This window comes from Scyliorhinus torazame, chromosome 4 (assembly GCF_047496885.1).
Source record: "Scyliorhinus torazame isolate Kashiwa2021f chromosome 4, sScyTor2.1, whole genome shotgun sequence".
Taxonomy (NCBI): Eukaryota; Metazoa; Chordata; class Chondrichthyes; order Carcharhiniformes; family Scyliorhinidae; genus Scyliorhinus; species Scyliorhinus torazame.
Window position 1 is genome coordinate 365,341,251 of NC_092710.1, and position 72,089 is coordinate 365,413,339.

The 72,089-nt window shown below is 50.2% G+C and overlaps 1 protein-coding gene across 1 annotated transcript; it reads left to right on the forward strand.

Moving 5' to 3' along the window:
• The first annotated feature begins 33,848 nt into the window (after positions 1 to 33,848).
• On the forward strand, positions 33,849 to 55,238 carry LOC140411772 (uncharacterized). Its single transcript, XM_072500756.1, has 4 exons — positions 33,849 to 34,087; positions 45,079 to 45,208; positions 52,034 to 52,208; positions 53,110 to 55,238. The coding sequence occupies exons 1-4, from the start codon at positions 33,956 to 33,958 to the stop codon at positions 53,273 to 53,275; spliced, it is 603 nt and encodes a 200-aa protein (XP_072356857.1). The 5' UTR covers positions 33,849 to 33,955; the 3' UTR covers positions 53,276 to 55,238.
• The last annotated feature ends 16,851 nt before the right edge of the window (positions 55,239 to 72,089 follow it).

The following is a 72,089-nucleotide window of genomic DNA, read 5'->3' on the forward strand; positions in this document are numbered from 1 at the left end:
AGATATTTCACTATTGATTCCAGTTCACACACTCAGCATTGTCCCCCCCTGCCTGAGTTAGACAGGTAATGTGAACCGCCCGGGACAGATATTTCACTATTGATTCCAGTTCACACACTCAGCATTAACCCCCCTGCCTGAGTTAGACAGGAAATGTGAACCGCCCGGGGCAGATATTTCACTGTTGATTCCAGTTCACACACTCAGCATTGATCCCCCTGCCTGAGTTAGACAGGATATGTGAACCGCCCGGGGCAGATATTTCACTATTGATTCCAGATCACACACTCAGCATCGATCCCCCTGCCTGAGTTAGACAGGAAATGTGAACCGCCCGGGGCAGATATTTCACTATTGATTCCAGTTCATACACTCAGCATTGACCCCCCTGCGTGAGTTAGACAGGAAATGTGAACCGCCCGGGGCAGATATTTCACTATTGATTCCAGTTCACACACTCAGCATTGACCCCCCTGCCTGAGTTAGACAGGAAATGTGAACTGCCCGGGGCATATATTTCACTATTGATTCCAGTTCACACACTCAGCATTGACCCCCCTGCCTGAGTTAGACAGGAAATGTGAACCGCCCGGGGCAGATATTTCACTATTGATTCCAGTTCACACACTCAGCATTGATCCCCCTGCCTGAGTTCGACAGGAAATGTGAACCGCCCGGGGCAGATATTTCACTATTGATTCCAGTTCACACACTCAGCATTGATCCCCCTGCCTGAGTTAGACAGGAAATGCGAACTGCCCGGGGCAGATATTTCACTATTGATTCCAGTTCACACACTCAGCATTGACCCCCCTGCCTGAGTGAGACAGGAAATGTGAGCCGCCCGGGGCAGATATTTCACTATTGATTCCAGTTCATACACTCAGCATTGACCCCCCTGCCTGAGTTAGACAGGAAATGTGAGCCGCCCGGGGCAGATATTTCACTATTGATTCCAGTTCACACACTCAGCATTGACCCCCCTGCCTGAGTTAGACAGGAAATGTGAACCACCCGGGGCAGATATTTCACTATTGGTTCCAGTTCACACACTCAGCATTGACCCCCCTGCCTGAGATAGACAGGAAATGTGAACCGCCCGGGGCAGATATTTCACTATTGATTCCAGTTCACACACTCAGCATTGACCCCCCTGCCTGAGTTAGACAGGAAATGTGAACCGCCCGGGGCAGATATTTCACTAATGATTGCAGTTCACACACTCTGCATTGTCCCCCCTGCCTGAGTTAGTCAGGAAATGTGAACCGCCCGGGGCAGATATTTCACTATTGATTCCAGTTCACACACTCAGCATTGACCCCCCTGCCTGAGTTAGACAGGAAATGTGAACCGTCCGGGGCAGATATTTCACTGTTGATTCCAGTTCACACACTCAGCATTGACCCCCCTGCCTGAGTTAGACAGGAAATGTGAACCGCCCGGGGCAGATATTTCACTATTGATTCCAGTTCACACACTCAGCATTGACCCCCCTGCCTGAGTTAGTCAGGAAATGTGAACCGCCCGGGACAGATATTTCACTATTGATTCGAGTTCACACACTCAGCATTGACCCCCCTGCCTGAGTTAGACAGGTTTCTGGTGGGAAAGGAAGTCGAGGGTTATGGGGACAGGCAGCAAAGTGGAGTTAAGGCCACAGTTTGATCAGACATGATCTAATGGAACGATGGAGCAGGTTGGAGGGGCTGGTTGATCTACTCCAGCTCCTCCCTGGAACTGAGTGGTTTGCTAAGACAAGCCAGTGGACAGTGTGGAAGGATGTTACAAGTTACAGAGGGACAAAGATAAGCTTCAGCACTGGGCTGAGATGGGGTTTAATGCAGAAAAGTGTGAGGTGATTCATTTTGGAAGGAATAACAGGAAGACAGAGTACTGGGCTAATGGTTAGATTCTTGGCAGTGTGGATGAGCAGAGAGATCTCGGTGTCCATGTATATAGATCCCTGAAAGTTGCCACCCAGGTTGAGAGGTTTGTTAAGAAGGCGTACGGTGTGTTAGCTTTTATTGGTAGAGGGATTGAGTTTCGCAGCCATGAGGTCATGTTGCAGCTGTACAAAACTCTGGTGCGGCCTCATTTGGTATATTGCATGTAATTCTGGTCGCCGCATTATAGGAAGGATGTGGAAGCATTGGAAAGGGTGCAGAGGAGATTTACCAGAATGTTGCCTGGTATGGAGGGAAGATCTTATGAGGAAAGGCTGAGGGACTTGAGGCTGTTTTCATTCGAGAGAAGAAGGTTAAGAGGTGACTTTAATTGAGGCATACAAGATGATCAGAGGATTGGATAGGGTGGACAGTGAGAGACTTTTTCCTCGGATGGTGATGTCTAGCACGAGGGGATTGAGGGGAGAGAGATATAAGACAGATAGATGTCAGAGGTAGGTTCTTTACCCGGAGAGTAGTAAGTTCATTTTTCTACAGGATTGAGGAGCAATGGAACAATTTCAAATCTAAAAATCAGCTCCACCTATTGCTCTGAAATGTGGGCCCTGTAAATGTCCCGATGGACAATTGAAATGAGGTTTCAGATCTGCCTTTGGGGCAGTTTTACTTCAGTGGTCAGTGGGTGCTCCAGATCTCCCGGACATTTCCAATGACCTTGTTATTGAGTGAGGCACTCAGCTGATGTGATGACTTTGCATTGACAGAGCCACACACCATCTCCTGGCCTCTCTTCACAGTAACATTTACATAGTGCTTTGCAACTTCTGATGTTGAACTCATGGGAGACGAAGAAAAACATTGTCACAAGCTCAAAGTGACTTCACCTGCACCTGGACAAACTAAATTGCTGAATTTTCTACCCTGATATTCAAAATGGAGCTGTAATACTCCCTGACTCCTGCCCTCTCTGTCCAATAGGTGCCCTTCACCACATTAAAAAGATGTAACACCTGTCCTTCTCGCAGCCACCATGTCACTTTGAGGGGGTTTTGTGCCTCTTGATCTCACAAATGGTGTCAATGCCTCATTGTGACTGTCGGCAGTTAAACCAGCAGCAGAGATGTCTCTGCACCCCAGCATTGAAATGTTCAAGAGGACCCTGCCTGCCTCCAGCGGAACGTTGGTGAAGCGAACGAGGAGTTTGGCCTGGAATAGATCGACAACAAGTCAATAAGTTTCTCTTTCAGCCTTATTCCTGCACACACACACCCCTGGTAACTACGCTGTGGGTTGGGAGGTGTAGGGTTCTGGAGGAGGTGATAAAAGTCGGGGTGTTGTCTGAGATACCGACACAGCTGATCCCAATCCTGTCCTCAATAAATCCCCGTGTGGAGTTTGTAGAGCAGAGGTCAGTGGATTCCAGCAGGAACAGGAACACTGCTGGTTTAATTTTTCCCTTTCCCAGACAAGGAATAAACCGTTGACCCAACTGGCAGCAGGTTGAGATCAGAGACGTCCTCACAGACAGCAGGTTAAAGGTGGGACATTCCCGGTCAGATATGTTTCAGTTCCACATCCCAGGACAACTTCCCCTCACAGAGATCACAGGAGAGGCTGGAATCTCCCCTTGGGCAGTAATACAATCTGAGATATAGTGAATCGCGGCTCCTTTTACACCCACCCGATAGTGTAAATCAGCGGGAAAAGGATTGGTCTTCACGCTGACACCTGGGACATCCCATTCACTCTATAACAATACAGGGTCAGTGAGAGGGCCGGCCCTGCTATTGGATACTCAGAGACTGGAATCAGAAATCACCTTCTTAAACATTCACATTTCAGGGAATGGACACAGCCCCGATCAGCACAGGGTGAACATTATTCAGAGATTCCCCCATCAGTTTTAAAGACAGCTCTGTGATCACAGGGATATTTTATTCCCCACCTTACAGAGATAGCAGAACAATTGTCGCAGTTAAGTTAGTGAGAGACAGATAAAGGCAGAGCATTTGCTGCGATGTTTGTGCCAGCTCATTTTACTCTGGACACTGAGACAGAAAGACATTTAGTCGATGTTTGTTTGATGTTTAGGTTTGATTTTGGGCCTTGTGGAAACATTTGACTCGAGTTGTTTTTGTGAATCGAGTTTGGACAATAAGATTCTGGAATAACATTGGGTTGAACAACATAAGAACATAGAAAATACAGCACAGAACAGGCCCTTCGGCCCACGATGTTGTGCCGAACCTTTGTCCTAGATTAATCATAGATTATCATTGAATCTACAGTGCAGAAGGAGGCCATTCGGCCCCCTGAGTCTGCACCAGCTCTTGGAAAGAGCACCCTACCCAAACTCAACACCTCCACCCAACACCAAGGGCAATTTGGACATTAAGGGCAATTTATCATTGGCCAATTCACCTAACCCGCACATCTTTGGACTGTGGGAGGAAACCGGAGCACCCGGAGGAAACCCACGCAGACACGGGGAGGACGTGCAGACTCCGCACAGACAATGACCCAAGCCGAAATCGAACCTGGGACCATGGATCTGTGAAGCAATTGTGCTATCCACAATGCTACCGTGCTGCCCTTAAGAACAAATAAATCTACACTATATCATTTTCCCGTAATCCATGTACCTATCCAACAGCTGCTTGAAGGTCACTAATGTTTCCGACTCAACTACTTCCACAGGCAGTGCATTCCATGCCCCCACTACTCTCTGGGTAAAGAACCTACCTCTGATATCCCTCCTATATCTTCCACCTTTCACCTTAAATTTATGTCCCCTTGTAATGGTGTGTTCCACCTGGGGAAAAAGTCTCTGACAAATCCACTCTTGTCCTTTGTTCATCTCATGAGTAACGTCACCGGGGAAACGGGTCTGAATATAAACTGGTCAAAGAGTCGAACATTTTAATCAACAGGAGGGATAAATGAGTCTGTTTTGGACTGGGAAATGGAATCACTGTCAGAGACACAACTATTTACAATCTCGATCAATGATTTGGATGAAGGGGCCAAATGTCAGGCAGCTCAATTTGCTGATGGCACCAAGATAGGTGGGAGAGTAAGGTGCGAAGAGGAGGTACAAAAGGTGAAGTCTCACGGGGTCAGAGGTGAGCTGGCAAGATGGATACAGAACTGGCTCGGACAAAATTATGAGGGGCATAGACAGAGTGGATAGTCAGAGGCTTTTCCCCAGGGTAGAGGGGTCAATTACTCGGGGGCATAGGTTTAAGGTGCGAGGGGCAAGGTTTAGAGGAGATGTACGAGGCAAGTTGTTCACACAGAGGGTAGTGGGTGCCTGGAACTCGCTGCCGGAGGAGGCGGTGGAAGCAGGGACGATAGTGACATTTAAGGGGCATCTTGACAAATACATGAATAGGATGGGATTATCGGGATACGGACCCGGAAGTGTGGAAGATTTTAGTTTAGACGGGCAGCATGGTCGGTGCAGGCTTGGAGGGCCGAAGGGCCTGTTCCTGTGCTGTACTTTTCTTTGTTCTTTGTTCTTTCCTACTTTTGTTTTCAAATCTTCAAGGGCTTCGTCTGTTCCAGCCTTCCAGACCTTATAAATCCTTCCTTTTTCTTTTTGACGAGGCTCACAATATCCCTCATCATCCAAAGTTCCCGAAACTGGCCATATTTATCCTTCATCCTTTCAGGAAGCTGCCGTCCTGAATTCGAAGTGACTGACATTTGAAGGACTCCCACTTCTCAGACGTTGATTTATCCTCAATCCGCCGCCCCCAATCTAAATTCTTCACTTGCTGCTGAACATTGTTGGAACCGGCCTTACTCCAATTTAACACCTTCCATCGGGAGAGCAAGTGGAATGTTGGCCTCCATTTCAAAGGGAATGGAGTTTAAAAATACAGACGTCCTGCTAAAACTAGACAAGGCCCGAGTTGGGTCACAGCTGGACACTGAGCAGTTTTGGTACTTTATCTGAGGAAGGATACACTGCCATTGGAGGCTGGCCAGAGAAGGTTCATTCGGTTAATCCCGGGTATGGAGCGACTTTCTCATGAGGAGAGGGTGAGGAGGTGGGGCCTGTGCTCACTGGAGTTTAGAAGGATGAGAGGCCACCTTATTGAGACATGTCGGATTCTCAGGGGGCTTGACAGGGTCGATGCTGAGAGGATGTTTCCCCTTGTGGGAGAGTCTAGGACCAGAGGGCAGAATGTCAGAGTGAGGGCTCACCCATTTCAGACAGAGATGAGGAGGAATTTCTTCTGTCAGAGGGGAGTGAATCTGTGGAATTCCCAGTGACCGTCAAGGTCACCGCGGCCCTGACCTCAGGATCATTCCGGGGCTCGAGCGGGGACTTGTGTGGTATCTCACAAGCTGCAGTCCACAAATGCGAGGTCAGGTATGGCCCGTTTGCCCAGGCAGCGAACTACATCCACTTGGTCATGGACCGGGCCCTGCAAGGTGCCTGGGAAGCAGCATTCTCCGCCCTCGCTGGGACACCCCAGGCTCAGGGGGTGGTGGATTGCACGCAGGCCGCCTTGCCCTCATCGAGCCCCCTGGAGCGCCCTCCATCAACATAAGACCATGAGACATAGGAGCAGAATTAGGCCACTCGGCCCATCGAGTCTGCTCCACCATTCTATCATGGCTGATATTTTCTCATCCCCATTCTCCTGCCTTCTCCCCATAACCCCTGACCCCCTTATTGATCAAGAACCTATCTATCTCTGTCTTAAAGACACTCAGTGATTTGGCCTCCCACAGCCTTCTGCGGCAAAGAGTTCCACAGATTCACCGCCCTCTGGCTGAAGAAATTCCTCCTCATCTCTGTTTTAAAGGATTGTCCCTTTAGTCTGAGATAGTGTCCTCTGGTTCTAGTTTTTCCTACAAGTGGAAACATCCTCTCCACGTCCACTCTATCCAGGCCTCGCAGTATCCTGTAAGTTTCAATAAGATCCCCCCTCGTCCTTCTAAACTCCAACGAGTACAGACCCAGAGTCCTCAACCGTTCCTCATACGACAAGCTCTTCTTTCCAGGGATCATTCTTGTGAACCCCCTCTGGACCCTTTCCAAGGCCAGCACATCCTTCCTTAGATCCAGGGCCCAAAACTGCTCACAATACTCCAAATGGGATCTTACCAGAGCCTTATACAGCCTCAGAAGTACATCCCTGGTCTTGTATTCTAGCCCTCTCGACATGAATGCGAACATTGCATTTGCCTTCCTAACTGCCGACTGAACCTGCACATTAACCTTAAGAGAATCGTGAACAAGGACTCCCAAGTCCCTTTGTGCTTCTGATTTCCTGAGCATCTCCCCATTTAGAAAATATTCTGTGCCTAAATTCCTCCTTCCAAAATGCGTAACCTCACACTTTTCCACATTGTATTCCATCTGCCACTTCATTGCCCGCTCTCCAAGCTCGTCCAAGTCCTTCTGCAGCCCGCCTGCTTCCTCAATACTACCTGTCCCTCGACAGATCTTTGTATCATCTGCAAACGTAGCAACAGATTCTTCCAGATCATTAATGCATATTGTGAAAAGTTGTGGTCCCAGCACAGACCCCTGAGGCACACCACTAGTCACCGGCTGCCATCCTGAGAAAGACCCCTTTAGCCCCACTCTCTGCCTTCTGCCAGTCAGCCAATCCTCTATCCATGCCAGGATCTCACCCTGAACACCACGGGCTCTTAACTTATTTAACAGTCTCCTATGCGGCACCTTGTCAAAAGCCTTCTGGAAATCTAAATAAATCACGTCCACTGGTTCTCCTTTGTCTAACTTCCTTGTTACCTCCTCAAAGAACTCCAACAGATTTGTCAGACAAGACCTCCCTTTGACGAAGCCGTGCTGACTCGGTCCTATTTTACCATGCACTTCCAAGTACTCCGCGATCTCATCTTTAATAATGGACTCTAAAAGCTTACTAATGACCGAAGTCAGGCTAACCAGCCTATAATTTCCCGTCTTCTGCCTCCCTCCCTTCTTAAACACGGTGTTACATTAACCACTTTCCAGTCCTCTGGGTCCCTTCCTGCCTCCACAATTTCCTCAGCTATCTCTTTTAGAATCCTGGGGTGTAGTCCATCTGGTCCAGGTGACTTATCCACCTTCAGACCTTTCAGTTTCCCCAGAACCTTCTCCTTAGTAATGGTCACTGCACTCACTTCTGCCCCCTGGTTCTGGAGCTCTGGCATCCCACAGGTGTCTTCCACCGTGAAGACTGATGCAAAGTAACTATTCAGTTCCTCTGCCATTTCTTTGTTTCCTATTATTACTTCTCCAGCCACGTTTTCAATGGTCCAATGTCTATTTTTGCCTCTCTTACCTTTTATATATTGAAAACAACTCTTCCTATCTTCTTTTATATTACTAGCTAGCTTGCACTCATATTTCATCTTCACTCCTCTTATTGCTTTTTTAGTTGTCCTCTGCTCACTTTTAAATGATTCCCAATCCTCTGGTTTCCCACTAAGACTCGCCACTTTGTCTGCTTTTTCTTTAGCTTTTATGCTGTCCTTGACTTCCCTCGTCAGCCATGGATGCCTTGTCCTCCCCTGAGCATGTTTCCTCCTCCTTGGGATGAATTTCTGTTGTGCCTCCCTCATAACCCCCAAAAACTCCTGCCATTGCTGTTCCACTGTCTTCCCTGCTAGGCTCCTTCTCCAATCAACTCTGGCCACTCCTCCCTCATGTCTTTGTAGTTACCCTTATTTCATTGTAATCCCGTTACATCTGATTGCAGCTTCTCCCTCTCAAACTGCAGGGTAAATTCTATCATATTGTGGTCACTGCTCCCTAAGGGTTCCTTCACCTTAAGTTCCCTGATCAAGTCTGCCTCACTACACATCACCAAATCCAGAATTGCCTGTTCCCTAGTGGGCTCTGTCACAAGCTGCTCAAAAAAACCATCTCTTAAACATTCCACAAATTCCTTTTCTTGGGATCCACCACCAACCTGATTTTCCCAGTCCGCCTGCATATTGAAGTCCCCATGATTATTGTAATATTGCCTTTTTTACATGCTTTCTCTATCTCTTGATTTATTTTCTGCCCCCCATCCTGACTACTGCTCGGGGGCCTGTACATAACTCCCATCAGGGTCTTTTTACCTTTGCAATTCCCCAACTCTACCCACAGAGATTCTGGCCGGGATTCTCGCCGGGCCGGAGAATTGCCGTTGACGCCAAATATTCCCGCCATGCCGTTCCGACCCCGGGAATCAATTCTCCGGCGACGGGAGAATCGCTGCCAGTGGCGGGCGCACGGGCGACGCGGCGCGGTCGGGGGCCATTAAAGAGGCCCCCGCCGAGTCCCGCCGAGACCCACCGGCACGGCTCCAACCTGGTTCCACCCGGCCTGAGCTCGGCATCCCGGCTGCGGGGGCCGTCCTGACGGGGGGAGGGGATCAAACTCCGGGCGGGGCCTCCACGATGGCCAGGCCCGCCGTCGGGTGCAACCGAACAGCGTGCATTCTGGGGTGGGTCTATCTTCTACCTTGTCCCCCTCCCTCCCCACTCCGCCGCACCCCACAAATGTTTGCCCACTCATTTAACCTGTCTGCATCTCTTTGTGGACTCTTAACCTCCTCTTCGCACCTTACTCTCCCACCGATCTTGGTGCCATCAGCAAATTGAGCTGCCGGACATTTGGCCCCTTCACCCAAATCATTGATCGAGATTGTAAATAGTTGTGGCTCTGACAGTGATTCCATTTCCCAGTCCAAAACAGACTCATTTATCCCTCCTGTTGTTTGAAATGTTCGACTCTTTGAACAGTTTATATTCAGACCCGTTTCCCCGGTGACGTTACTCATGAGATGAACAAAGGACAAGAGTGGATTTGTTGTTCAACCCAATGTTATTCCAGAATCTTATTGTCCGAACTCGATTCACAAAAACAACTCGAGTCAAATGTTTCCACAAGGCCCAAAATCAAACCTGATCATCAAACAAACATCGACTAAATGTCTTTCTGTCTCTCAGTGTCCAGAGTAAAATGAGCTGGCACAAACATCGCAGCAAATGCTCTGCCTTTATCTGTCTCTCACTAACTTAACTGCTACAATTGTTCTGCTATCTCTGTAAGGTGGGGAATAAAATATCCCTGTGATCACAGAGCTGTCTTTAAAACTGATGGGGGAAATCTCTGAATAATGTTCACCCTGTGCTGATCGGGGCTGTGTCCATTCCCTGAAATGTGAATGTTTAAGAAGGTGATTTCTGATTCCAGTATCTGAGTATCCAATAGCAGGGCCGGCCCTCTCACTGACCCTGTATTGTTATAGAGTGAATGGGATGTCCCAGGTGTCAGCGTGAAGACCAATCCTTTTCCCGCTGATTTACACAATCGGGTGTAAAAGGAGCCGCGATTCCCTATATCTCAGATTGTATTACTGCCCAAGGGGAGATTCCAGCCTCTCCTGTGATCTCTGTGAGGGGAAGTTGTCCTGGGATGTGGAACTGAAACATATCTGACCGGGAGTGTCCCACCTTTAACTTGCTGTCTGTGAGGACGTCTCTGATCTCAACCTGCTGACAGTTGGGTCAACGATTTATTCCTTGTCTGGGAAAGGGAAAAATTAAACCAGCAGTGTTCCTGTTCCTGCTGGAATCCACTGACCTCTGCTCTACAAACTCCACACGGGGATTTATTGAGGACAGGATTGGGATCAGCTGTGTCGGTATCTCAGACAACACCCCGACTTTTATCACCTCCTCCAGAACCCTACACCTCCCAACCCACAACGTAGTTACCAGGGGTGTGTGTGTGCAGGAATAAGGCTGAAAGAAAAATTTGCTAATGCTCTTCGATAGGGTTTAATCTAGTTCAGCAGGGGATTGGGAACCTGAATTGTAGCTCCAGTATACAGGAGGTTGAGAGTAGTGAGGTCATGAGTAAGGTTTCAAAGTTGCAGGAGTGTACCGGCAGGCAGGAAGGTCGTTTAAAGTGTGTCTTCTTCAATGCCAGGAGCATCCGGAATAAGGTGGGTGAACTTGCGGCATGGGTTGGTACCTGGGACTTCGGTGTTGTGGCCATTTCGGAGACGTGGATAGAGCAGGGACAGGAATGGTTGTTGCAGGTGCCGGGGTTTAGATATTTCAGTAAGCTCAGGGAAGGTGGTAAAAGAGGGGGAGGGGTGGCATTGTTAGTCAAGGACAGTATTACGGTGGCAGAATGGACATTTGATGAGGACTCATCTACTGAGGTAGTATGGGCTGAGGTTAGAAACAGGAAAGGAGAGGTCATCCTGTTAGGAGTTGCTATAGGCCTCCAAAAAGTTCCAGAGATGTAGAGGAAAGGATTGCAAAGATGATTCTGGATAGGAACAAAAGTAACAGGGTAGTTGTTCTGGGAGACTTTAACTTTCCAAATATTGCCTGGAAACACTATAGTTTGAATACTTTACATGGGTCCATTTTTGTCCAATGTGTGCAGGAGGGTTTCCTGACACAGTATGTAGATAGGCCAATGAGAGGCGAGGCCATATTGGATTTGGTACTGGGTAATGAACCAAGACAGGTGTTAGATTTGGAGGTAGGTGAGCACTTTGGTGATAGTGACCACAATTCGATTACGTTTGCTTTAGCGATGGAAAGGGATCGGTATATACCACAGGGCAAGAGTTATAACTGGGGGAAAGGCAATTATGATGCGATGAGGCAAGACTTAGGATGCATCGGATGGGGAGGGAAACTGCAGGGGATGGGCACAATTGAAATCATAGATCATAGAATTTACAGTACAGAAGGAGGCCATTCGGCCCATCGAGTCTGCACCGGCTCTTGGAAGGAGCACCCTACCCAAGGTCAACACCTCCACCCTATCCCCATAACCCAGTATCCCCACCCAACACTAAGGGCAATTTTGGACACTAAGGGCAATTTATCATGGCCAATCCACCTAACCTGCACATCTTTGGACTGTGGGTGGAAACCGGAGCACCCGGAGGAAACCCACGCACACACGGGGAGGATGTGCAGACTCTGCACAGACAGTGACCCAAGCCGGAATCGAACCTAGGACCCTGGAGCTGTGAAGCAATTATGCTATCCGCAATGCTACCCACAAATGTGGAGCTTGTTCAAGGAACAGCCACTGCGTGTCCTTGATAAGTATGTATGTACCTGTCAGGCAGGGAGGAAGTGGTCGAGCGAGGTAACCGTAGTTTACTAAAGCAGACGAAACACTTGTCAAGAGGAAGAAGGAGAATTATGTAAAGATGAGACGTGAAGGTTCAGTTAGGGTGCTCAAGAGTCACAAGTTAGCTAGGAAGGACCTAAAGAGAGAGCTAAGAAGAGCCAGGAGGGTCATGAGAAGTCTTTGGCAGGTAGGATCAAGGATAATCCTAAAGCTTTCTATAGATATGTCAGGAATAAAATAATTACTAGGGTAAGAGTAGGGCCAGTCAAGGACAGTAGTGGGAAGTTGTGCATGGAGTCCGAGGAGATAGGAGAGGTGCTAAATGAATATTTATCATCAGTATTCACACAGGGAAAAGACAATGTTGTCGAGGAGAATACTGAGATACAGGCTATTTGACTAGAAGGGCTTGAGGTTCATAAGGAGGAGGTGTTAGCAATTCTGGAAAGTGTGAAAATAGATAAGTCCCCTGGGCCGGATGGGATTTATCCTAGGATTCTCTGGGAAGCTAGGGAGGAGGTTGCTGAGCCTTTGGCTTTGATCTTTATGTCATCATTGTCTACAGGAATAGTGCCAGAAGCCTGGAGGATAGCAAATGTTGTCCCCTTGTTCAAGAAGGGGAGTAGAGACAACCCCGGTAACTATAGACCAGTGAGCCTTACTTCTGTTGTGGGCAAAATCTTGGAAAGGTTTATAAGAGATAGGATGTGTAATCATCTGGAAAGGAATAATTTGATTAGAGATAGTCAACACGGTTTTGTGAAGGGTAGGTCGTGCCTCACTAATCTTACTGAGTTTTTTGAGAAGGTGACCAAACAGGTGGATGAGGGTAAAGCAGTTGATGTGGTGTATATGGATTTCAGTAAAGCATTTGATAAGGTTCCCCACGGTAGGCTATTGCAGAAAATACGGAGGCATGGAATTCAGGGAGATTTAGCAGTTTGGATCAGAAATTGGCTAGCTGTAAGAAGACAGAGGGTGGTGGTTGATGGGAAATATTCAACCTGGAGTCTAGTTATTAGTGGTATACCACAAAGATCCGGGGCGCCATTCTCCGACCCCCCGCCGGGTCGGAGAATGGCCGTTGGCCGCCGTGAATCCCGCCCCCGCCGAAGTCTCCGGTACCGGAGATTGGGCGGGGGCGGGAATCGGGTCGCGCCGGTTGGCGGGACCCCCCGCTGGATACTCCGGCCCGGATGGGCCAAAGTCCCGCCCAGAAATTGCCTGTCCCGCTGGCGTAAATCAAAGCTGGTATTTACCGGCGGGACCAGGCGGCGTGGGCGGGCTCCGGGGTCCTGGGGGTGGAGCGCGGGGCGATCTGACCCCGGGGGGTGCCCCCACGGTGGCCTGGCCCGCGATCGGGGCCCACCGATCCGCGGGCGGGCCTGTGCCGTGGGGGCACTCTTTCCCTTCCGCCTCCGACACGGCCTCCACCATGGCGGAGGCGGAAGAGACTCTCCCCACTGCGCATGCGCGGGAAACTGACAGCGGCCACTGACGCTCCCGCGCATGCGCCGGGAAACTGACAGCGGCTGCTGACGCTCCCGCGCATGCGCCGCATTTCCGCGCCAGCTGGCGGGGCAACAAACGCCATTTCCGCCAGCTGGCGGGGCGGAAATCCCTCCGGCGTCGGCCTAGCCCCTCAATGTTAGGGCTAGGCCGCCAAAGATGCGGAGCATTCTGCACCTTTGGGCCGGCGCGATGCCCGTCTGATTAGCGCCGTCTTTGGCGCCAGTCGGCGGACATCGCGCCGTTGGGGGAGAATTTCGACCCTGTTTTGGGGCCACTGCTGTTTGTCATTTTTATAAATGACCTGGAGGAGGGCATAGAAGGATGGGTGAGTAAATTTGCAGATGACACTAAAGTCGGTGGAGTTGTGGTCAGTGCGGAAGGATGTTACAAGTTACAGAGGGACATAGATAAGCTGCAGAGCTGGGTTGAGAGGTGGCAAATGGTTTAATGCAGAAAAGTGTGAGGTGATTCATTTTGGAAGGAATAACAGGAAGACAGAGTACTGGGCTAATGGTAAGATTCTTGGTACTGTGGATGAGCAGAGAGATCTCGGTGTCCATGTACATAGATCCCTGAAAGTTGCCACCCAGGTTGAGAGGGTTGTTAAGAAGGCGTACGGTGTGTTAGCTTTTATTGGTAGAGGGATTGAGTTTCGGAGCCATGAGGTCATGTTGCAGCTGTACAAAACTCTAGTGCGGCCGCATTTGGAGTATTGCATGTAATTCTGGTCGCCGCATTATAGGAAGGATGTGGAAGCATTGGAAAGGGTGCAGAGGAGATTTACCAGAATGTTGCCTGGTATGGAGGGAAGATCTTATGAGGGAAGGCTGAGGGACTTGAGGCTGTTTTCATTAGAGAGAAGAAGGTTAAGAGGTGACTTAATTGAGGCATACAAGATGATCAGAGGATTAGATAGGGTGGACAGTGAGAGCCTTTTTCCTCGGATGGTGATGTCTAGCACGAGGGGACATAGCTTTAAATTGAGGGGAGATAGATATAGGACAGATGTCAGAGGTAGGTTCTTTACTCAGAGAGTAGTAAGGACGTGGAATGCCCTGCCTGCAACAGTAGTGGACTCGCCAACACTAAGGGCATTCAAATGGTCATTGGACAGACATATGGATGATAAGGGAATAGTGTAGATGAGCTTTAGAGTGGTTTCACAGGTCAGCGCAACATCGAGGGCCGAAGGGCCTGTACTGCGCTGTAATGTTCTGTGTTCTATGAAAGAGAAACTTAGAGACTTGCTGTCGATCTATTCCAGGCCAAACTCCACGTTCGCTTCACCAGCGATCCACTGGAGACAGGCAGGGTCCTCTTGAACATTTCAATGCTGGGGTGCAGAGACATCACTGCTGCTGGTTAAACTGCCGACAGTCACAATGAGGCATTGACACCATTTGTGGGATCAAGAGGCACAAACCCCCTCGAAGTGACATGGTGGCTGCGAGAAGGACAGGTGTTACATCTTTTTAATGTGGTGAAGGGCTCCTATTGGACAGGGAGGCAGGAACAGATAGTTCAACTCCACACCCCCCCCTTCCCTCCCCCCCCACCCGCCGACTGTCTGTCCAATCAGAGCCCCTGGTCTATTTGAGTCACTCCAGGGCACAATCGAAACTCTTGGCCATTCTTTGGTGCAGAATTCTCTTCACCTTTCCCAGCTGCAATAACCCAGATATTTTCCCTGCCCCCTTTCCGGATGCCAGGGATCATTCCCTCCAGTCTCTGCTGTGAGGAATCACACTCACACCCACCTCCTCATTCCTGTCAGCTTCTGGCTTGTGACAATCTGTGTAACTAATCCCGGGAATAAAGAGTCAGAGAGTATTACAGCTCCATTTTGCATATCAGGGTAGAAAATTCAGCAATTTACTTTGTCCAGGTGCAGGTGAAGTCACTTTGAGCTTGTGACAATGTTTTTCTTCGTCTCCCATGAGTTCAACATCAGAAGTTGCAAAGCACCATGTAAATGTTACTGTGAAGAGAGGCCAGGCGATGGTGTGTGGCTCTGTCAATGCAAAGTCATCACATCAGCTGAGTGCCTCACTCAAAAACAAGGTCATTGGAAATGTCCGGGAGATCTGGGGCACCCACTGACCACTGAAGTAAAACTGCCCCAAAGGCAGATCTGAAACCTCATTTCAATTGTCCATCGGGACATTTACAGGGCCCACATTTCAGAGCAATAGGTGGAGCTGAATTTTATATTTGAAATTGTTCCATTGCTCCTCAATCCTGGAGAAAAATGAAGCTGTAAAAAACTTTAACCAGGAACATATTTGGTTGAGTCATTGCAGATTGTGGTCACATGGTATTTATTATTACTTCTTGGGATGTGGGAGTTTTCGACAAGGTTGGGAGGCAGGTTAGCACAATGGTTAGCACTGTGGCTTCACAGCGCCAGGGTCCCAGGTTCGATTCCCGGCTTGGGTCACGCTCTGTGCGGAGTCTGCACGTTCTCCCCGTGTCTGTGTGGGTTTCTTCCGGGTGCTCCGGTTTCCCCCCACAAGTCCCGAAAGACGTGCTTGTTAGGTGAATTGGACATTCTGAATTCTCCCTCAGTGTACCCGAACAGGCGCCGGAATGTGGTGACTAGGGGCAGGCCAGCTTGGGACCGCCCATTAAGGGCAGGCATTGAAACAGTAGATTTATTCATTTATTTTTAAATTTAGAATACCCAATTCATTTTTTCCAATTAAGGGGCAATTCAGTGTGGCCAATCCACCTACCCTGCACATCTTTGGGGTGTGGGGGTGAGACCCACGCAGTCACGGGGAGAATGTGCAAACTCCACATGGACAGTGACCCAGAGCCGGGATCGAACCCGGGACCTCAGCGCCGTGATGCAGCAGTGCTAAACACAGCCCCACCATGCTGTCCTAAACAGTAGATTCATATTGAAAAACTCAGGAAACTATTTTAACAAGTGTTTTCAAGGTATGTAGAAACTTTCTTCACAGTTTTTTAAATCTTTCTTTGAAACAGGCATCACTGTTTCTGTTGATTCTTTTAAAATAATTTTAATTTTTTTATGTTTTAAAGGTGATTATTGATAAGTGAACATATGTTTTATTATTTGTTTTAAGTCTGTGAAACTAGTTAAATCTGGGCTATATTATTATATCACTTTCCGTGCAGTATGCTGAAAAATGTTTGTGTGTTTAAATTTAGATTATTGTCAGAAGATTTTAAAAGCACCGCAGGGCTTTTTGCCGTCACTTTCCTTGTAACATTTGATTTTGGGGGGGATTTGTGTTTGTAGAATCAGTGCAGTGCATAAGGAGGCCATTCGGCCCATCGAGTCTGCACTGACACTGGGAAAGAGCACCTTACTCAGGCCCAGGCTCCCGCCCTGTGCCCATAACCCACCTAACCTCTGGACACGAAGGGGCAATTTGTCAAGGCTATTCCACCGAACCTGCTCATCCTTGGATATGGGAGGAAACCGGAGCACCCGGAGGGTTCGGGGGAGATTGACAAAGATGTCCTGGACAAATAGACGGAGGGAATGTAAATGGTGGTGACTGATGTGTTGGGTAGGCTGGGTCGATGTGGACTGCACTTGATGCAGTGTAGCGAGAGACAGACCTCCAACACTTGCTAAGATGCAACACGATTTTATTTAACATCTAAACTATTATACATGTTCAACGGTGGGTTGACACTATGCTGACTTGACTGGAGACCTGTTACTAGCCTAACCAGACTTACTAGCTACCACATGGCCAGCTCACAAACTCTGACTGCCTCCGAGGCTGGGTCCCGAGAGCGCGAGAAAACTGGTGCCCTCTGGCTTTATAGTGGTCGTGTCCTGTCTGGTGATTGGGTGCTCTGTTCTGTGTGCTTACTGGTCATCCTGAGTGCCAGTCACTGTCTGTCTGCACTCCATTACATACATAGATGTATATTATGACTATGACAATGACTCAGAAGGGAGCTGATAGCAGCACATTCAGAGATCAGACTGTGTTTATGGCAGAACAGAGGTAAACAGAGTGTCAACGATGGCCTTAGAGGGACAAATGGTGAGGGACAAATGGATTGATGGAGGAAATGAAAATAAATTGATAGAAATGAATATGGGGTAAAGGTGCATGAAAGAGTTCACAGTCTGAAGTTGTTGAACTCAATGTTACAGCAGGTCAAGGATGGACATGTGGACGTGAGGTCAGGACGGTGAGTTAAAATGGCAGCAACAGGAAGGCCTGGGCCCTGCTTGTGGGCGGACTGGAGGTGTTCTGCAATGCGGTCACCCAGTCTGGGTGGAGTCTCTCCAATGTAGAGTAGGAGGGTGAACAGCCAGTTGTCGCGGTGCATATAGGCACCAATGATATAGGTAAAAAACGGGATGAGGTCCTACAAGCAGAATTTAGGGAGTTAGGAGCCAAGTTAAAAAGTCAGACCTCAGAGGCAGTAATCTCAGGATTGCTACCTGTGCCCCATGATCGTCAGAGTAGAAATGAAAGAATAGGCAGGATGAATGCGTGGCTTGAGACATGGTGCAGGAGGGAGGGGTTCAGATTTTTCGGACATTGTGACCGTTTCTGGGGGAGGTGGGACTACTACAAATTGGACGGTCTACACCTGGGCCGGACTGGAACCAATGTCCTTGGGGGTGCTTTTGCTGACGCTGTTGGGGAGGGTTTAAACTAATGTGGCAGGGGGATGGGAACCAAATGAGGAGGTTAGTGGACAGTAAGGAGGTAGTAACTAAAGCCTGTAAGGAACTAGATCATGAAGTCGGCGTGACTAAGGGGAAGAGGCAGGGAGCAGATGATGAACGCAAAGGGACTGGTGGTCTGAGCTGCATTTGTTTTAATGCAAGAAGTGTAGTAGGTAAGGCAGATGAACTTAGGGCTTGGATTAGTACCTGGGAGTATGATGTCATTGCTGTTACTGAGACTTGGTTGAGGGAAGGGCATGATTGGTAACTAAATATCCCAGGATATCGATGCTTCAGGTGGGATAGAGTTGGAGGCAAAAGGGGTGGAGGAGATGCATTACTGGTCAGAGAGGATATCACAGCTGTGCTGAAGGAGGGCACTATGGAGGACACTATGGGGCAGCACGGTAGCATAGGACAATTTCTTCACAGCTCCAGGGTCCCAGGTTCGATTCCGGCTTGGGTCACTGTCTGTGTGGAGTCTGCATATCCTCCCCGTGTGTGCGTGGGTTTCCTCCGGGTGCTCCGGTTTCCTCCCACAGTCCAAAGATGTGCAGGTTAGGTGGATTGGCCATGATAAATTGCCCTTAGTGTCCAAAATTGTCCTTAGTGTTGGGTGGGGTTACTGGGTTATGGGGTTAGGGTGGAGGTGTGGACCTTGGGTAGGGTGCTCTTTCCAAGAAAAGGGTTAAGGAAAATCCCAAAGCCTTTTATTCACATATAAGGAGCAAGAGGGTAACTAGAGAAAGGGTTGGCCCACTCAAGGACAAAGGAGGAAAGTTATGCGTGGAGTCAGAGAAAATGGGTGAGATTCTTAATGAGTACTTTGCATCGGTATTCACCGAGGAGAGGGACATGAAATGAAATAAAAATCGCTTATTGTCACAAGTAGGCCTCAAACGAAGTTACTGTGAAAAGCCCCTAGTCGCCACATTCCACACCTGTTCAGGGAGGCTGGTACGGGAATTGAACCGTGCTGCTGGCCTGCCTTGGTCTGCTTTCAAAGCCAGCGATTTAGCCCTGTGCTAAACAGCCCCATGACAGATGTTGAGGTTAGGGATAGATGCTTGATTACTCTAGGTCAAGTCGGAATAAGGAGGGAGGATGTGTTGGGTATTCTAAAAGGCATTAAGGTGGACAAGTCCCCAAGTCTGGATGGGATCTATCCCAGGTTGCTGAGGGAAGTCAGAGAGGAAGTAGCTGGGACCTTAACAGACATCTTTGCAGTATCCTTGAACATGGGTGAGGTACCGGAGGACTGGAGAATTACTAATGTTGTCCCCTTGCTTAAGAAGGGTAGCAGGGATAATCCAGGTAATGATCGACCGGTGAGCCTGATGTCAGTGGTAGGGAAGCTGCTGGGGAAGATACTGAGGGATAGGATCTATTCCCATTTGGTAGAAAATGGGCTTATCAGTGATAGGCAACATGGTTTTGTGCAGGGGAGGTCATGTCTTACCAACTTAGTAGAATTCTTTGAGGAAGTGACAAAGTTGATTGATGAGGGAAGGGCTGCAGATGTCATATACATGGACTTCAGTAAGGCATTTGATAAGGTTCCCCACGGTAAGCTGATGGAGAAAGTGAAGTCTCATGGGGTCCAGTGTGTACTAGCTAGATGGATAAAGATCTGGCTGGGCAACAGGAGACAGAGAGTAGTCTTGGAAGGGAGTTTCTCAAAATGGAGAACTGTGACCAGTGGTGTTCCACAGGGATCCGTGCTGGGACCACTGTTGTTTGTGATATACATAAATGATCTGGAGGAAGGTAAAGGTGTCTGATGAGCAAGTTTGCAGATGACACTAAGATTGGTGGAGTAGCAGATAGTGAAGGGGACTGTCAGAGAATACAGCAGAATATAGCTAGATTGGAGAGTTGGGCGGAGAAATGGCAGATGGATTTCAATCCGGGAAAATGCGAGGTGATGCATTTTGCAAGATCCAATTCAAGAGCGGACTATACGGTAAATGAGAAAGCCCTGGGGAAAATTGATGTACTGAGAGATCTGGGTGTTCAGGTCCATTGTACACTGAAGGTGGCTGCGCAGGTCGATAGAGTGGTCAAGAAGGCATACGGCATGCTTTCCTTCATCGGAAGGGGTATTGAGTACAAGAGTTGGCAGGTCATGTTACAGTTGTATAGGACTTTGGTTCGGCCACATTTGGAATACTGCGTACAGTTCTGGTCGCCACATTACCAGAAGGATGTGGATGCTTTGGAGAAGGTGCAGAGGAGGTTCACCAGGATGTTGCCTGGTATGGAGGGCGCCGGCTGGGTCACTGTCTGTGCGGAGTCAGCACGTTCTCTCCGTGTCTGCATGGGTTTCCTCCGGGTGCTCCGGTGTCCTCCCACAGTCCAAAGATGTGCAGGTTAGGTGGATTGGCCGTGCTAAATTGCCCTTCGTGTCCACAGGTTAGGTGTGTTTCCGGGGAAGGGGGGCTTGGGCCGAGGTAGGGGCTCTTTCAGAGGGTCAGTGCAGGCTCAATGGGCCGAGTGTCCCCCATCTGAACTATAGGGATTCTATGTCTGGTCTATTAACAGGCAGCCCATTGACAGGGTTTTCCTGGGGAGTAAATTAAACAATGTCTTGTAACCTTTGTCTGTATTTTGCTTTTCTAAAGGCTGGGATTGGATTCTCACTGTTAAAAACAGAGGATGCTGCATCGTAACAGGCGGTGTCACCAAACCCTCAGAGATGGGGAGGAGGTGGCACAGTGGCATTGTCACTGGACGGGTAATCCAGAGACCCAGGGGAATGCTCTGGGATCCCCGGATCGAATCCCACTCAGCAACATGGTGAAATTTGAATTAAATTTAAGTATCTGGAAGTTAAAGTCTGTTGATGACCATGAAACCATTGTCGATCATCGTAAAACCCCATCTGGTTCACTAATGTCCTTTTGGGAAGGAAATCTGCCGTCCTTACCCGGTCTGGCCTACACGTGACTCCAGACCCACAGCAATGCGGTTTCGTCTCAGCAAACCACTCAGTTCCAGGGCAATTAGGGTCGGGCAACAAATGCTGGCCCCGACCAGCGACACCCACATCGCAAGAATGAATAAAAACAGATTGGAGCTGGAGTAGATCAATCAGCCCCTCCAACCTGCTCCATCGTTCCATTAGATCATGTCTGATCAAACTGTGGCCTTAACTCCACTTTGCTGCCTGTCCCCATAACCCTCGACTTCCTTTCCCACCAGAAACCTGTCTAACTCAGGCAGGGGGGTCAATGCTGAGTGTGTGAACTGGAATCAATAGTGAAATATCTGCCCCGGGCGGTTCACATTTCCTGTCTAACTCAGGCAGGGGGGTCAATGCTGAGTGTGTGAACTGGAATCAATAGTGAAATATCTGCCCCGGGCGGTTCACATTTCCTGTCTAACTCAGGCAGGGGGGTCAATGCTGAGTGTGTGAACTGGAATCAACAGTGAAATATCTGCCCCGGGCGGTTCACATTTCCTGTCTAACTCAGGCAGGGGGGTCAATGCTGAGTGTGTGAACTGGAATCAATAGTGAAATATCTGCCCCGGGTGGTTCACATTTCCTGTCTAACTCAGGCAGGGGGTCAATGCTGAGTGTGTGAACTGGAATCAATAGTGAAATATCTGCCCTGGACGGTTCACATTTCCTGACTAACTCAGGCAGGGGGTCAATGCTGAGTGTGTGAACTGGAATCAATAGTGAAATATCTGCCCTGGACGGTTCACATTTCCTGTCTAACTCAGGCAGGGGGGTCAATGCTGAGTGTGTGAACTGGAATCAATAGTGAAATATCTGCCCCGGGCGGTTCACATTTCCTGTCTAACTCAGGCAGGGGGGTCAATGCTGAGTGTATGAACTGGAATCAACAGTGAAATATCTGCCCCGGGCGGTTCACATTTCCTGTCTAACTCAGGCAGGGGGGACAATGCTGAGTGTGTGAACTGGAATCAACAGTGAAATATCTGCCCCGGGCGGTTCACATTTCCTGTCTAACTCAGGCAGGGGGATCAATGCTGAGTGTGTGAACTGGAATCAATAGTGAAATATCTGCCCCGGGTGGTTCACATTTCCTGTCTAACTCAGGCAGGGGGATCAATGCTGAGTGTGTGAACTGGAATCAATAGTGAAATATCTGCCCCGGGCGGTTCACATTTCCTGTCTAACTCAGGCAGGGGGTCAATGCTGAGTGTGTGAACTGGAATCAATAGTGAAATATCTGCCCTGGACGGTTCACATTTCCTGACTAACTCAGGCAGGGGGTCAATGCTGAGTGTGTGAACTGGAATCAATAGTGAAATATCTGCCCTGGACGGTTCACATTTCCTGTCTAACTCAGGCAGGGGGGTCAATGCTGAGTGTGTGAACTGGAATCAATAGTGAAATATCTGCCCCGGGCGGTTCACATTTCCTGTCTAACTCAGGCAGGGGGGTCAATGCTGAGTGTGTGAACTGGAATCAACAGTGAAATATCTGCCCCGGGCGGTTCACATTTCCTGTCTAACTCAGGCAGGGGGGACAATGCTGAGTGTGTGAACTGGAATCAACAGTGAAATATCTGCCCCGGGCGGTTCACATTTCCTGTCTAACTCAGGAAGGGGGTCAATGCTGAGTGTGTGAACTGGAATCAACAGTGAAATATCTGCCCCGGGCGGTTCACATTTCCTGTCTAACTCAGGCAGGGGGTCAATGCTGAGTGTGTGAACTGGAATCAATAGTGAAATATCTGCCCTGGACGGTTCACATTTCCTGACTAACTCAGGCAGGGGGTCAATGCTGAGTGTGTGAACTGGAATCAATAGTGAAATATCTGCCCTGGACGGTTCACATTTCCTGTCTAACTCAGGCAGGGGGTCAATGCTGAGTGTGTGAACTGGAATCAATAGTGAAATATCTGCCCCGGGCGGTTCACATTCCCTGTCTCACTCAGGCAGGCGGGGTCAATGCTGAGTGTGTGAACTGGAATCAACAGTGAAATATCTGCCCCGGGCGGTTCACATTTCCTGTCTAACTCAGGCAGGGGGATCAATGCTGAGTGTGTGAACTGGAATCAATAGTGAAATATCTGCACCGGGCGGTTCACATTTCCTGTCTAACTCAGGCAGGGGGGTCAATGCTGAGTGTGTGAACTGGAATCAATAGTGAAATATCTGCCCCGGGCTGTTCACATTTCCTGTCTAACTCAGGCAGGGGGATCAATGCTGAGTGTGTGAACTGGAATCAATAGTGAAATATCTGCCCCGGGCGGTTCACATTTCCTGTCTAACTCAGGCAGGGGGGGTCAATGCTGAGTGTGTGAACTGGAATCAATAGTGAAATATCTGCCCCGGGCGGTTCACATTTCCTGTCTAACTCAGGCAGGGGGGTCACTGCTGAGTGTGTGAACTGGAATCAATAGTGAAATATCTGCCCCGGGCGGTTCACATTTCCTGTCTAACTCAGGCAGGGGGGTCAATGCTGAGTGTGTGAACTGGAATCAATAGTGAAATATATGCCCTGGACGGTTCACATTTCCTGTCTAACTCAGGCAGGTGGGTCAATGCTGAGTGTGTGAGCTGGAATCAATAGTGAAATATCTGCCCTGGACGGTTCACATTTCCTGACTAACTCAGGCAGGGGGTCAATGCTGAGTGTGTGAACTGGAATCAATAGTGAAATATCTGCCCTGGACGGTTCACATTTCCTGTCTAACTCAGGCAGGGGGTCAATGCTGAGTGTGTGAACTGGAATCAATAGTGAAATATCTGCCCCGGGCGGTTCACATTCCCTGTCTCACTCAGGCAGGCGGGGTCAATGCTGAGTGTGTGAACTGGAATCAACAGTGAAATATCTGCCCCGGGCGGTTCACATTTCCTGTCTAACTCAGGCAGGGGGGATCAATGCTGAGTGTGTGAACTGGAATCAATAGTGAAATATCTGCCCCGGGCGGTTCACATTTCCTGTCTAACTCAGGCAGGGGGGGTCAATGCTGAGTGTGTGAACTGGAATCAATAGTGAAATATCTGCCCCGGGCGGTTCACATTTCCTGTCTAACTCAGGCAGGGGGGTCACTGCTGATTGTGTGAACTGGAATCAATAGTGAAATATCTGCCCCGGGCGGTTCACATTTCCTGTCTAACTCAGGCAGGGGGGTCAATGCTGAGTGTGTGAACTGGAATCAATAGTGAAATATATGCCCTGGACGGTTCACATTTCCTGTCTAAATCAGGCAGGGGGGTCAATGCTGAGTGTGTGAACTGGAATCAATAGTGAAATACCTGCCCTGGGCGGCTCACATTTCCTGTCTAACTCAGGCAGGGGGGTCAATGCTGAGTGTGTGAGCTGGAATCAATAGTGAAATATCTGCCCTGGACGGTTCACATTTCCTGACTAACTCAGGCAGGGGGTCAATGCTGAGTGTGTGAACTGGAATCAATAGTGAAATATCTGCCCCGGGCTGTTCACATTTGCTGTCTAACTCAGGCAGGGGTGTCAGTGCTGAATGTGTGAACTGGAATCAATGGTGAAATATCTGCCCCGGGCGGTTCACATTTCCTGTCTAACTCAGGCAGGGGGGATCAATGCTGAGTGTGATAACTGGAATCAATAGTGAAATATCTGCCCCGGGCGGTTCACATTTCCTGTCTAACTCAGGCAGGGGGGGTCAATGCTGAGTGTGTGAACTGGAATCAATAGTGAAATATCTGCCCCGGGCGGTTCACATTTCCTGTCTAACTCAGGCAGGGGGGTCACTGCTGAGTGTGTGAACTGGAATCAATAGTGAAATATCTGCCCCGGGCGGTTCACATTTCCTGTCTAACTCAGGCAGGGGGGTCAATGCTGAGTGTGTGAACTGGAATCAATAGTGAAATATATGCCCTGGACGGTTCACATTTCCTGTCTAACTCAGGCAGGGGGGTCAATGCTGAGTGTGTGAGCTGGAATCAATAGTGAAATATCTGCCCTGGACGGTTCACATTTCCTGACTAACTCAGGCAGGGGGTCAATGCTGAGTGTGTGAACTGGAATCAATCGTGTAATATCTGCCCCGGGCGGTTCACATTTCCTGTCTAACTCAGGCAGGGGTGTCAATGCTGAGTGTGTGAACTGGAATCAATAGTGAAATATCTGCCCCGGGCGGTTCACATTTCCTGTCTAACTCAGGCAGGGGGGTCACTGCTGAGTGTGTGAACTGGAATCAATAGTGAAATATCTGCCCCGGGCGGTTCACATTTCCTGTCTAACTCAGGCAGGGGGGGTCAATGCTGAGTGTATGAACTGGAATCAATAGTGAAATATCTGCCCCGGGCGGTTCACATTTCCTGTCTAACTCAGGCAGGGGGGGTCAATGCTGAGTGTGTGAACTGGAATCAATAGTGAAATATCTGCCCCGTGCGGTTCACATTTCCTGTCTAACTCAGGCAGGGGGGATCAATGCTGAGTGTGTGAACTGGAATCAATAGTGAAATATCTGTGCCGGGCGGTTCACATTTCCTGTCTAACTCAGGCAGGGGGATCAATGCTGAGTGTGTGAACTGGAATCAATAGTGAAATATCTGCCCCGGGCGGTTCACATTTCCTGTCTAACTCAGGCAGGGGGGTCACTGCTGAGTGTGTGAACTGGAATCAATAGTGAAATATCTGCCCCGGGCGGATAACATTTCCTGTCTAACTCAGGCAGGGGGGTCAATGCTGAGTGTGTGAACTGGAATCAATAGTGAAATATCTGCCCCGGGCGGTTCACATTTCCTGTCTAACTCAGGCAGGGGGGTCAATGCTGAGTGTGTGAACTGGAATCAATAGTGAAATATCTGTGCCGGGCGGTTCACATTTCCTGTCTAACTCAGGCAGGGGGGTCAATGCTGACTGTATGAACTGGAATCAATAGTGAAATATCTGCCCCGGGCGGTTCACATTTCCTGTCTAACTCAGGCAGGGGGGTCAATGCTGAGTGTGTGAACTGGAATCAATCGTGTAATATCTGCCCCGGGCGGTTCACATTTCCTGTCTAACTCAGGCAGGGGTGTCAGTGCTGAATGTGTGAACTGGAATCAATAGTGAAATATCTGCCCCGGGCGGTTCACATTTCCTGTCTAACTCAGGCAGGGGGATCAATGCTGAGTGTGTGAACTGGAATCAATAGTGAAATATCTGCCCCGGGTGGTTCACATTTCCTGTCTAACTCAGGCAGGGGGGTCAATGCTGAGTGTGTGAACTCGAATCAATAGTGAAATATCTGCCCCGGGTGGTTCACATTTCCTGTCTAACTCAGGCAGGGGGGGGTCAATGCTGAGTGTGTGAACTGGAATCAATAGTGAAATATCTGCCCCGGGCGGTTCACATTTCCGGTCTAACTCAGGCAGCGGGGTCACTGCTGAGTGTGTGAACTGGAATCAATAGTGAAATATCTGCCCCGGGCGGTTCACATTTCCTGTCTAACTCAGGCAGGGGGATCGATGCTGAGTGTGTGAACTGGAATCAATAGTGAAATATCTGCCCCGAGCGGTTCACATTTCCTGTCTAACTCAGGCAGGGGGGTCAATGCTGAGTGTGTGAACTGGAATCAATAGTGAAATATCTGCCCCGGGCGGTTCACATTTCCTGTCTAACTCAGGCAGGGGGGTCAATGCTGAGTGTGTGAACTGGAATCATTAGTGAAATACCTGCCCCGAGCGGTTCACATTTCCTGTCTAACTCAGCAGGGGGGTCAATGCTGAGTGTGTGAACTGGAATCAATAGTGAAATATCTGCCCCGGGCGGTTCACATTTCCTGTCTAACTCAGGCAGGGGGGTCAATGCTGAGTGTGTGAACTGGAATCAATAGTGAAATATCTGCCCCGGGCGGTTCACATTTCCTGTCTAACTCAGGCAGGGGGATCAATGCTGAGTGTGTGAACTGGAATCAATAGTGAAATATCTGCCCCGGGCGGTTCACATTTCCTGTCTAACTCAGGCAGGAGGGTCAATGCTGAGTGTGTGAACTGGAATCAATAGTGAAATATCTGCCCCGGGCGGTTCACATTTCCTGTCTAACTCAGGCAGGGGGGTCAATGCTGAGTGTGTGAACTGGAATCAATAGTGAAATATCTGCCCCGGGCGGTTCACATTTCCTGTCTAACTCAGGCAGGGGGATCAATGCTGAGTGTGTGAACTGGAATCAATAGTGAAATATCTGCCCCGGGCGGTTCACATTTCCTGTCTAACTCAGGCAGGGGGGTCAATGCTGAGTGTGTGAACTGGAATCAATAGTGAAATATCTGCCCTGGACGGTTCACATTTCCTGACTAACTCAGGCAGGGGTCAATGCTGAGTGTGTGAACTGGAATCAATAGTGAAATATCTGCCCCGGGCGGTTCACATTTCCTGTCTAACTCAGGCAGGGGGGTCAATGCTGAGTGTGTGAACTGGAATCAATAGTGAAATATCTGCCCCGGGCGGTTCACATTTCCTGTCTAACTCAGGCAGGGGGGTCAATGCTGAGTGTGTGAACTGGAATCAATAGTGAAATATCTGCCCCGGGTGGTTCACATTTCCTGTCTAACTCAGGCAGGGGGGGTCAATGCTGAGTGAGTGACCTGGAATCAATAGTGAAATATCTGCCCCGGGCGGTTCACATTTCCTGTCTAACTCAGGCAGGGGGGATCAATGCTGTGTGTGTGAACTGGAATCAATAGTGAAATATCTGTCCCGGGCGGTTCACATTTCCTGTCTAACTCCGGCAGGGGGGGTCAATGCTGAGTGTGTGAACTGGAATCAATAGTGAAATATCTGTGCCGGGCGGTTCACATTTCCTGTCTAACTCAGGCAAGGGGGTCAATGCTGAGTGTGTGAACTGGAATCAATAGTGAAATATCTGCCCCGGGCGGTTCACATTTCCTGTCTAACTCAGGCAGGGGGATCAATGCTGAGTGTGTGAACTGGAATCAATAGTGAAATATTTGCCCCGGGCGGTTCACATTTCCTGTCTAACTCAGGCAGGGGGGGGTCAATGCTGAGTGTGTGAACTGGAATCAATAGTGAAATATCTGCCCCGGGCGGTTCACATTTCCGGTCTAACTCAGGCAGCGGGGTCACTGCTGAGTGTGTGAACTGGAATCAATAGTGAAATATCTGCCCGGGGCGGTTCACATTTCCTGTCTAACTCAGGCAGGGGGATCGATGCTGAGTGTGTGAACTGGAATCAATAGTGAAATATCTGCCCCGAGCGGTTCACATTTCCTGTCTAACTCAGGCAGGGGGGTCAATGCTGAGTGTGTGAACTGGAATCAATAGTGAAATATCTGCCCCGGGCGGTTCACATTTCCTGTCTAACTCAGGCAGGGGGGTCAATGCTGAGTGTGTGAACTGGAATCAATAGTGAAATACCTGCCCCGAGCGGTTCACATTTCCTGTCTAACTCAGCAGGGGTGTCAATGCTGAGTGTGTGAACTGGAATCAATAGTGAAATATCTGCCCCGGGCGGTTCACATTTCCTGTCTAACTCAGGCAGGGGGGTCAATGCTGAGTGTGTGAACTGGAATCAATAGTGAAATATCTGCCCCGGGCGGTTCACATTTCCTGTCTAACTCAGGCAGGGGGGTCAATGCTGAGTGTGTGAACTGGAATCAATAGTGAAATATCTGCCCCGGGCGGTTCACATTTCCTGTCTAACTCAGGCAGGGGGATCAATGCTGAGTGTGTGAACTGGAATCAATAGTGAAATATCTGCCCCGGGCGGTTCACATTTCCTGTCTAACTCAGGCAGGGGGGTCAATGCTGAGTGTGTGAACTGGAATCAATAGTGAAATATCTGTCCCGGGCGGTTCACATTTCCTGTCTAACTCAGGCAGGGGGGTCAATGCTGAGTGTGTGAACTGGAATCAATAGTGAAATATCTGCCCCGGGCGGTTCACATTTCCTGTCTAACTCAGGCAGGGGGATCAATGCTGAGTGTGTGAACTGGAATCAATAGTGAAATATCTGCCCCGGGCGGTTCACATTTCCTGTCTAACTCAGGCGGGGGGTCAATGCTGAGTGTGTGAACTGGAATCAATAGTGAAATATCTGCCCCGGGCAGTTCAGATTTACTGTCTAACTCAGGCAGGGGGATCAATGCTGAGTGTGTGAACTGGAATCAATAGTGAAATATCTGCCCCGGGCGGTTCACATTTCCTGTCTAACTCAGGCAGGGGGGTCTGTGCTGAGTGTGTGAACTGGAATCAATATTGAAATATCTGCCCCGGGAGGTTCACATTTCCTGTCTAACTCAGGCAGGCGGATCAATGCTGAGTGTGTGAACTGGAATCAATAGTGAAATATCTGCCCCGGGCGGTTCACATTTCCTGTCTAACTCAGGCAGGGGGGTCAATGCTGAGTGTGTGAACTGGAATCAATAGTGAAATATCTGCCCCGGGCGGTTCACATTTCCTGTCTAACTCAGGCAGGGGGATCAATGCTGAATGTGTGAACTGGAATCAATAGTGAAATATCTGCCCCGGGCGGTTCAGATTTCCTGTCTAACTCAGGCAGGGGGATCAATGCTGTGTGTGTGAACTGGAATCAATAGTGAAATATCTGCCCCGGGCGGTTCACATTTCCTGTCTAACTCAGGCAGGGGGGTCAATGCTGAGTGTGTGAACTGGAATCAATAGTGAAATATCTGCCCCGGGCGGTTCACATTTCCTGTCCAACTCAGGCAGGGGGGTTAATGCTGAGTGTGTGAACTGGAATCAATAGTGAAATATCTGCCCCGGGCGGTTCACATTTCCTGTCTAACTCAGGCAGGAGGGTCAATGCTGAGTGTGTGAACTGGAATCAATAGTGAAATATCTGTCCCGGGCGGTTCACATTTCCTGTATAACTAAGGCAGGGGGGTCAATGCTGAGTGTGTGAACTGGAATCAATAGTGAAATATCTGCCCCGGGCGGTTCACATTTCCTGTCTAACTCAGGCAGGGGGGTCAATGCTGAGTGTGTGAACTGGAATCAATAGTGAAATATCTTCCCCGGGCGGTTCACATTTCCTGTCTAACTCAGGCAGGGGGGGGTCAATGCTGAGTGTGTGAACTGGAATCAATAGTGAAATATCTGCCCCGGGCGGTTCACATTTCCTGTCTAACTCAGGCAGGGGGATCAATGCTGAGTGTGTGAACTGGAATCAATAGTGAAATATCTGCCCTGGACGGTTCACATTTCCTGTCCCACTCAGGCAGGGGGATCAATGCTGAGTGTGTGATCTGGAATCAATAGTGAAATATCTGCCCTGGACGGTTCACGTTTCCTGTCCCACTCAGGCAGGGGGATCAATGCTGAGTGTGTGAACTGGAATCAATAGTGAAATATCTGCCCTGGACGGTTCACATTTCCTGTCCCACTCAGGCAGGGGGATCAATGCTGAGTGTGTGAACTGGAATCAATAGTGAAATATCTTCCCCGGGCGGTTCACATTTCCTGTCTAAATCAGGCAGGGGGGTCAATGCTGAGTGTGTGAACTGGAATCAATAGTGAAATATCTGCCCCGGGCGGTTCACATTTCCTGTCTAACTCAGGCAGGGGGGGGTCAATGCTGAGTCTGTGAACTGGAATCAATAGTGAAATATCTGCCCCGGGCGGTTCACATTTCTTGTTTCACTCAGGCAGGGTGATCAATGTTGAGTGTGTGAACTGGAATCAATAGTGAAATATCTGCCCCGGGCGGTTCACATTTCTTGTCTCACTCAGGCAGGGTGATCAATGCTGAGTGTGTGAACTGGAATCAATAGTGAAATATCTGCCCCGGGCGGTTCACATTTCCTGTCTAACTCAGGCAGGGGGGTCAATGCTGAGTGTGTGAACTGGAATCAATAGTGAAATATCTGCCCAGGGCGGTTCACATTTCCTGTCTAACTCTGGCAGGGGGGTCACTGCTGAGTGTGTGAACTGGAATCAATAGTGAAATATCTGCCCCGGGCGGTTCACATTTCCTGTCTAACTCAGGCAGGGGGGTCAATGCTGAGTGTGTGAACTGGAATCAATTGTGAAATATCTGCCCCGGGCGGTTCACGTTTCCTGTCTAACTCAGGCAGGGGGATCGATGCTGAGTGTGTGAACTGGAATCAATAGTGAAATATCTGCGCCGGACGGTTCACATTTCCTATCTAACTCAGGCAGGGTGATTAATGTTGAGTGTGTGAACTGGAATCAATAGTGAAATATCTGCCCCGGGCGGTTCACATTTCCTGTCTAACTCAGGCAGGGGGGTCAATGCTGAGTGTGTGAACTGGAATCAATAGTGAAATATCTGCCCCGGGCGGTTCACATTTCCTGTCTAACTCAGGCAGGGGGGTCAAAGCTGAGTGTGTGAACTGCAATCAATAGTGAAATATCTGCCCCAAGCGGTTCACATTTCCTGTCTAACTCAGCAGGGGGGTCAATGCTGAGTGTGTGAACTGGAATCAATAGTGAAATATCTGCCCCGGGCGGTTCACATTTCCTGTCTAACTCAGGCAGGGTGGTCAATGCTGAGTGTGTGAACTGGAATCAATAGTGAAATATCTGCCCCGGGCGGTTCTCATTTCCTGTCTAACTCAGGCAGGGGGGTCAATGCTGAGTGTGTGAACTGGAATCAATAGTGAAATATCTGCCCCGGGCGGTTCACATTTCCTGTCTAACTCAGGCAGGGGGGTCAATGCTGAGTGTGTGAACTGGAATCAATAGTGAAATATCTGCCCCGGGCGGTTTACATTTCCTGTCTAACTCAGGCAGGGGGGTCAATGCTGAGTGTGTGAACTGGAATCAATAGTGAAATATCTGCCCCGGGCGGTTCACATTTCCTGTCTAACTCAGGCAGGGGGATCAATGCTGAGTGTGTGAACTGGAATCAATAGTGAAATATCTTCCCCGAGCGGTTCACATTTCCTGTCTAACTCAGGTGGGGGGGGTCAATGCTGAGTGTGTGAACTGGAATCAATAGTGAAATATCTGTCCCTGGCGGTTCACATTTCCTGTCTAACTCAGGCAGGGGGATCGATGCTGAGTGTGTGATCTGGAATCAATAGTGAAATATCTGCCCCGGGCGGTTCACATTTCCTGTCTAACTCAGGCAGGGTGATCAATGCTGAGTGTGTGAACTGGAATCAATAGTGAAATATCTGCCCCGGGCGGTTCACATTTCCTGTCTAACTCAGGCAGGGGGATCGATGCTGAGTGTGTGATCTGGAATCAATAGTGAAATATCTGCCCCGGGCGGTTCGCATTTCCTGTCTAACTCAGGCAGGGGGGTCAATGCTGAGTGTGTGAACTGGAATCAATAGTGAAATATCTGCCCCGGGCGGTTCACATTTCCTGTCTAACTCAGACAGGGAGGTCAATGCTGAGTGTGTGATCTGGAATCAATAGTGAAATATCTGCCCCGGGCGGTTCGCATTTCCTGTCTAACTCAGGCAGGGGGGTCAATGCTGAGTGTGTGAATTGGAATCAATAGTGAAATATCTGCCCCGGGCGGTTCACATTTCCTGTCTAACTCAGGCAGGGGGTCAATGCTGAGTGTGGGAACTGGAGTCAATAGTGAAATATCTGCCCCGGGCGGTTCACATTTCCTGTCTAACTCAGGCAGGGGGTCAGTGCTGAGTGTGTGAACTGGAATCAATAGTGAAATATCTGCCCCGGGCGGTTCACATTTTCTGTCTAACTCAGGCAGGGGGATCAATGCTGACTGTGTGAACTGGAATCAATAGTGAAATATCTGCCCCGGGCAGTTCACATTACCTGTCTAACTCAGGCAGGGGGTCAATGCTGACTGTGTGAACTGGAATCAATAGTGAAATATCTGCCCCGGGCGGTTCACATTTCCTGTCTGACTCAGGCAGGGGGGTCAGTGCTGAGTGTGTGAACTGGAATCAATAGTGAAATATCTGCCCCGGGGGGATCACATTTCCTGTCTAACTCAGGCAGGGGGGTTAATGCTGAGTGTGTGAACTGGAATCAACAGTGAAATATCTGCCCCGGGCGGTTCACATTTCCTGTCTAACTCAGGCAGGGGGACCAATGCTGAGTGTGTGAACTGGAATCAATAGTGAAATATCTGCCCCGGGCGGTTCACATTTCCTGTCTAACTCAGGCAGGGGGGTCAATGCTGAGTGTGTGAACTGGAATCAATAGTGAAATATCTGCCCCGGGCGGTTCTCATTTCCTGTCTAACTCAGGCAGGGGGGTCAATGCTGAGTGTGTGAATTGGAATCAATAGTGAAATATCTGCCCCGGGCGGTTCACATTTCCCGGTAAACGGCATCACAGAGATAATAATAATCTTTATTATTGTTACAAGCAGGCTTACATTAACACTGCAATGAATTTACTGTGAAAAGTCCTTGTCGCCACATTACGGCGCCTGTTCGGGTACACTGAGGGAGAATTCAGAATGGCCAATTCACCAACAGCATGTCTTTCGGGACTTGTGGGAGGAAACCGGAGCACCCGGAGGAAACCCACGCAGACACGGGGAGAACGTGCAGACTCCACACAGACAGTGACCCAAGCCGGGAATCAAACCAGGGACCCTGGAGTAGTGAAGCAACAGTGTTAACCACTGTGATACCTAAATATTTCTAAATGGTTTCTAAATTCCAGGCTGTGATCAAAACACCAAAAAACATTTCCATAGTTTATAAGCTGGGCGGTTCTTCAACATCTGATGTTCCCGTAGCTAAATCTTATTCAAAATCAGCCCCTTAAAACTGTATAAAAATCCCTGAGCTCTCTGCTCAAACTGCAGATCGAGCTGAAGGTGCTGAGGGTCATTCAGTGAATTCACCAGTGACCTGTACCGACACCAAGATGCTGCGAATCTTCTTAACCGTGTCTGTCCTCTTCTGGAACCAACTCGCTGCACAGGATGCGGTAGACGAGGTGATCAAACTCTGTGAACGAGATGACTGCCTGATACCCGAAGTCGTCATTAACGACAAGGTGAGTATAGTTCAGAGTTTACTGCATTCTGTAATATTTGTACCAGTGGAAATTATTTAATGCCTGTGTTATTGGGTCGAGTCCCCTTTACTCTCTTTACTGTCAAACATCTGTCTGACTCAGGCAGGGAGGGTTGTCAATGCTGAGTGTGTGAACTGGAATAAACAGTGAAATATCTGCCCCGGGCGGTTCACACATCCCGGGACCCGGCACTCACACAGTTAATGATTTCTAAATTCAAGGCTGGGATCAGGAAAGTATTCTGAGGAGCAGAATCTATCTGTACTTTAGACACGGATTAATCAGGGATAGTCAGCGTGGAAGGTCTTTCTTGACAAACACAGTTGAATTATTTGAGGCGGTGAGCAGGAGTGTTGATGAGGGGAATGCATTTGGAGTGGTCGATATGGGCTTTAGCCAGGCTTTTGATAGGGTCCCTCGTGGCAGACTGATCCAGTCAGGGCCCATGGCACCCAAGGCAAAGAGACACATTGGACCCACAATTGGCTGAGAGGCAGGAAGCTGAGGGTGGTCTCTGAAGGCAGGTTAATAGGGGGGTGGAAAAGGCAAATGGGACACTGGCTTTTCTCAATCGGGACATAGATTACAACAGCAGGGAGGTGATGTTGGAGTTGTACAGAACATTGGTGAGGACACAGCTGGAGTACTGTGTGTAATTCTGGGCACCACATTGTAGGAATGATGTGACTGTACTGGAGGGGGTGCAGAGGAGATTCACCAGGATGTTGCCTGGGACGGAACATTTCAGTTATGAAGAGAGGTTGGGGCTTGGGCTGTTTTCGCTGGAGTAGAGAAGACTGAGGGACGATCTGATCGATGGCTACAAGATTATGAGGGACATGGAGAGGATAATAATAATAATCTTTATTGTCACAAGTAGGTTTACATTAACACTGCAATGAAGTTGCTGTGAAAATCCCCTCGTCGCCACATTCCGGCGCCTGTTCGGGTCACAGAGGGAGAATTCAGAATGTCCAATTCACCAACAGCACGTCTTTCGGGGCTTGTGGGAGGAAACCGGAGCACCCGGAGGAAACCCACGCAGACACGGGGAGAACGTGCAGACTCCGCACAGACAGTGACCCAAGCCGGAATCGAACTCGGGATCCTGGAGCTGTGAAGCCACAGTGCTAACCACTGTGCTACTGAGGCGTCCCACCCCTGATACTCCCACCACCCCGACCCCTCCCCAACACTCCACCCACACACCCACACCGACCCCTCCCCGACACTCCCACCCACCCCCAAACCCTCCCGACTCTCTCCAGGCCCCCTCCCCAATACACTCCCCAACCCCGACCCCGACACCTTCCTGACGCACTCCCCCCACCCCGACCCCTGACCGACACTCCCCATCCACCCCCCAACCCCTCCCCAACCCTCCCACCCCGACACCCGACCCCTCCCTGAAACTCCCCATCCCCCCACTCTGACCCCTCCCCGACACTCCCCACCCCGAACTCCGACCCCTCCCCGACACTCCCCATCCACCTCACCCCGACCCCACCCCGACACTCCCGATCCCCCCCACCCCGACCCCTCCCCGACACTCCCCATCCCCCCCAGCCCGACCCCTCCCCGACACTCCCCCCCCCCACCCCGACACCTCCCCGACACTCCCACCCAACCCCAAACCCTCCCGACTCTCTCCAGGCCCCCTCCCCAATACACTCCCCAACCCCGACCCCGACACCCTCCTGACGCACTCCCCCCACCCCGACCCCTGACCGACACTCCCCATCGACCCCCCAACACCTCCCCAACCCCCCCACCCCGACACACGACCCCTCCCTGAAACTCCCCATCCCCCCACTCTGACCCCTCCCCGACACTCCCCACCCGAACTCCGACCCCTCCCAGACACTCCCCATCCACCTCACCCCGACCCCACCCCGACACCTCCCCGACACTCCCACCCAACCCCAAACCCTCCCGACTCTCTCCAGGCCCCCTCCCCAATACACTCCCCAACCCCGACCCCGACACCCTCCTGACGCACTCCCCCCACCCCGACCCCTGACCGACACTCCCCATCGACCCCCCAACACCTCCCCAACCCCCCCACCCCGACACACGACCCCTCCCTGAAACTCCCCATCCCCCCACTCTGACCCCTCCCCGACACTCCCCACCCGAACTCCGACCCCTCCCAGACACTCCCCATCCACCTCACCCCGACCCCACCCCGACACTCCCCATCCCCCCCACCCCGACCCCTCCCCGACACTCCCCATCCCACCCAGCCCGACCCCTCCACGACACTCACCCCCCACCCCGACAAGTCCCCGACACTACCCATCCCCCCCGACCCCCGACCCCTCCCCGACACTCCCCATCCCCCCCACCCCGACACCACCCCGACACTCCACATCCCCCCCCACCCCGACCCCTCCCCGACACTCCCCATCCCCACCAGCCCGACCCCTCCCCGTCACTCCCCCCCCCAACCCCGACACATCCCCGACACTCCCACTCAACCCCAAACCCTCCCGACTCTCTCCAGGCCCCCTCCCCAATACACTCCCCAGCCCCGACCCCGACACCTTCCTGACGCACTCCCTCCACCCAGAACCCTGACCGACACTCCCCATTCACCCCCCAACCCCTCCCCAACCCCCCCCACCCCGACACCCGACCCCTCCCTGAAATTCCCCATCCCCCCCACTCTGACCCCTCCCCGACACTTCCCACCCCGAACCCCGACCCCTCCCCGACACTCCCCATCCACCCCACCCCGACCCCACCCCGACACTCCCCATCCCCCCGAGCCCTACCCCTCCCCGACACTCCCCCCCACCCCGACCCCTCCCCGACACTACCCATCCCCCCGACCCCTCCGCGACACTCCCCATCCCCCCCACCCCGACCCCACCCCGACACTCCCCATTCCACCCCACCCCACCTCTCCCCGACACTCCCCATCCCCCCCAGCCCGACCCCACCCCGACACTCCCCATCCCCCCGAGCCCTACCCCTCCCCGACAGTCCCCCCCACCCCGACCCCTCCCCGACACTACCCATCCCCCCCGACCCCCGACCCCTCCCCGACACTCCCCATCCCCCCCAGCCCTCCCCCTCCCCGACACTCCCCCCCCACCCCGACCCCTCCCCGACACTACCCATCCCCCCCGACCCCCGACCCCTCCCCGACACTCCCCATTCCCCCCAGCCCGACCCCTCCCCGACACTCCCCCCCACCCCGAACCCTAACCCCTCCCCGACACTCCCCATCCCCCCCCACCCCGACCCCTCCCCGACACTCCCCATCCCCCCCCACCCCGACCCCTCCCAGACACTCCCCATCCCCCCCCACCCCGACCACTCCCCATCCCCCCCACACCCCGACCCCTCCCCGACACTCCCACCCACCCCCAAACCCTCCCGACTCTCTCCAGGCCCCCTCCCCAATACACTCCCCAACGCCGACCCCAACCCCTTCCTGACGCACTCCCCCCACCCCGACCCCTGACCGACACTCCCCATCCACCGCCCCAAACCCTCCCCAACCCCCCCCCACCCCGACACCCGACCCCTCCCTGAAACTCCCCATCCCCCCCTCTCTGACCCCTCCCCGACACTCCCCGCCCCGAACACCGACACCTCCCCGACACTCCCCATCCCCCCGACCCCCGACCACTCCCCGACACTCCCCCCCCACCCTGACCCCTCCCCGACACTCCCCCCACCCCGACACTCCCCCCCCACCCCGACCCCTCCCCGACACTATCCATCCCCCCCGACCCCCGACCCCTCCCCGACACTACCCATCCCCCCCACCCCGACCCCTCCCTGACACTCACCATCCCCCCACCCCGACCGTTCCCCGACACTCCCCATCCCCCCCACCCCGACCCCTCCTCGACACTCCCCATCCCCCCCACCCCGACACCACCCCGACACTCCACATCCCCCCCCACCCCGACCCCTCCCCGACACTCCCCATCCCCACCAGCCCGACCCCTCCCCGTCACTCCCCCCCCCAACCCCGACACATCCCCGACACTCCCACTCAACCCCAAACCCTCCCGACTCTCTCCAGGCCCCCTCCCCAATACACTCCCCAGCCCCGACCCCGACACCTTCCTGACGCACTCCCTCCACCCAGAACCCTGACCGACACTCCCCATTCACCCCCCAACCCCTCCCCAACCCCCCCCACCCCGACACCCGACCCCTCCCTGAAATTCCCCATCCCCCCCACTCTGACCCCTCCCCGACACTTCCCACCCCGAACCCCGACCCCTCCCCGACACTCCCCATCCACCCCACCCCGACCCCACCCCGACACTCCCCATCCCCCCGAGCCCTACCCCTCCCCGACACTCCCCCCCCACCCCGACCCCTCCCCGACACTACCCATCCCCCCGACCCCTCCGCGACACTCCCCATCCCCCCCACCCCGATCCCTCCCCGACACTCCCCCCCACCCCGACCCCCGACCCCTCCCTGACACTCACCATCCCCCACCCCGACCCTTCCCCGACACTCCCCATCCCCCCCACCCCGACCCCTCCCCCACACTTCCCATCCTCCCCACCCCGATCCCTCCCCGACACTCCCCCCCCACCCCGAACCCCGACCCCTCCCCGACACTACCCATCCCACCCCTCCTCGACCGCTCCCCGACACTCCCCATCCTCCCACCCCGACCCCTCCCCGACACTCCCCATCCCCCCCACCCCGACCCCTCCCCGACACTTCCCATCCCCCCCACCCCGATCCCTCCCCGACACTCCCCCCCACCCTGACCCCCGACCCCTCCCCAACACTACCCATCCCCCCAACCCAACCCCCGACCCCTCCCCGACACTACCCAACCCACCGAACCCCGACCCCTCCCCAACACTCCCCATCCCCACCCACCCCGACCCCTCCCCGACACTCCCCATCCCCCCACCCCGGCTCCCGACCCCACCCCAACACTCCCCCCCACCCCGAACCCTAAGCCCTCCCCGACACTCCCCATCCCCCCCCCCACCCCGACCCCTCCCCGACACTCCCCACCCCCCCCACCCTGACCCCTCCCCGACACTACCCATCCCCCCCACCCCGACCCCCGGCCCCTCCCCGACACTACCCAACCCCCCGAACCCCGACCCCTCCCCAACACTCCCCATCCCCACCCACCCCGACCCCTCCCCGACACTCCCCATCCCCCCCCCACTCCAACCCCTCCCCGACACTCCCCACCCCACCCACCCCGACCCCTCCCCGACACTCCCCATCCCCCCCCCCCCACCCCGACCCCTCCCCTGACACTCCGCATCCCACCCCACCCGGACCCCTCCCCGAAACTCCCCCCCCACCCTGACCCCCGACCCCTCCCCGACACTCCCCATCCCCCCGAACCCCGATCCCTCCCCGACACTCCCCATCCCCCCGACCCCCGATCCCTCCCCGACACTCCCCATCCCCCACCCCTCCCCGACACACCTCATCCCCCACCCCAACCCCTCCCCGACACTCCCCCCTCCCCGACCCCTCCCCGAAGCTCCCCATCCCCCCCACCCCGACCCCTCCCCGACACTCCCCATCCCCCCACCCTGACTCCTCCCTGACACTCCCCCCCCACCCCTGACCCCCGACCCCTCTCCGACACTCCCCCCTCCCCCGACCGCCTCCCCCTCCCCAACTCACAACTACAGGGGTGATACAACTTGCCCCCACTGCCCAGGGACCCCTGTGATAGGGAGAACCACCCTCAGAGACCCCTGTGATAGGTCGACCCCCCCCACAGAGACCCCTGTGATAGGGAGACCGCCGAAACAGAGACCCCTGTGATAGGGAGACCCCCCCACAGAGACCCCTGTGATAGGGAGACCCCCCCACAGAGACCCCTGTGATAGTTAGACCCCCCCCCACAGAGACCCCTGTGATAGGGAGACCCCCCCACAGAGACCCCTGTGATAGGGAGACCCCCACAGAGACCCCTGTGATAGGAACACCCCCCACAGAGACGCCTGTGATAGGGAGACCCCCCATAGAGACCCCTGTGATCGGGAAAACCTCCCATAGAGACCCCTGTGATATGGAGACCCCCCTCAGAGACCCCTGTGATAGGGAGCCCCCGCCACAGAGACCCCTGTGATAGGCAGAACCCCCCACACCGACCCCTTTGATAGGGAGACCCTCCCATAGAGACCCCTGTGATAGTTAGACCCCACCCCTCAGAGATCCCTGTGACAGGGAGACCCCCCCACAGAGACCCCTGTGATAGGGAGACCCCCCCAACAGAGACCCCTGTGTTAGGGAGACCCCCCCCCCTCACAGAGACCCCTGTGATAGGGAGACCCCCCCCACAGAGACCCCTGTGCTAGTTAGACCCCACCCCACAGAGACCCCTGTGATAAGGAAAACCTCCCTCAGAGACCCCTGTGATAGGGAGATCCCCCCACAGAGACCCCTGTGATAGGGAGACCCCCACAGAGACCCCTGTGATAGGGAGACCCCCACAGAGACCCCTGTGATAGGAACACCCCCCACAGAGACCCCTGTGATAGGGAAAACCTCCCATAGAGACCCCTGTGATAGGGAGACCCCCCCACAGAGACCCCTTTGATAGGGACAGCCCCTCAGAGACCCCTGTGATAGGGAGCCCCGCCACAGAGACCCCTGTGATAGTTAGACCCCACCCCTCAGAGATCCCTGTGACAGGGAGACCCCCCCACAGAGACCCCTGTGATAGGGAGACCCCCCCAACAGAGACCCCTGTGATAGGGAGACCCCCCCCCACAGAGACCCCTGTGATAGGGAGACCCCCCCCCCCCACAGAGACCCCTGTGCTAGTTAGACCCCACCCCACAGAGACCCCTGTGATAAGGAAAACCTCCCTCAGAGACCCCTGTGATAGGGAGATCCCCCCACAGAGACCCCTGTGATAGGGAGACACCCCCCACAGAGACCCCTGTGATAGGGAGACCCCCCCACAGAGACCCCTGTGATAGGGAGACCCCCACAGAGACCCCTGTGATAGGAACACCCCCCACAGAGACCCCTGTGATAGGGAAAACCTCCCATAGAGACCCCTGTGATAGGGAGACCCCCCCACAGAGACCCCTTTGATAGGGACAGCCCCTCAGAGACCCCTGTGATAGGGAGCCCCGCCACAGAGACCCCTGTGATAGGCAGAACCCCCCATAGAGACCCCTGTGATAGGGAGACCCTCCCATAGAGACCCCTTTGATCGGGAGACCCTCCCACAGAGACCCCTGTGATAGTTTGACCCCACCCCACAGAGAACCCTGTGATAGGGAGAACCCCCCACAGAGACCCCTCTGATAGGGAGACCCTCCCATAGAGACCCCTTTGATCGGGAGACCCTCCCACAGAGACCCCTGTGATAGTTTGATCCCACCCCACAGCGAACCCTGTGATAGGGAGCCCCCCTCAGAGACCCCTGTGATAGGAGGCACCCACAGAGACCCCTCTGATAGGGAGAACCCCCACAGAGACCCCTGTGATAGGGAGAACCCCCCCACAGAGACCCCTGTGAGACGGAGACCCCCCCCACAGAGAACCCTGTGATAGGGAGAACCCCCCACAGAGACCCCTGTGATAGGGAGACACCCCCCACAGAGACCCCTGTGATAGGGAGACCCCCCCCACAGAGACCCCTGTGATAGGGAGACCCCCCCACAGAGACCCCTGTGATAGGGAGACCCCCGCCCACAGAGACCCCTGTGATAGGGAGAACCCCCCACAGAGACCCCTGTGATAGGGAGACCCCCGCCCACAGAGACCCCTGTGATAGGGAGACCTCCCACAGAGACCCCTGTGATAGGGAGACCCCCGCCCACAGAGACCCCTGTGATAGGGAGACCCTCCCACAGAGACCCCTGTGATACGGAGACCCCCCGCCCACAGAGACCCCTGTGATAGGGAGACCCCCCCACACTGACCCCTGTGATAGGGAGACCCCCCACACAGAAAACCCTGGGATAGGGAGAACCCCCCACAGAGACCCCTATGATCGTTAGACTCCACCCCTCAGAGACCCCTGTGATAGGGAGAGCCCCACACAGAGACCCCTGTGATAGGGAGACTCCCCACAGAGACCCCTATGATCGGGAGACCCTCCCATAGAGACCCCTGTGATAGGGAGACACCCCCCCACAGAGACCCCTGTGATAGAGAGACCCCCCCCACACAGAGACCCCTGTGATAGGGAGAACCCCCCACAGGGACCCCTGAGATAGGGAGACCACCCACATAGAACCCTGTGATAGGGAGACCCCCCCCACAGAGACCCCTGTGATAGGGAGCCCCCGCCATAGAGACCCCTGTGATAGGGAGTCCCCCCCCCCACAGAGACCCCTTTGATCGGGAGACCCTCCCACAGAGACCCCTGTGATAGGGAGACCCTCCCATAGACACCCCTGTGAGAGGGTGAAGCCCCCACAGAGACCCCTGAGATAGGGAGACCGCCCACTTAGACCCCTGTGATAGGGAGACTGCCACACAGAGACCCCTGTGATAGGGAGACCCCCCCAGAGACCCCTGTGATAGGGAGACCCCCCCACAGAGGCCCTTGTGATAAGAATTCCCCGCCACAGAGACCCCTGTGATAGAAAGACCCCCCCAGAGACCCCTGTGATAGGGAGACCCCTACAGAGATCCCTGTGATAGGAAGACCCCCCCAGAGACCCCTGTGATAGTGAGACCCCCCCACTGGGACCCCTGTGATAGGGAGACCCCCCACAGAGAGCCCTGTGATAGGGAGACCCCCCCACAGAGACCCCTGTGATAGTGAGACCCCCCCACAGAGGCCCTTGTGATAAGAATTCCCTCCCACAGAGACCCCTGTGATAGGGAGACCCCCCGCCACAGAGACCCCTGTGATAGGGAGTCCCTCCCACAGAGACCCCTGTGACAGGGAGACCCCCCCACAGAGACCCCTGTGATAGGAAGACCACCCCACTGAGACCCCTGTGATAGGGAGACCCCCCCACAGAGATCCTTGTGATGGGGAGACCCCCCCACAGAGACCCTTGTGATAGGAAGTCCCCCCCACAGAGACCCTTGTGATAGGGAAACCCCCCCCCCCCCACAGAGACCTCTGTGATAGGGAGACCCCCCCACAGAGACCCTTGTGATAGGGAGACCCCCCCACATAGACCCTGTGATAGGGAGACCCCCCCACAGAGACCTCTGTGATAGGGAGACCCTCCCACAGAGACCCCTGTGACAGGGAGACCCCCCCACAGAGACCCCTGTGACAGTGAGACCCCCCCACAGAGACCCCTGTGACAGGGAGACCCCCCCCCCACAGAGGCCCTTATGATAGGGAAACCCCCCCCCCCCACAGAGACCCCTGTGACAGTGAGACCCCCCCACAGAGACCCCTGTGACAGGGAGACCCCCCCCCCACAGAGGCCCTTGTGATAGGGAGACCCCCCCCCCACAGAGACCCCTGTGACAGTGAGGCCCCCCAGGGTCCCCTGCAATGGGCAGCTCAGGGGGCCGCACTACATGCGCAATCGATTCCTTAATCGGGTCCAACCTCTGCCTCGGCCCGGTTGATGACCGTGTGCTGGTCCCCCTGGTGAGGCGCACGGCGGTAACCACCGCAGCCACCTCTGCCTCGGCCCGGTTAATGACCGCTGGCAGTAGCCTCCTGCACACCCTGGGGAAGAGGGTGTCCCGCCTTTCCTCTATAACATCCAACATTCGATCAAGCTCCGCAGCTGTGAAGGGTGGTGCTGATCTTCATGGAGCCGCCATCTTGGTTGGAATGAGAGTGCGCGGGGAGTGGGTCGTTTATCAGCGACTCCAGCTCGTCAAGCTCTCCAGCGCCAATTCCGGATCCAGTGAATCCGACGTGGGCGGGAATGGGAATTGCTCTGGATTCACCTGGACAGAGACCTGACCCATTAGCGTATCCTGACTCACTTTCTGAATAGCGCCCCCAACGGGAACGTAAATCACTCACAACTCAGTCCGAAGCGTCAGCATTACTCTCCCAAACGGAGAATTTCACACCGGATCCAAAACAGGATGTCCATTCCTTGGAGATGATGCAGTGAAGATTCACTGGGTTGATTCCTGGGTTACAGAGATGTCCAATACTGAAAGGAATCAGATTGTCGGGAACTCTCTGGAATTTAGGAGAATGAGAGGATCTCATTGAAACAGACAAGGTGACAAGGTACAATTTAGGATTCCAGGTTGCTCGGGGTGTAGTATAATGGAGTATATTCGGACAGGTCCTGTGAAGGGTTAACCCTGTGATGTCACTGGCAGGAAGTGACATCTACTCGTGATCTGAGAGTCTCGCAGAAAGCAGCACGAAAAGAAGCTCGTGTCGGGGAATGTTCTCCAAACGGTAAATGTGTTCCAATACAGTTAGAATGTCTGCAGCCAGCAGTCTCTGGGAGTTACGGAAACTTCTCCAACACAACAACACAATGGAACAGGTGGGGAGTGCGTGGGGCAAGTAGAGTTGGGGTTAAAGGTGAGGCATGATCTTGTTGATTGGTGGAACAGGCTTGAGGAGTTATTGGGCCTATTCCAGCTCCTATTTCTTACGGTCCAATGACATTGTTTTCTTTTCATCCTGGATTAGTGCCTGGATACGAGGACCAATTTCTAACCCATTGAAACCTTTCTGTTTCAATAATGTGGTAAAACAGCCAAAGGGAAACACAATTACTGGACATGATTCAGTGTCGATGGCCTTCCAGAACATTCTCTATATTTGTTTTCATTGAAAGCCCAAGGGGAAGGTGTGAGGCCCAATGGGCAGGATAACTCTAAAGTTGACAGAGTGTATGAGGGGGTCAGGGAAATCAATCTGGAAGTGGTGATGCCAAGACTCCCATCAAAAATTCCAAACTCTTTTACCAGGTCAGTCCATGCAGGACATGAATACTGCTCCCACACCTGGGAACCGAGGACAGTCCCCTCAACACTGATGTGTTTTGGTGCGAGTTCAGTTGTGTCACATGGTGATGGATTTTATTTTCTTGTTTTAGAATTATGATGAGGCGGAATTAGAATTTCGCCAATGGATTCAAACTGAAGTTGATGCCGTGGATATTAAAAGTGCGCTGGCGATCGGTCTGGACAAACTATTCAGTTATGCACGTTGTGGGAATGTTGCAGGTATGTCAGATGTTCCTTCAAAGTAACAACAGATTCTAAAACAGCCATTCACTCTTTAACCTGTCACGCTTGAAACTTTCTGTACAGACTGACACACTGAGCAAAGAATTGTCAATCCCAGAGCGTTCCTCAGTCACATGTGACTCGTGGGATGAGGCGCTAGTTGGGCTACTTACACACATAGAAACAAACAGAGAAAATAGAAGCAGGAGGAGGCCATGCGAGCCTGCCCCGCCATTCTTTATCATCATGGCTGATCACGAAGTTCCCGCCTTCCCCCCCATATCCCATTATCCCCTGAGCCCTACTTCTTTGATACCTGCCGGCTTTATGTTCCCAGAAACCGGGAAGGTTTCCCACATGCACTGGGAGCGAGATTCCAGCTGTGGTTGCTGAATTTCCCGAGTGTAATAAAGACTCTTTCTCAGGCATGAACCCGCGATTGGAGTCGACATGAACCCTTGTGGAAGCTGAGAAACTGCATCTCTCTCAGCTCAGTGGATGCTGCGGGAATGCTGGCTCCTGTCTGAGACTCAGTGACAGGAAATTCTACCTTGTTAAAGAGAAATCCTGTGTAACTAACTGCGTCCAGTTATTTAATGGTTAATGGTGGTTGAGGGAGAATGTTTAATGGTTTATGGTGGTTGAGGGTGAATGTTAAATGGTTTATTATGGTTGAGGGTGAATGTTTAATGGTTAATGGTGGTTGAGGGTGAATGTTTAATGGTTAATGGTGGTTGAGGGTGAATGTTTAATGGTGAATGGTGGTTGAGGGTGAATGTTTAATGGTTAATGGTGGTTGAGGGTGAATGTTTAATGGTTAATGGTGGTTGAGGGTGAATGTTAAATGGTTTATTATGGTTGAGGGTGAATGTTTAATGGTTAATGGTGATTGAGGGTAAATGTTTAATGGTTAATGGTGGTTGAGGGTGAATGTTTAATGGTTAATGGTGGTTGAGGGTGAATGTTTAATGTTTTATGATGGTTGAGGGTGAATGTTTCATGGTTAATGGTGTTTGAGGGTGAATGTTTAATGGTTAATGGTGGTTGAGGGTGAATGTTTAATGGTTTATTATGGTTGAGGGTGAATGTTTAATGGTTAATGGTGTTTGAGGGTGAATGTTTAATGGTTAATGGTGGTTGAGGGTGAATGTTTAATCGTTAATGGTGGCTGAGGGTGAATGATTAATGGTTAATGGTGATTGAGGGTAAATGTTTCATGGTTAATGGTGGTTGAGGGTGAATGTTTAATGGTTTATGGTGGTTGAGGGTGAATGTTTCATGGTTAATGGTGGTGAAGGGTGAATGTTTAACGGTTAATGGTGGGTGAGGGTGAATGTTTAATGGTTTATTATGGTTGAGGGTGAATGTTTAATGGTTAATGGTGTTTGAGGGTGACTGTTTCATGGTTAATGGTGGGTGAGGGTGAATGTTTAATAGTTAATGGTGGTTGAGGGTGAATGTTTAATGGTTTATGATGGTTGAGGGTGAATGTTTCATGGTTAATGGTGGTTGGGGGTGAATGTTTAATGGTTAATGATGGTTGAGGGTGAATGTTTAATGGTTAATGGTGGCTGAGGGTGAATGTTTCATGGTTAATTGTGGTTGAGGGTGAATGTTTAATGGTTTATGATGGTTGAGGGTGAATGTTTAATGGTTAATGGTGGTTGAGGGTGAATGTTTAATGGTTTATGATGGTTGAGGGTGAATGTTTCATGGTTAATGATGGTTGAGGGTGAATGTTTCATGGTTAATGGTGGTGGAGGGTGAATGTTTAATGGTTAATGGTGGTTGAGGGTGAATGTTTAATGGTTTATGATGGTTGAGGGTGAATGTTTAATGGTTAATGGTGATTGAGGGTAAATGTTTAATGGTTTATGATGGTTGAGGGTGAATGGATAATGGTGGTTGAGGGTGAATGTTTAATGGTTAATGGTGGTTGAGGGTGAATGTTTAATGGTTTATGATGGTTGAGGGTGAATGGATAATGGTGGTTGAGGGTGAATGTTTAATGGTTAATGGTGGTTGAGGGTGAATGTTTAATGGTTTATGATGGTTGAGGGTGAATATTTAATGGTTAATGGTGGGTGAGGGTGAATGTTTAATGGTTTATGATGGTTGAGGGTGAATGTTTAATGGTTAATGGTGGTTGAGGGTGAATTTTTAATGGTTAATGGTGGTTGAGGGTGAATGTTTAATGGTTAATGGTGGGTGAGGGTGAATGTTTCATGGTTAATGGTGGTTGAGGGTGAATGTTTAATGGTTAATGGTGGTTGAGGGTGAATGTTTCATGGTTAATGGTGGTGAGGGTGAATGTTTAATGATTTATGATGGTTGAGAGTGAATGTTTCATGGTTAATGGTGGTTGAGGGTGAATGTTTAATGGTTAATGATGGTTGAGGGAGAATGTTTTATGGTTTATGGTGGTTGAGGGTGAATGTTTCATTGTTAATGGTGGTGAAGGGTGATTGTTTAACGGTTAATGGTGGGTGAGGGTGAATGTTTAATGGTTTATTATGGTTGAGGGTGAATGTTTAATGGTTAATGGTGTTTGAGGGTGAATGTTTAATGGTTAATGATGGTTGAGGGTGAATGTTTAATGGTTAATGGTGGCTGAGGGTGAATGTTTCATGGTTAATTGTGGTTGAGGGTGAATGTTTAATGGTTTATGATGGTTGAGGGTGAATGGTTAATGGTTAATGGTGGTTGAGGGTGAATGTTTAATGGTTTATGATGGTTGAGGGTGAATGTTTCATGGTTAATGGTGGTTGAGGGTGAATGTTTCATGGTTAATGGTGTTTGAGGGTGAATGTTTAATGGTTATTAGTGGTTGAGGGTGAATGTTTCATGGTTAATGATGGTTGAGGGTGAATGTTTAATGGTTAATGGTGGTTGAGGGTGAATGATTAATGGTTTATGATGGTTGAGGGTGAATGGATAATGGTGGTTGAGGGTGAATGTTTAATGGTTAATGGTGGTTGAGGGTGAATGTTTCATTGTTTATGATGGTTGAGGGACGAATGTTTAATGGTTAATGGTGGTTGAGGGTGAATGTTTAATGGTTATGATGGTTGAGGGTGAATGTTTCATGGTTAATGGTGGTTAAGGGTGAATGTTTAATGGTTTATGATGGTTGAGGGTGAATGTTTAATGGTTAATGGTGGGTGAGGGTGAATGTTTCATGGTTAATGGTGGTTGAGGGTGAATGTTTAATGGTTAATGGCAGTTGAGGGTGAAAGTTAATGGTTAATGGTGGTTGAGGGTGAATGTTTAATGGTGGTTGAGGGTGAATGTTTCATGGTTAATGGTGGTTGAGGGTGAATGTTTAATGATTTATGATGGTTGAGAGTGAATGTTTCATGGTTAATGGTGGTTGAGGGTGAATGTTTAATGGTTAATGGTGGTTGAGGGTGAATGTTTAATGGTTAATGGCAGTTGAGGGTGAAAGTTAATGGTTAATGGTGGTTAAGGGAGAATGTTTAATGGTGGTTGAGGGTGAATGTTTCATGGTGAATGGTGGTTGAGGGTGAATGTTTAATGGTTAATGGTGGTTGAGGGTGAATATTTAATGGTTAATGGTGGTTGAAGGTGAATGTTTAATGGTTAATGGTGGTTGAGGGTGAATGTTTGATGGTTAATGATGGTTGAGGGTGAATGTTTAATGGTTAATGGTGGTTGAGGGTGAATGTTTAATGGTTAATGGTGGTTGAGGGTGAATGTTTAATGGTTAATGGTGGTTGAGGGTGAATGTTTAATGGTTAATTGTGGTTGAGGGTGAATGTTTAATGGTTAATGGTGGTTGAGGGTGAATGTTTAATGGTTAATGGTGGTTGAGGGTGAATGTTTGATGGTTAATGATGGTTGAGGGTGAATGTTTAATGGTTAATGGTGGTTGAGGGTGAATGTTTAATGGTTAATGGTGGTTGAGGGTGAATGTTTAATGGTTAATGGTGGTTGAAGGTGAATGTTTAATGTTTAATGGTGGTTGAGGGTGAATGTTTAATGGTTAATGGTGGTTGAGGGTGAATGTTTAATGGTGAATGGTGGTTGATGGTGAATGTTTAATGGTGGTTGAGGGTGAATGTTTAATGGTTAATGGTGATTGAGGGTGAATGTTTAGTGGTTAATGGTGGTTGAGGGTGAATGTTTAATGGTTTATGGTGGTTGAGGGTGAATGTTTGATGGTTAATGGTGGTTGAGGGTGAATGTTTAATGGTTAATGGTGGTTGAGGGTGAATGTTTAATGGTTAATGGTGGTTGAGGGTGAATGTTTAATGGTTTATGGTGGTTGAGGGTGTACAATGATGTTATGTATGTAAACATTCAAAACGAGTTTGACAAATTACCATTTTTACAATAGACTGTTAGCAAAATTTAAACTCATGTGATGGAAGGGGATGGCAGCATGGATCCAGAATTGATCCACTGATTGGTTGATTGATATTTATTGTCACATGTACCTAAGTACAGTGAAAACTATTTTTCTGCGGCCAAGGGAACAAATGGTAGATCAACAAAAAGCGATTGGTTCCATTGCGGAACAAGGCCAAACAAGAGCAACATAGAGCGTCATGAACAGTGTTCTTCCAGGGAACAGATCAGTCCGAGGGGGAGTCGTTGAGGAGTCTAGTAGCTGTGGGGAAGAAGCTGGTCCTCTGTCTGGATGTCCGAGTCTTCAGACTTCTGTATCTTCTGCCTGATGGAAGGGTCTGGACGAAGGCAATGCCTGGGTGGGAGGGGTCTCTGATAATGCTGCCTGCCTTCCTGAGGCAGCGGGAGGTGTAGACAGAATCAATGTGAGGGTGGCGAGCTTGTGTGATGCGTTGGGCTGAGTTCACCACACTCTGCAGTTTTTTGCGATCTTGGACCGAGCAGTTGCCATACCAGCTGTGATGCAGCCGGATAGGATGCTCTCTATCGCACATCTGTAGAAGTTTGTGAGAGTCGATGCAGACATGCTGAAGTTCTTTACCTTCCGTAGGAAGTAGAGACTTTGTTGGACTTTCTTGACTGTTGCATCAACATGAGTGGACCAGTAATGGTGATGGTAAACCCCAAGGAACTTAAAGCTATCGACCATCTGGTTTAGGGGCTGGCTTAGCACAGTGGGCTAAACAGCTGGCTTGTGATGCAGAACAAGACCAGCAGCGCGGGTTCAATTCCCGTACCGGCCTCCCCGAACAGGTGCCGGAATGTGGCGACTAGGGAGTTTTCACAGTATCTTCATTGAAGCCTACTTGTGACAATAAGCGTTTATTAATATTATTATCTCCACTTCGGAGCCATTGATGCAGACGGGAGTGTGTGCCGTGCTGCACTTCCTGAAGTTGATGATCAGTTCCTTGGTCTTTCCGACGTTTAGAGAGAGGTTGTTTTCGGTACACCATGCAACCAAGTGATCGATCTCCCTCCTGGAGTCTGATTCGTCGTTGTTTGAGATGCGGCCCACCACAGTCGTATCATCTGCAAACTTCCAGATTGAGTTGGAGTTAAATCTTGCCACACAGCCGTGTGTGCACAGGGAGTACAGTCGAGGACTGAGCACACATCCTTGCGGGGCCCCAGTGTTGGGGACTATTGTGGAGGAGGCGCTGTTACCTATCCTGACAGATTGGGGTCTGTTGGTGAGGAAGTCGAGGATCCAGCTGCACAGGGAGGGGTCAAGTCCAAGGTTGCAGAGTTTGGTTATTGGTCTTGTTGGGATAATGGTGTTGAAGGCGGAGCTGTAGTCGATGACCAGCAGTCTTACACAGGTGTCCTTGTTGCCGAGGTGTTTGAGTGTTGATTGTCGAGCCAGCTGGTCTGCGCAGTCTCTGAGTGCTCGCCCAGGGACTCCGTCGGGACCCGTCGCTTTCCGCGGATTCACTTTCAAGGAGGCAGCTCTTACCCCTGAGGCTGTAATAGTGGGTACGGGTGTGTCCAGGGCTGTTGGGGCGGGAGGCACTGATACATTGGCTGACTGCTCAAAGCGGGCATTGAACCTGTTCAGTTCCTCGAGTAGAGATGCTCCAGCCCCAGAGATTCCGCCTGGCCTTGCTTTGTAGCCTGTGATCTTGTGTAGGCCCTGCCACAGTCGCCATGGGTTAGTGACGTTGGCCTGGGACTCTGGTTTGATCCGGTATTGCCTTTTGCCTTCCCTGATGGTTTCCGTACGTCGTACCAGGATTTCTGATCGAGGTCAGGGGGGTCAGACTTGAACGCCTCCGTCCGGGACTTCAGCGGGGAGTGAACCCTTTGGTTGAGCAGGGTTTCCGATTGGGGAATACCCGTATTGTCTTCTTTGCTGCACCGTCCTCGACACACTTCCTGGTGAAGTCTGTGACGGTGGTTGCGTATTCGTCCAGGTTCGCTGCCGGGGCCTTGAATATGGACCAATCCACAGTGTCCAAGCAGTCGCGGAGAATGTCCTCAGATTCCTCGGACCAGCACTGCGCGGTTTTCTTCGGGTTTGCCAAAGTGTGGTTGGGGAATGGAGCGGTCGGCCCCTTTGATGCCCGTGTAGCAGTGTCCAGGGTGTTCGCACCTCTGGTGGAGCAGGAGATATGTTGATGGAGTTTGGGTGGAACCTTCCTGAGGTTGGCCTGGTTGAAGTCTCCAGCCACGATTGTCAGGGCTTCGGGGTGATTTGTTTCTTGGTTGTTGATGGTGGAGTTAGTTCGTCACGTGCTGCTCTACATCCTGGCTACTTGTTCATTTGCATATTCCCTTAAAGTGATATCACAACATTTTCCACATTTCAACAAAGTCACCCTGCCCCCTCACCTGTAACTTTTTACTCCCCGTAAGCTGATCACCCAGTTAAATGCTGTGTCTCTCTGTCTACAGGTACCGTTATTCCTCTCGCTGCATCTTGGGGAGTTGTTGGATACTTGAAAAATGGCAAAATACAACAAAGATTCAGTGTATTTGTCCTGATAGTTCCCGAAGTCATCAATCCACCGGAACCAACAGATCCAGCAGTTACATTACAAACTGGACCTCCTGTTTGGTTCTATGGCAGGTGAGTTTAGTGACTGATATATTGTGATTGATGTTCCTTTCTGTCAGCTCTTGTATCAACATCAGTCTGGGGCGGGATTCTCCCGTTTTGAGACTAAGTGCTGTGGTGTGGGTGGGAATGTGGAATGTTCCTGTTGTGGCTTCTTGCCGGAAAACACTCCGAATCTTCCCACCCATCATTAATTATTCACCTGGGTGTTTTCCGCTGTTTTCAGCAGTGGGTCAGGCCTGGATGGTGTGTAGTCCGCCCTCCTGCCCGGGTGTCATATTGAAAAGATGTCCAACAACACTGAGCCATGTTGACAAAAGAAGGTGGACCTCCTGAAAATGCAGATCGATTTCCAGCAACATTGGTCACCCAGAAACAGGCCAGCAGAAGGACCCCCTCCAGAACACATAATACGGAAGATCCAAGGGCCCAATCTCCCCCAACCCACTGCTGTGGTGCTCCAGGGTCCAGGGTTGTGGGCGCTCTCCATCCTCAACTCTGTGGGCAGCGCCACGCATCCTGACTTTGGTACACTACATTGTGATGAATGTTTCTCACACTGGCGTTTTTCCCGCCGGAATGGCAGAGAATCTATCCTGGGGGGGCACCCTGAGGTCCCTCTGCTACTGCACTCTCTTTAGAACTGAGCCATTAAGTCTGGATAGACTATCTCCACCCTCTCTGTAAAATGCATCACCTCACATTTCTCTGTGTTAAACTCTATCTGCCACTTGTCTGCCCATTTGGCCAGCTTCTCGATGGTCTTACTCCAGCTGTGGACTAACTGACTGGTGCAGGCGCCTCAATGGGCTGAATGGTCAACTCCTGTCCCTGTTGTCCTGGCAACCGACTTTCCAAACAGGATTTGTCAGGGGGATAAAAATTAAATCCTCTGTTCTTAATGCTGTTGCAGGGTTTTTGACAAGAAAGTTGATGAACAACAAACTGAAGAACTTGTGATTCAATTACTGAAGGATTTGGAACAAGACAACCAGCCCTTCAATAGCACATTTTTTGACATCACTTATTTGAACACAGAAGGGTTAATGGAAATAGGTTTTATGAAGACAGGAGAATGAAGGTTTTCTGGAAGGTTCTGTACCTTTCATGGCATCAAACAGTGAGATGTGCTTAACTCTATTCTAAAACTGTTTAACTTTCCATTGGGTTTAATCTGGAATACTGAGCATAGTTTTAATCTCCTTACCTCAAGACGGTTATATTTACCTTTGAGGGAACGCAATGTCTGCTCATCAGACAGGTTACGTATATGTGTCAATATTGGCATTTTGGACAATTCCACCAATGTCCATCTCCAAATCCCTGTGACCCTGTTTAGAAATATTGCCCTCTACTGGCAGTTAGTAATTATGACTCCCACACACACACTGCAGCATTTATTCTAGATTCAAAATTATTCAGCGACATTCATATCCACAGTGAACATTTCTTCCTCATTTCCATACACTGTCCCATTGATTATTTAGCTCAATGATTCTAAACAATGTTCTTTTCTCGATGTCCAGTTTCTCCCCACATTGTCCGGTCATCTTGGTTCTCACCTGGGTCTGGGCCGTTTTGTCTGCCTCAAAATTAAATAAAAACAGAGACTCTTCAATCCACTCCACCATTCAGGAAGATCATGGCTGATCTTCGACCTTAACTCCACCTTCCCACACTGTCCCTCGAGTGTGTAATCTGTCTGATAAACAGGGAATGCACTCCCACTAAACTCGGTTCATCCACCCTTAACTAAGGAGCCCAAACATCACCACATCATATTCTACCTGCCATGTTCTTAACCACTCACTTAACCAACCAAATGTGGAGCAAACACGTGATCGTCCACCCACACGTTAGCCGTACATGTGACTCCAGCCCTGATATATTTGACTGTCTCTGAGTCCCGCCTGCTCTATTTCCCGTTAATATTATTTATAATTAGGTTTCCCTTCAACGTCTGAAATTCATTGCTGAACACGTCTCCACACTGCACAGATACAGGGCAAAACTCAATTGTACCGGGTGGTGGGCCCTCTACTGGGGAACGGAGATTAATCACTGCACTAATTTGCTTTTTCTGTTATCTTGCTTTCAATGAATTGTGAGAGTGAGACTGAGATGGTCCTAGTGACAGATATAGTTCCATAATTTTCCATCTTCACACAGCCATGGAATATATTCATATTTATCCATCATACTGACCAGAATGTTTCAAGTTGATGTGAAAAGAGTTGGGATTTGTTACAGAGCACAGAGTATTGAAGCTGTTAAATGTGAAATCATGGAGTGATCAGATGTGGGACTGTTCCTGGGCTCTCTCACTCGGAGTTAGTTCCAGATGGAATTATTTAATTACAAGGGAATGTTTAAACTGTAAAGAGACAGTGTGTTCACCATTTGTAAAATAATGAGATTTTCATCACATCATCGGGAAGATTTTGCTTCAATGTTTGAATAGTTCTGTGTCCTGTGCACTGAAATATAATGGGAATGGACCATATAACAGACTGTGTGGAATAGACACTGGACACTGTAGGAAGAACACGTCACTCACTGGAGAAACCTGCTAATGGAGACAACACCCTGTGTGGGCAGTAAAATATTCCCTTTTCCTGCCAGTCCTGAGAATCAAACACTGGACATTGTGGTGGGGATGATTAAAAAGGTTGTTTCTCAACCCGGTTTGGTCTGACTCAGATCAGTCCAAGTTCAGGAAACAGATGGGCCCAGATCAGGAAAGTGAAAGTGGGAGTTTTGTGACCCAGGTGTGAAGCAGCTGAAAACTGGTCCTTAAACCGGAGAAAGAATCCCAGTTTAAAATTAGAATCCAGAGACTGAAGGTGGAATAAAGTTTCCATTCAGATCTCCTCAAACCCACACTGGGAGCTGACTTTGGGAATATCGACAGACTGAATCTGTGACTGAGAAAATGATCGATTCAGATCTGACTCCCGTTAACAGGTGACCCATTCACAGGTTTGTCTGGTGCAGTAAATAATCCATCGTCTTCTAGTCTTTGTTTGTCTTTTGTTTTTCAAACTGCTGGGAATGGATTCTCACTGTGAAATAAAGAGGGTGATGCATTTACACATTTGGTCTCGTGTTAGATTCTTCCTCACAAACAAATCTGGGTCACTGATCACATCACTAATTTCATACCAGATCAACTCTCCACATTTCAGTGAAATGATTCTGTGAAGATGTTGAGGTGTAAAGTTAAAGAATGAAGAGACAGAGAGTAATTTATTGGGAGATGTGACAATTGGAGAGTGGAAACATTCTCTCCACATCCACTCTATCCAGGCCTCGCCGTGTCCTGTAAGTTTCAATAAGATCCCCCCTCATCCTTCTAAACTCCAACAAGCACAGACCCAGAGTCCTCAACCGTTCCTCATATGACAAGTTCTTCATTCCAGGTATCATTCTTGTGGACCTCCTCTGGACCCTTTCCAAGGCCAGCACATCCTTCCTTAGATACGGGGCCCAAAACTGCTCACAATACTCCAAATGGGGTCTGACCAGAGCCTTATACAGCCTCAGAAGTACATCCCTGGTCTTGTATTCTAGCCCTCTTGACATGAAAGCTAACATTGCATTTGCCTTCCTACCTGCCGACTGAACCTGCACGTTAACCTTAAGAGAATCGTGAACAAGGACTCCCAAGTCCCTTTGTGCTTCTGATTTCCTGAGCATCTCCTCATTTAGAAAATAGTCTCTGCCTAAATTCCTCCTTCCAAAGTGCATAACCTCACACTTTTCCACATTGTATTCCATCTGCCACTTCACTGCCCGCTCTCCAAGCTCGTCCAAGTCCTTCTGCAGCCCGCCTGCTTCCTCAATACTACCTGTCCCTCGACAGATCTTTGTATCATCTGCAAACGTAGCAACAGATTCTTCCAGATCATTAATGCATATTGTGAAAAGTTGTGGTCCCAGCACAGACCCCTGAGGCACACCACTAATCACCGGCTGCCATCCTGAAAAAGCCCCCTTTAGCCCCACTCTCTGCCTTCTGCCAGTCAGCCAATCCTCTATCCATGCCAGGATCTTACCCTGAACACCATGGGCTCTTAACTTATTTAACAGTCTCCTATGCGGCACCTTGTCAAAGGCCTTCTGGAAATCTAAATACATCACGTCCACTGGTTCTCCTTTGTCTAACTTGCTTGTTACTTCCTCAAAGAACTCTAACAGATTTGTCAGACAGGATCTCTCTTTGACGAAGCCGTGCCGACTCAGTCCTATTTTACCATGCACTTCCAAGTACTCCGCAATCTCATCTTTAATAACAGACTCTAAAATCTTACCAATGGCCGAAGTCAGGCTAACCGGCCTATCATTTCCCGTCTTCTGCCTCCCTCCCTTCTTTTTCAGGGGTGTTACATTAACCACTTTGCAGTCCTCTGGGACCCTCCCTGCCTCCAGTGATTCCTGAAAGATCACCACCAATGCCTCCACAAGGGTCTGGTTTAGCACAGCGGGCTAAACAGCTGGCTTGTAATGCAGAACAAGGGCAGCAGCATGGGTTCAATTCCCGTACCAGCCTCCCCGAACAGGCTGAGAATGTGGTAACTAGGGGCTTTCCACAGTAACTTCATTGAAGCCTACTTGTGACAATAAGCGATTCTTATATTATTATTATTATCTCCTCAGCTATCTCTTTTGGTGTTGTCCATCCGGTCCAGGTGACTTATCCACCTTCAGACCTTTCAGTTTCCCCAAACCTTCTCCTTAGTAATGGTCACTGCATCACCTCTGCCCCCTGGATCTGGAGCTCTGGCATCCCACTGGTGTCTTCCACCGTGAAGACTGATGCAAAGTAACTACTCAGTTCCTCTGCCAGTTCTTTGTTTCCTATTTTCCTTCTCCAGCCACATTTTCCAGTGGCCCAATGTCTATTTTTGCCTCTCTTACCTTTTATATATTGAAAAAATCTCTTCCGATCTTCTTTAATATTACTAGCTAGAACAAAGAACAAAGAACAAAGAAAAGTACAGCACAGGAACAGGCCCTTCGGCCCTCCAAGCCCGTACCGACCATGCTGCCCGTCTAAACTAAAATCTTCCACACTTCCGGGGTCCGTATCCCGATAATCCCATCCTATTCATGTATTTGTCAAGATGCCCCTTCAACGTCACTATCGTCCCTGCTTCCACCACTTCCTCCGGCAGCAAGTTCCAGGCACCCACTACCCTCTGTGTAAAAAACTTCCCTCGTACATCTCCTCTAAATCTTGCCCCTCGCACCTTAAACCTATGCCCCCTAGTAATTGACCCCTCTACCCTGGGAAAAAGTCTCTGACTTTCCACTCTGTCTATGTCCCTCATAACTTTGTAGACCTCTATTAGGTCTCCCCTCAACTACCTTCGTTCCAGTGAGAACAAATCAAGTTTATTCAACCTCTCAACCTAGCTTGCACTCATATTTCATCTTCGCCCCCCCCTGTTGCTTTTTTAGTTGTCCTCTGCTCACTTTTAAATGATTCCAAATCCTCTGGCTTCCCACTAATATTCGCCACTTTGTCTGCTTTTTCTTTAGCTTTTATGCTGTCCTTGACTTCCCTCGTCAGCCATGGATGCCTTGTCCTCCCCTCAGCGTATTTCGTCCGCCTTGGGATGAATTTCTGTTGTGCCGCCCCAATAACCCCCAAAAACCCCTGACATTGCTGTTCCACTGTCTTCCCTGCTCGGCTCCTTTTACAATCAACTCTGGCCATCTCCTCCCTCATGTGTTTGTAGTTACCCTTATTTAATTGTAATCGCGTTACATCTGATTATCATAGATTATCATAGAATTTACAGTGCAGAAGGAGGCCATTCGGCCCATCGAGTCTGCACCGGCTCTTGGAAAGAGCACCCTACCCAAGGTCAACACCTCCACCCTATCCCCATAACCCAGTAACCCCACCCAACACTAAGGGCATCCTAAGGGCTGATTGTAGCTTCTCCCTCTCAAACTGCAGGGTAAATTCTATCATATTGTGGTCACTGCTCCCTCAGGGTTCCTTCACCTTAAGTTCCCTAATCAAGTCTGCCTCATTACACATCACCAAATCCAGAATTGCCTGTTTCCTCGTGGGCTCTGTCACAAGCTGCTCCAAAAAACCATCTCTTCCACATTCCACAAATTCCTTTTCTTGGGATCCACGACCAACCTGATTTTCCCAGTCCGCCTGCATATTGAAGTCCCCCATGATTATTGTAATATTGCCTTTTCTATCTCCTGAGTTATTTTCTGCCCCACATCCTGACTACTGCTTGGGGGCCTGTACATAACTCCCATCAGGGTCTTTTTACCTTTGCAATTCCCCAACTCTACCCACAGAGATTCTATGCCTTCTGATCCTATATCGCTCCTTGCTATCGATTTAACTTCACTCCTTACTAACAATGCAACCCCGCTCCCTTTGCCCATCTGCCTGTCCTTTCGATAGGACACATATCTTGGATATTTAGATCCCAGCCCTGATCCCCTTGCAGCCACGTCTCTGTGATGCCCACAACATCGTACCGGCCAATTTCAATATGTGCAACAAGCTCATTTACCATGTTCCGTATACTGCGCGCATTTAGGTCCAACACCCTCAGTCCTGCATTGACCACCTCCTGTCTCACGCTCGTCACCTTTTCTGCTCTGCCTGAGGGTGATGTTGTTCTCTTATTTTTGTTCTCTATTTCCCCTCAGTTATTACACCTTCTAAGCTAACGTTCTGGTTCCCACCCCCTGCCGTACTAGTTTAAATCATCCCGAGTGACTCTCGTTTTGGCCTCAATTACTTTCTATGGGAGTGAATTCCGCGGAATCGGGCCGCGCCGGTTGGCGGCCCCCCCACTGGATGCTCCGGCCCGGATGGGCCGAAGTCCCGCCGATAAATTGCCTGTCCCGCCGGCGTAAATTAGAGTACCTATTTACCGGCGGGACAAGGCGGCGTGGGCGGGCTCTGGGGTCCTGGGGGGGGCGCGGGGCGATCTGACCCCAGGGGGTGCCCCCACGGTGGCCTGGCCCGCGATCGGGGCCCACCGATCCGCGGGAGGGCCTGTGCCGTGGGGGCACTCTTTCCCTTCCGCCTCCGCCACGGTCTCCACCATGGCGGAGGTGGAAGAGAATCTCCCCACTGCGCATGCGTGGGAAACTGTCAGCGGCCGCTGACGCTCCCGCGCATGCGCCGCCACGATATGTCATTTCCGCGCCAGCTGGCGGGGCAACAAACGCCATTTCCGCCAGCTGGCGGGGCAGAAATCTCTACGGCACCGGCCTAGCCCCTCAATGTTGGGGCTCGGCCCCCAAAGATGCGGAGCATTCCGCACCTTTGGGGCGGCGCGATGCCCGTCTGATTGGCGCCGTTTTGGGCGCCAGTCGGCGGACATCGCGCCGTTTGGGGAGAATTTTGCCCCTCATTTATCCACATTATACTGCATCTGCCATGTATCTGCCCACTCACTCAGCCTGTCTCTGCAACCTCCTCACAGCTCACCCTCCCAGCCAACTTTATATCGTAATAATAATAATCTTTAATAGTGTCACAAGTAGGCTTACAGTAACACTGCAATGAAGTTACTGTGTAAACCCCCTCATCGCCACATTCCGGCGCCTGTTCGGGTCACAGAGGGAGAATTCAGAATGTCCAATTCACCTAACAGCACATCTTTCGGGACTTGTGGGAGGAAACCGGAGCACCCGGAGGAAACCCACGCAGACACGGGGAGAACGTGCAGACTTCGCACAGACAGTGACCCAAGCCAGGAATTGAACCTGGGACACTGGAGCTGTGAAGCAACAGTGCTAATCACTAGGCTACCATACCGCCCTCAGGTTTGGAGATAATGTCTGAATCATTAATATATAATGTGAACAGTTGGGGTCCTAGCACAGATCCCTGCGGTACCCCACTATTCACTGTCTGCCAATTGGGAAAAGACCCATTTATCCTAATCTTTTGTTTCCTGTCTGCTAACCAGACTGTTATCCATCTCAGGACACTACCCGCAATCCCACACACTTTAACTAGACATAATAATCTGCTCTGTGATACTGTGGAAAGCCTTCAGAAAGTCTAAATAAACCACATCCACCGGTCCTCCCTGGTCAGCTCTACCAACAAAAAACAAGAACAAAGAACAGTATAGCACAGGAACAGGCCCTTCGGCCCGCCAAGCCTGGACCAGTCACGTGTCCTATCTCGACCAACCGCCTGTATCTTTCTATACCCCGTCTGTTCATGTGCCCATCCAGATATGACTTAAAGGTCTCGAACATATCTGCCTCAGCCACCTCACTTGGCCGTGCATTCCAGGCCACCGCCACCCTCTGTGTAAAAAACTCCCCCCACACATCTCCACTGAACCTTTCCCCCCTCACCTTGAACTTGTGCCCCCTTTAATTGTCATTTCCTCCCTGGGAAAAAGCCTCCAACTGTTCACCCCATCTATACTCCTCATAATTTTATAAACTTCTGTCAGGTCGCCTCTCAGCCACTGTCTCTCCAGGGAGAACAATCCCAGTTTATTCAATCTCCCCTCTTCGCTAATACCCTCCATACCAGGCAACATCCTGGTCAACCTTTTCTGGACTCTCTCCAAAGCCTCCACGTCCTTGTGGTAGTGCGGTGACCAGAATTGGACACAGTATTCCAAATGTGGCCTAACCAACGTTCTATATAACTGTAACATAATTTGCGAGCTTTTATACTCGATACCCTGTCCGATGAAGGCAAGCATGTCTTCTGCTTTCTTTACCACCATTTCTACCTGTGCTGCCACTTTTAAGGATCTGTGGACCTGCACGCCCAGGTTTCTCTCTCTACGCTCCTGATGGTTCTGCCATTTATTTTATAGCTCCCACCTGAGTTGGATCTCCCAAAATGCATCACCTCGCATTTGTCCGGGTTAAATTCCATCTGCCATTTCAACACGCAATTTTGCAGCCTATCGATATCCTGCTGCATTCCCTGACAATCTTCATCACTATCCGCAACTCTTGCAATCTTAGTATCATCCGCAAACTTGCTAATCAGACCAGCTAGTTACATCTTCAAAGAATTCCAGTAGATTTGTCGAGCATGATTTATTTCCCTCTCAGAAATCCATGCTGACTTTGTCTGATTGTACCTCTGCTTTCCAAATGCTGTGCTATGAAATCCTTGAGAATGGGCTTTATGAATAGCGGGGTTCTATTCACCACCCTCCAATCTGTAAGAACCATTCCAGAATCCAAAGAATTTTAGCAAACTGACCACCAATTAATCTCGATCTCTGGAGCCATTTCTGAAGTACTGCAGGATGAAGATTATCAGGCCCTGGAGATTTATCCACTGGAAAATCAGACAACTGAAGGGTTGAAGGACGAATATCCTGGGATTTGTCCGGATTGTGTAGTAACAAGGTCGCAAAGTCACAGGTGAAGACAAGAGGAGAAATCAAAGAGTGAAGATGAAGTTGAAGTGCAATTATCAGAAACGGTTTTTGATCAGGTGGTTGAAAAAGAACAAGAACAGGTGGAGGATGAGGCAGATATTTTTAGTTCAGGAAAAGTGGCGGAGTTACAACAGAAAGATGTAGAAATAAAACGGACATATCAGAAAGCATATACGGAAGAGGAATCTGAGAGTATACCAGAGTGTTATTACCGTAAAAGTGATGTCTTGATGAGAAAATGGAGACCTGTACATATGCAGGCGGATGAAAAGTGGGCAGACGTTCATCAAGTCGTATTGCCGGTAGGGTATAGAAAGGAGGTGGTGCGAGTTGCACATGAGGTACCAGTGGGAGGTCATTTGGGAACAAGGAAAACTCAAGCCAAAATCCAGAAACATTTTGATTGGCCTGGACTACATAAAGATGTAGTTAAATTTTGTCAATCATGTCACACATGTCAAGTGATAGGGAAACCTCAAGCAGTGATAAAACTAGCGCCCTTAATACCAATTCCAGCATTTGAGGAACCTTTTACAAGGGTCCTAATTGATTGTGTAGGACCGCTTCCTAAAACAAAAAGTGCGAATCTATATCTTTTGACTATAATGGATGTGTCTACTAGGTTTCCAGAGGCCATTCCAGTACGTAATATTACAGCTAAAAGGATTGTGGAGGAGTTACTTAAATTCTTTACTAGATATGGACTACCCACAGAAATACAATCGGATCAAGGGTCAAATTTTACCTCAAGGTTATTAAAAGAAGTTATAGATAACTTAGGAATAAAACAATTTAAATCAACTGCGAACCATCCAGAATCACAGGGAGCATTAGAAAGGTGGCATCAGACATAAAAGACAATGTTGAGGGTTTATTGTCAAGATTGTCCAGAGGATTGGGATAAAGGAATTCCATTCGTACTGTTTGCAATTAGGGATGCTCCTAATGAGTCAACCAAATTTAGTCCTTTTGAACTAATTTTTGGTCATGAGGGAAGAGGACCACTTAAATTGATTAAGGAAAAATTGGTGGGTGAGAAATCGGAAATTACATTATTGGATTACGGTTCAAATTTTAGGGAATGATTAAATAGAGCAGGTGAATTGGCTAGACAACATTTAAAAGTTGCACAAAATGTGATGAAACGGGTCGCGGACAAGAAATCCAAAGTTCGTAGTTTTGCCAGTGGAGATACAGTTTTAGTGTTGTTACCACTGGTAGGTGAACCTTTTAAAGCTAGGTTTTGTGGACCTTATCAGATTGAAAGAAAATTAAGTGAGGTGAATTATGTGGGAAAAACACCAGGCAGAAGGAAGACTCACCGAGTGTGTCTTGCGAATATGCTTAAAAGGTACTTTGAAAGGGAGGGGGAGAAAAAGGAGGAGTTTGTAATGATTCTAACTCAAAGTGATGAAACAAGTCCAGATGACTGTGAATTTGACACATCTCAAATTAAATTGAAAAATGAGGTTGTTCATAAAAATTGGGATACATTGTTGAGATACCTTCCAGGGGAAAAATGAACTGACCTGAAAGAGTTATTGATAACACATGGGCAAGTTTGTAGAGATAAATTGGGAAGTACTAAAATTGCTATACATGATGTAGATGTGGGAAATGCTGTTCCAATCAAACAACACCATATAGACTTAATCCTTTAAAATTGGCACAGGTTAACAAAGAGATTGAGAGTATGGTGCAAAATGGCATAATTGAAGTGGGTTGCAGCCAATGGAGCTCACCCATAGTGATGGTGCCTAAACCAGACAGTACCCAACGGTTGTGTGTGGACTATAAAGGTTAATGCAGTTACAAGAAGGGATTCTTACCCTATCCCACGTTTGGAGGATTGCATTGAGAAAGTGAGGCAGTCCGCTTTTATTTCCAAATTGGATTTACTTAAAGGTTACTGGCAGGTACCTTTATCCGAAAGGGCGAAGGAGATTTCAGTTTTTGTGACTCCAGGTGGTAAATACCAATTCAAAATTATGCTATTTGGCATGAAAAACACCCCAGCCACATTCCAACGGTTAACTAACAAAGTTGTTTCAGGATTACCCAATTGCGCGGTATACATCGACGATCTGGTAGTTTTCAGCCAGACATGGACAGAACATTTAAAAAGACGGGTTTGGTGATAAACCTAATCAAAAGTGAATTTGGAAAAGCCCGAAACATTTTCCTTGAGGAGTTTCCGATACCCTCGAGACGAAGGGAAATAATGCGATTTCTTGGCATGAGTGGATTTGATCGAACATGTGTGCAAACATATTGTAGCGTGATTGCTCCACTGATGGACTTGCGTAAGAAACGTCAAAAGTTTAAATGGGCAGTGGACTTTCAACAGGCATTTGACTGCCTGAAAGCTGCGATAACCAATGCTCCTGTGTTGGAGAATTACAAGGGACTCTGTGTTCAGATTGAACTAAAGTATCTGACTTTAAAGAGAAATGCTGAGGCATAGAGAAATGGACAGATCGTGCAGAGACCTTCTTGTTCAAAGGGACTGTCAATCGAGAAAGATTTCAGTTGGAGGAAGAAGAACAAAAAAAAAATGGACTATATTATTATACCTGTTTGAGTGTGTTTTTTTTTTAAACAAAAAGTATATTTACAGTGTGCATTTCTGAAAGGATAGTGCAAAGGTGAAAAATGAAACCATCTTGAAGTTCATGGTTTATTTTTTTATTCTTGGGGGGAGGTGTCATGTGAGAGTGCCTTTAAGTAATGAGTTTTGAAGAAATGTACCTTTAAGAAATGTATCTGCTCATGTTACTGGAGTGATGTCAGAGTGTGGGTGGAGCTGAGCTCTACTTCTGCTTTTTAGTTTCAGTTTGAGAAAAATCTTGGGTGTGCCTGTGTATTTTCAGTGAGCTGCATCTGAAGTCTGCCATCCAAAGACTATCTATGGATCATTTGGTGAACCCAGAATTGTAAAAGGTCTCAATATTGAATGTAAACCTAATGTGCTCCTGTTTGAAGGTTTGTTAAGTCTTTTGAATGTCAAAAGGCAGCTTGTAGGGTTACTTAGTGTTGTATTCTTTGGGGGGGGGGGGTTTGATTTACTGGCTGCTAAGATGTTCACTGTTTGTTTTAGAAAGGTTAACTTGAGTTCATACAATAATCATTGTTTTGCTTTTAAAAATCCTTTTCCATTTCTGCTGTACCACGCCTGTAGAGTGGGCCGTGTGCTCCCCATACCACAATCTATTAATGGTTGTGGGTCAGGTGAACTCCATGATACACTTTGGGGTTCCCTAAACCCTGACCCATAACAATAGACTATTTTCTAAATGGGGAGATGCTTAGGAAATCAGAAGCACAAAGGGACTTGGGAGTCCTTGTTCACGATTCTCTTAAGGTTAATGTGCAGGTTCAGTCGGCAGTTAAGAAGGCAAATGCAATGTTAGCATTCATGTCAAGAGGGCTAAAGAGCAGGGATGTGCTTCTGAGGCTGTATAAGGCTCCGGTCAGACCCCATTTGGAGTATTGTGAGCAGTTTTGGGCCCCGTATCGAAGGAAGGATGTGCTGGCCTTGGAAAGGGTCCAGAGGAGATTCACAAGAATGATCCCTGGAATGAAGAGCTTGTCGTATGAGGAACGGTTGAGGACTCTGGGTCTGTACTTGATGGAGTTTAGAAGGTTGAGGGGGGATCTTATTGAAACTTACAGGATACTGCGAGGCCTGGATAGAGTGGACGTGGAGAGAATGTTTCCACTCTCCAATTGTCACATCTCCCAATAAATTACTCTCTGTCTCTTCATTCTTTAACTTTACACCTCAACATCCTAACAGAATCATTTCACTGAAATGTGCAGAGTTTATCTGATATGAAACTAGTGATGTGATCAGTGACCCAGATTTATTTGTGAGGAGGAATCTAACACGAGACCAAATGTGTAAATGCATCACCCTCTTTATTTCACAGTGAGAATCCATTCCCAGCAGTTTGAAAAACAAAAGACAAACAAAGACTAGAAGACGATGGATTATTTACTGCACCAGACAAACCTGTGAATGGGTCACCTGTTAACGGGAGTCAGATCTGAATCGATCATTTTCTCAGTCACAGATTCAGTCTGTCGATATTCCCAAAGTCAGCACCCAGTGTGGGTTTGAGGAGATCTGAATGGAAACTTTATTCCATCTTCAGTCTCTGGATTCTAATTTTAAACTGGGATTCTTTCTCCGGTTTAAGGACCAGTTTTAAGCTGCTTCACACCTGGGTCACAAAACTCCCACTTTCACTTTCCTGACCTGGGCCCATCTGTTTCCTGAACTTGGACTGATCTGAGTCAGACCAAACCGGATTGAGAAACAACCTTTTTAATCATCCCCACCACAATGTCCAGTGTTTGATTCTCAGGACTGGCAGGAAAAGGGAATATTTTACTGCCCACACAGGGTGTGGTCTCCATTAGCAGGTTTCTCCAGTGAGTGACGTGTTCTTCCTACAGTGTCCAGTGTCTATTCCACACAGTCTGTTATATGTTCCATTCCCATTATATTTCAGAGCACAGGACACAGAACTATTCAAACATTGATGCAAAACCTTCCCGATGATGTGATGAAAATCTCATTATTTTACAAATGGTGAACACACTGTCTCTTTACAGTTTAAACATTCCCTTGTAATTAAATAATTCCATCTGGAACTAACTCCGACTGAGAGAGCCCAGGAACAGTCCCACATCTGATCACTCCATGATTTCACATTTAACAGCTTCAATACTCTGTGCTCTGTCACAAATCCCAACTCTTTTCACATCAACTTGAAACATTCTGGGCAGTATGATGGATAAATATGAATATATTCCATGGCTGTGTGAAGATAGAAAATTCTGGAACTATATCTGACACTAGGACCATCTCAGTCTCACTCTCACAATTCATTGAAAGCAAGATTACAGAAAAAGCAATTTAGTGCAGTGATTAATCTCCGTTCCCCAATAGAGGGCCCACCACCCGGTACAATTGAGTTTTGCCCTGTATCTGTGCAGTGTGGAGACGTGTTCAGCAATGAATTTCAGGTGTTGAAGGGAGACCTAATTATAAATAATATTAACGGGAAATAGAGCAGGCGGGACTCAGAGACAGTCAAATATATCAGGGCTGGAGTCACATGTACGGTTAACGTGTGGGTGGACGATCACGTGTTTGCTCCACATTTGGTTGGTTAAGTGAGTGGTTAAGAACATGGCAGGTAGAATATGATGTGGTGATGTTTGGGCTCCTTAGTTAAGGGTGGATGAACCGAGTTTAGTGGGAGTGCATTCCCTGTTTATCAGACAGATTACACACTCGAGGGACAGTGTGGGAAGGTGGAGTTAAGGTCGAAGATCAGCCATGATCTTCCTGAATGGTGGAGCGGATTGAAGAGTCTCTGTTTTTATTTAATTTTGAGGCAGACAAAACGGTCCAGACCCAGGTGAGAACCAAGATGGCCGGACAATGTGGGGAGAAACTGGACATCGAGAAAAGAACATTGTTTAGAATCATTGAGCTAAATAATCAATGGGACAGTGTATGGAAATGAGGAAGAAATGTTCACTGTTGATATGAATGTCGCTGAATAATTTTGAATCTAGAATAAATGCTGCAGTGTGTGTGTGGGAGTCATAATTACTAACTGCCAGTAGAGGGCAATATTTCTAAACAGGGTCACAGGGATTTGGAGATGGACATTGGTGGAATTGTCCAAAATGCCAATATTGACTCAGAGACATAACCTGTCTGATGAACAGACATTGCGTTCCCTCAAAGGTAAATATAACCATCTTGAGGTAAGGAGATTAAAACTATGCTCAGTATTCCAGATTAAACCCAATGGAAAGTTAAACAGTTTTAGAATAGAGTTAAGCATATCTCACTGTTTCATGTTCAGAAAAGCAACAGAACCTCCCAGAAAACCTTGATTCTCCTGTCTTTTCAAAACCCATTCCCATTAGCCCGTCTGTGGTAAAAATATCCATGATGAAATATGTGCTATCGAAGGATTGGTTGTCCTGTTCCAGATCCTTCATTAGTTGAAACAGGTGCTCTTCCATTTGCTGTTCATCAACTTTCGTGTCAAAAGCCCTGCAACAGAATAAAGAACAGAGGACTTTAATTTTTACCCTCCTGACAAAACCTGTTTGGAAAGTCGGTTGCCAGGACAACAGGGACAGGAGTTGACCATTCAGCCCATTGAGTCGCCTCCGCCAGTCAGTTATTCCAGGCATTGTCAAACTCGGGGGAGCGACCGCGACTGTTAATCACGCCGGCTGCAAGCGGCCTTCAAAATGGCTGCGAACATGTTAAAAAAAAGCGGCTGCACTGTGCATGCGTGTCAGATCGATGCACTGTGCATGCGTGTCAGATCGATGCACTGTGCATGCGTGTCAGATCGATGCACTGTGCATGCGTGTCAGATCGATGCACTGTGCATGCGTGTCAGATCGATGCACTGTGCATGCGTGTCAGATCGATGCACTGTGCATGCGTGTCAGATCGATGCACTGTGCATGCGTGTCAGATCGATGCACCGTGCATGCGTGTCAGATCGATGCACTGTGCATGCGTGTCAGACCGATGCACTGTGCATGCGTGTCAGATCGATGCACTGTGCATGCGTGTCAGGTCGATGCACTGTGCATGCGTGTCAGATCGATGCACTGTGCATGCGTGTCAGATCGATGCACTGTGCATGCGTGTCAGATCGATGCACTGTGCATGCGTGTCAGATCGATGGCGATCATGTGCAGTGCGGCCGTTTTTTTTTTAAACGGTCGCAGCTTTTTGTTTTACAAGTTCGGGGGGGTTTTATTCATTTAGTTTTTTTTTTCATTTATTTTATTCTTTTTATTTTTTTTTATTTTTACAAGTTCGGGTGGGGGGGGTTTATTTGATAAAATTTTACAGGAAAAAAGTGCGGAATTTTGGACAGATGGAGACGCCATACTTTCCCACACCGGAACGCTTCACCTTCATCCAACAGATTCCATTGGAGGAGCGCGTACGAGGGCCAAAGGGACCCAAAACCATTTCCTCCATTTTTATCAGCAGCAAACAAGGGAAGAGAAAATGGTGGCTCGCGCAGTTTGGCCGGCATGGGTCATGAAGGTCGGCCGACGCGGGTCGCGAAGGTCGGCCAGCGTGGGTCGCGAATGTCGGCTGGCATGGTTAGCGAAGGTCGGCTGGCCTGGGTCCTGAAGGTTGGCCGGTTTGTAAAAATGGGTCCCCGGAAAAAAAGTTTGAAGAAGACTGAGTTAGTCCACAGCTGGGGTAAGATCATCGAGAAGCTGGCCAAATGGGCAGACAAGTGGCAGATAGAGTTTAACACAGAGAAATGTGAGGTGATGCATTTTACAGCGAGGTTGGAGAGAGTCTATCCAGACTTAATGGCTCAGATCTAAAGAGAGTGCAGTAGCAGAGGGACCTCGGGGTGCCCCCCCAGGATAGATTCTCTGCCATTCCGGCGGGAAAAACGCCAGTGTGAGAAACATTCTTCACAATGTAGTGTGCCAAAGTCAGGATGCGTGGCGCTGCCCACAGAGTTGAGGATGGAGAGCGCCCACAACCCTGGACCCTGGAGCACCACAGCAGTGGGTTGGGGGAGATTGGGCCCTTGGATCTTCCGTATCATGTGTTCTGGAGGGGGTCCTTCTGCTGGCCTGTTTCTGGGTGACCAATGTTGCTGGAAATCGATCTGCATTTTCAGGAGGTCCACCTTCTTTTGTCAACATGGCTCAGTGTTATTGGACATCTTTTCAATATGACACCCGAGCAGGAGGGCGGACTACACACCATCCAGGCCTGACCCACTGCTGAAAACAGCGGAAAACACCCAGGTGAATAATTAATGATGGGTGGGAAGATTCGGCGTGTTTTCCGGCAAGCGGCCACGTTCCTGCCCGCGTTCCTGCCCGCGTTCCTGCCCGCGTTCCTGCCCACTTTCCTGCCCACTTTCCTGCCCACTTTCCTGCCCACGTTGCTACCCATGTTCCTGCCCACGTTCATGCCCATGTTCCTGCTCATTTTCCTGCCCATGTTCCTGCCTATCTTCCTGCCCACATTTATGCCCTCATTCCTGCCCATGTTGCTACTTACTTTGCTACCCATGTTCCTGCCCACATTTCTGACCATGTTCCTGCCCTTGTTCCTGCCCACATTTCTGACCACATTCCTGCCCACGCTCCTGCTCACTCTCCTGCTCACTCTCCTGCTCACTCTCCTGCTCACACTCCTGCTCACGCTCCTGATCACTCTCCTGATCACTCTCCTGATCACGCTCCTGCTCACGCTCCTGCTCACACTCCTGCTCACGTTTCAGCCCACGTTCCTGCCCACATTCCTGCCCATGCGCCTGCCCACACTCCTGCCCACGCTCCTGCCCACATTCCAGCACACATGACTGCCCATGTTCCTGCCACGTTCATGCCCACATTCCTGCCCACATTCCTGCCCACGCGCCTGCTCCCGCACCTGCCCACATTCCTGCCCACGCTTCTGCGCATGTTCCTGCCCATGCTACTGCCCATGTATCTGCCCACATTCCTGCCTACATTCCTGCCCAAATTCCTGCCCATGCCCCTGCCCTGGTTCCTGCCCATATTTATGCCCACATTCCTGCCCATGTTTCTGCACACATTCCTGCACACATTCCTGCCCACGCTCCTCCCACGTTCCAGCCCACGTTCCTGCCCATGTTTCTGCCCACATTCCTGCCCTCATTCCTGCCCACGCTCCTTCCACGTTCCAGCCCACTTTGCTGCCCATGCTCCTGCCCACGTTCCAGCCCACGTTCCTGCTCACGTTCCTGCCCATGTTCCTGCCATACTCCTGCCCGTATTCCAGCCCACGTTCCTGCCCATGTTCCTGCCCACATTCCTTCCCAGGCTCCTGCCCATGTTCCTGCCCACGGTCCTGCCCACGTTCCTGCCCACGTTCCTGCCCATGCTCCTGCCCACTTTCCTGCCCACATTCCTGCCCTCCTTCCTGCCCACGTTTCTGCCCACATTCCTTCCCACATTCCTGCCCACATTCCTGCCCATGTTCCTACCCATGTTCCTGCCCACATTCCTACCCATGTTCCTGCCCATGTTCCTTCCCATGTTCCTGCCCATGTTCCTGCCCATGTTCCTGCCCATGTTCCTGCCCATGCTCCTGCCCATGTTCCTGCCCACGCTACTGCCCATGTATCTGCCTACATTCCTGCCCACATTCCTGCCCACATTCCTGCCCACGCACCTGCCCATGTTTCTGCCCACATTCCAGCCCATGTTTCTGTCCACATTCCTGCCGACGCTCCTGCCCACGTTCCTGCCCATGTTCCTGCTCACACTTCTGCCCACGTTTCTGCCCACATTCCTGCCCTCATTTCTGCCCACATTCCTGCCCTCATTTCTGCCCACGCTCCTGCCCATGTTTCTGCCCGATATTCCTGCCCACATTCCTGCCCACGTTCCTGCCCACGCTCCTGCCCATGTTCCTGCCCACATTCCTGCCTGCATTCCTGCCCATGTTCCTGCCCACACTCCTGCCCATGTTCCTACCCATGTTCCTGCCCACGTTCCTGCCCACGTTCCTGCCCCTGCTCCTGCCCATGTTCCTGCCCACGTTCCTGCCCACGGTACTCCCCACGCTCCTGCCCACGTTCCTGCCCATGCTCCTGCCCATGCTCCTGCACATTTTTCTGCCCACATTCCTGCCCACTCTCATGCCCATTTTTCTGACCACATTCCTGCCCCTGCTCCTGCCCACGCTCCTGCCCATGCTCCTGCCCACGTTCCTGCCCTTGTTCCTGCTCACGCTCCTGCTCACAGTACAGCCCACGTTCCTGCCCACATTCCTGCCCTCAATCCTGCCCATGCTCCTGCCCATGTTCCTGCCCATGTTCCTGCCCACATTCCTGCCCATGCTCCTGCCCATGTTTCTGCCCACATTCCTGCCCACATTCCTGCCCTCAATCCTGCCCATGCTCCTGCCCATGTTCCTGCCCATGTTCCTGCCCACATTCCTGCCCATGCTCCTGCCCATGTTTCTGCCCACATTCCTGCCCACATTACGGCCCACATTCCGGCCCACGCTCCTCCCCACACTCCTGCCCACATTCCTGCCCACGCTCCTGCCCACATTCCTGCCCACGTTCCTCCCTGCATTCCTGCCCACGTTCCTGCCCACATTCCTGCCTACATTCCTGCCCTCGTTCCTGCCCACATTACTGCCCACATTCCTACCCATGTTCCTGCCCATGTTCCTGCCCATGTTCCTGCCCATGTTCCTGCCCATGCTCCTGCCCATGTTCCTGCCCACGCTACTGCCCATGTATCTGCCTACATTCCTGCCCACATTCCTGCCCACATTCCTGCCCACGCACCTGCCCATGTTTCTGCCCACATTCCAGCCCATGTTTCTGCCCACATTCCTGCCGACGCTCCTGCCCACATTCCTGCCCACATTCCTGCCCACGCTCCTGCCCACATTCCTGCCCATGTT

Coding starts and splice junctions, on each gene's coding strand:
- LOC140411772 (XM_072500756.1), top strand. CDS start 33,956: ATGCTGCGAATCTTCTTAACCGTGTCTGTCCTCTTCTGGAACCAACTC. Junction 45,209..52,033: donor ACGTTGTGGGAATGTTGCAG/GTATGTCAGATG, acceptor CTCTGTCTACAG/GTACCGTTATTCCTCTCGCT. Junction 52,209..53,109: donor CCTGTTTGGTTCTATGGCAG/GTGAGTTTAGTG, acceptor ATGCTGTTGCAG/GGTTTTTGACAAGAAAGTTG.